Below are 69,675 nucleotides of genomic sequence, written 5' to 3'. Positions count from 1 at the left end.
ACTTTTACAAAGGGTTTGGACCAAACAAATCCCTCCAGAGGAAGCAACCAGGCTGGTTGGACCAGTAACTGGACACAGGCAAGGACTCATGTACAAAGGGTACTTATGCATAAAAACCTGGTCAAAAACATATTAATCTATGCAAACGTTCAGATACATCAGTATCTACATGACCATACAAAGCTCCCTGGCTGGCGTAAGTATTTTCTATTTTCTACAGCTACTGGTCTGTTGCTAACAGTAAGAGGTGAAATTGTTAAGATCATTACTTACCCAGGAGAAAAACGATAAACAATTAATACCGATACATGTCTGCAATTAGATAAGAGAACACAAAAACTGTGCAAACATATCTTCTATAACAATGGCTCGGATCAAGTTAGAGCTAGAGACACACCACTTGTATTCAATGCATGTAAATGAGTCTGCTCAGTCACAGAGCGAATGAAGCTGCTTCTCTCAAGTGCTGGAATGGGCCACATTGGAGTTCTGACTCTGTCAGTAAAAATTATTGTATGTCTCACTGTGGAAAAAAAGTAAAAAAGTTGCAGGTCTGCTCCTGTGTGTTTCTGTTACAGAAAGGAGAGCGCGCCCACTTGTATTCAATGCATGTAAATGAACAACAACACCTTAGCCAGAGTGGCTAATGATCAAAGAATAATTTTTTGCTCTGAAAAGAGCAGTAAGTAATTGAAATGTCTTTACTCACTTTGTATTATTAATTTTTACTTATTCATCCGCTGCTTCCAGGGTTTTCTGTTGCCATGTTTATTTAGTGTGTGTTTTTGGTTGGGTCACATGCCTTTTATTATTTGCATTTGTGTAAACATGTTTTTTTTATTAACAAATGTCCCAAAAGAAAACACCTCAGGTGTGTTGATGTCTCTCTGAGATGGCAAAGTGAAACAGAGGTTCACACAGGTTTTGTTGAAGGCGGTCGGTTCCCACCACCACAGCTCTCAGCTCCCCTCTGTGGTGGTCCTTTTACGTAACAAAGGGAGCAATTCACACCTGAGTTAGGATGTGAGGTATACCTTCGCAGAGTTTTGACTGCCCTTTAGGTTCATGAGGGGAGTAAAAAAATCCAGGCATGCTAGTGTTAATAATGTGGAACCTCGTCACTACAAAAACTGATGATCTGCAGAGACATGTTCATCGCTGCAGCATCAAGCAGAAAGTGATGCTCGGTCCTTTTATTTGTTTTGGTGCAAAGCAATGATGTGTGCTCACTGAGAGGTAACAACCTTTGTGTGACTGTTATGTGAAGTCGCTCAGCGACACGGGACGCGTGTGAGACGAGGCTGCCCCCTACAGGCTGAAGACCACCAGCAGCTGAATGGCCATAATCACACATTAAGCAGGGTTTGGTTTGGTGAGTGCTGCAGTAAAGACAAATGTTTTACTGAGTTACACAGACAAGAGGAACAGCAGGGTCAGGAGCAGACCACAGAGACAGGGCTCCACCTGCTGCATTTCCCTGATCACTCACACCGTGAGCCCCCCCACGGGTGTAGACCTGCTGCACAGCTAGTCCAGAACTGAAGAGGAGTCACCACGTTACAGCTCGTCAATCACGTCATGTGAAGCATCTTCTGCAATGTCACGTACAGTTGGCTGTGGACATTTGATTGGGTAAATGTGGCTTTGACCAGCGTCTCCGTGGTGATGAGGAGTGTGTTGAAACCAGCCAGTCATTGTGAGACAGGGATGAGTCAGTGAACGCTTCAGTTTCCTTGTGGCAGCTTTTCCAGGATCTGGTGTCACACGGTCAAAGGAAAATGCTCGTTCATGAGGGTTAGAGTCGTAAAGCTCCGATAGGAACTGAAGTCCACATTCCTATGTCACTTCCTTATTAGGGAATGGAGTAAAACTATTTTGTTTCAACATTTCTATCTTTGCGACGTTTAACTCCATCTTCAGTCTAGTTCTATATGCTTCACACCTTACAGACAACCCCAACCCACCAGGTGAGGGGGCGCCATGTGGAGATGCTGCTCTGCTCAGCTTGAACCCCACAGTCACATTATTACCCGTTATCACATGAAGGAAGTCGGTGGCTAGTGAGTGATGAGGAGACGACATCATGAAACTCATGGAGGCAATGAAGAGTGAGCAAAGCAAAGATTCTCTCTGAAATATAAAATGATTCAAATCATTTTACACATTTTCTTATATCATTCACATTTATTCATAAGGCGCCTATGGGAGAAGCTACATTATAAAGAGAAGGAAAATAGAACCATAACAAACGTTAAAACATATTGAAGTCTAGCACAACTCTATGACAAACTGATCTCAATAACTGTGTAGTAGAAGTATCAGCTTTCTTCATCTTAAACACTGACAGTATAACCTTGCATGGAACTGGACTGGTGGCAATGAATATGCAGAAAAAGAATAGAAATGAAGACAGATTAAAAAACAGACTCAAATTTATACTGAGGTATGACAAAGATGTAAAACGGCTACAAAGACAAAATATTACGTTTCTAAAATGAGGCATCAAATAGATTCTAAAGCAGATCAACTACTTGTAACTCTAGCATTTGTTTGGACATTAACAAATGACAAGAGTCACAAAATGATTAGAACTTAGACTCCCAGGCCTAAGTGCAGCATCCTGCATCTCCTGTGTACATACGTGCATCACAGCCTCCTGGAACAAACACGTCACTAATAAACTGTCCTCAATAAAATGGACATGAGCCAAATGAAGCTCATTAAAGCCCAGGTTGCCATGGCAGCCTGTGCAGGTGACAGCGGTTTGATTTGAAGGGAACAAAGGCTTCACACCAGCGCAGGCACCATTCATCAAGGCTGAATAGTCCCACAGCCAAAGGAGACCATGCCAACCGTCGCCTGCTCTGATGTAGATGCTAGAAATAGGCTGAGACTTCCACAGCATTAGTTTGATCCCCTGTGCCTTTGTATAACCATCCTCAGCATGTTCAGACCGCCACATTGGAAAAGCACAGAGAAACGCTCTGTGGCCACCACCTAGAAACACTTTATACGGGCTCGCTTTGATAATTCCTCCAATGTCCACAATAGCAGGTGGAACTGATTCACAATCAGCGGACAGGCTGGCATCCCGTCAGAGTAATGGACTTTTTGGCCACATAGTATCTACACACAAACCAATCAAGCAAACTAGTGTAAAAGAGAAATACTGGCAGCAGGCTCACAACCTGCAAAAAGTAAAACAATGGAGAACATTTACTGTGAACTACACCTTTATTAAATGTTGAGGGAAGTCATCATCAGTGGTTCAACACCAACATATTTATACAGATGACTAACCAGAATCTAGAAAATCCAACCTCTACATACAGAATGCAGTGGTGTTTAAAGCCTCTACTCAAACACATTGTGGACAAAGCTGAACTTCATTCTGCTCTGTCTGTGATGCAGCCACGAAAGCTGGCTCTTGAGCAGTGTTGCACACACACCTGGCTAAAACAAAATTAACTTTTTTAAAAGGCAAAAGCCACAGCAACACAAGCATTAACAGCAATATGTATATTATATTTAAATATAGGAATGAAGGCTCAACAGAACAGACAGAATGACATTTAATTTACTCTCTCACACACCAGATTAAATGCGTCTCCATTTCTGCTAATCTGAACCTGCCTTGGTTCAGGCTGTGTGGATACTAGGTGGTATCGAGTGTTTAAAGTTTAAAGTTGAGGTTGGACGAAGGGTTCAGGCAAACACCAGGTGCTTCTGCAGAGGACATCAATCCTAGCCCACCTCAGTATTTCAGGTTACGAGCCAGGACATCACTAACAGCCCCAACACATACAATGAGCAATAATGTGTTGGTGCTCCTCTGAGAAGTAGACGCTGGTGGAGCCCAGTGGAAATATCAGCAGAGTAACCCCACTGTTCAGCAGGCTGCACTCACATTACACAACCACTCTCCTCACCTCAGCTTCCAGTGGGTCTATAGGATCCAGACTCTTTGCTATGGTGTTAGCTTTGTCCTGAGAACGACTGCCCAGTAAAGGTGAGCAGCTAGAGGTGTCAGAGCTAAAAGATTCACTAGAAGCTGAGTAGCGAGAGGATGATGGGGACAATGTGAGCAGAGCCCACTAAACGAGCAGGGTTTAACCTCAGCAGCCGGCCTTGCTGATGTCTCCTCCGGAGCGCTTGGTCACGTCCAAAGTGGTAAACACCTAAAGAGACAAGCAGACGTCCAATGAAACAGCGCAGCCAAGAGCAGTGGTCATAACTGTTCAAAACAGTCAAGTATCTGAACTCAAATTCACTGCTTATAAAAACACTAGCAGTAACAAGGTTCTGTAACCAGCCAATTACTCCACAGAACAGATCATCTAGAAAAACTACCTGCTTCAGGTTAACACTGAACAAATACCTTAAACTGGCTCCAACAACCTAAAGCAGACTTCAACCAGAAGAACTGTTCAAATAAAACATCCTACAAACAAATACATTGCTACATTGTTCTGTCAGTACAACCCAATTTTTCCTGGATGGGAGTGAAACAAATCCTGGACTAACCTCAGCACATGTTGGGTGGATGCCTATAGTGCCGTCTAGCTGCTCCTTTGTGGCTCCACACTTCATGGCTGCGCCAAAGCCCTGTGTCACCTCTCCAGCGTTTGGCCCCAGGTAGTGGAAGCCGATAACTCTCTCCTACAACCGGACAGTGATAAGTCAATCATGGTGTTTGACACATTAAAAAGCAGACTGAAAAAGAAAAACTTACATTGTCAAGTTTATTGCAGATGATCTTGGCATAGCATTTGTTGTTGTCCCTGTTGGGCACAGTGAACTCCAAAGGCCAGAACAAACTGTGGTATAACTGAACAAAGAACACAGATGTTCTACTCAATTTCAATTCAATCTGATCAGTTTTCTGACAGACAGGTGACTAGATCCTGATTCTCAGGAATTATTCAGATGGCTGAGTGAGTGCTTTACCTCAAGGTTTTCCTCCCCATAGAGCTCAATGGCTCTCTCTTCTGAAAGGCCACAGGAACCATACTCCAGTGGGGTGAAAACAGTGGTGGGAACATTGATGTAGTCGCACTGCAATACAGACAATGAACTAGTTAGTTAGCTAGCTACTTAGGTAGTTAGCTAGTGTAAGCGAGCAGCCAACAGGTCAACAACAGTGGCCCTATTTGCTGCTGTACCTTCAGTGTTGATCCCCCATAAAGACGACGGGCCAGAAGCTTTCCAGCCTGGATGGCCACCGGTGTCAGCTCCCACTTGCCTTCCAAGATATCTCCAATGGCATAGATGTGGGGCACATTGGTCTGTTCTTCATCGTTCACTGGGATTTTTCCAGTCCTGCAGGGTAGTACAAGCTTTTAGGAAAGATCTTCTGTTATGTTGCCAGTACCACCAGGCTTTAATGCTGCAGCATCTGGACAGTTTAGATTCCCCCCCCCAAAGTGATTGTTTTAGTATTTCTGAACTGATATCAGTTGGAATTGGAACTAATACACTTCAAATAAAACAACTTTAATTATTATGTAGTAATTAAGTAGTAATTGTAATTAATGTAGTACGTAATTGTGGAGTAAAACAAGAAATATGTTTATTGATCAGTCAAACTCAGACTTACAATAACATCACAACTGCCTGCAAAAAAACAGAAGTCTGTCTATCAAAAGGCAGAGATCTGACAACTCTGCTCTAGGACTGGGTTTGGTACAGCTGCACATCAAGCAAACCGGCTGATGGTCATAAAGACCGAGCACTCACTTTATCTGAAAACTACTCCAGTCATAAGACTGAGGCACATGACTTAGTAGGGCTTTATGCCGTCTTGGTCCATTCACAAAAAGTAAACATTTTTAGAAAAGGCTACGACCATGACGTAAATCTAAACAAATCTGATCCAAGACGGGAAGTGATAGATGATTATGATAAGCCTGGGCTTTCTAGTGTTACCAGTCCCCCTGGCAGCTCCTTGTGTGCCCTCACGCCCCCCTGAAGAGCCATGAAACCCCAGAAAGTGCTGAATCACTGTGACTATGCTATGAGCCTTAAAGGCACAGACCACACAAGTATAAATTTACATTAATGTGACAATGAACTCACTTGGGGTTGACTTTGACTCCGACCTTGCCCAGGCCAATCTTATCTGTGCATGCATCCCGGCCTACTGCTATCAACACCTAGGGAACAAAGACAGTAATCATAGACTTGTGTGAAAAGCATACAACGAAAACTTTGTTATTTAGTGTAATTATTGAACTCAGAATCCATTCACAAGAGGGAACACAGCATCTTTGGTTGATCAATACATACGGTGTTGTACTCTTCCTCGATGAGGTCATTGGTTTCTGTGGATTTAGCAGTCACCTTTAGCCTGCCAGGAGATCCTGCTTCTAGCTCCTCTATCTGACACAAAGACATGGGAAGATATTATTTCTATATAATAAGCCTGGTTTCAGCCATAGATCAAGATCTGCTGACAGTCCACTGCCTCAGTTTTTTTATAGTGATAGTGTTTCCTCTAGCACAGAGCAAGTAACTCACCTTCACAGGAACAAATTTGCGAATGAACTTCACACCATGTCCCTCCATGTATTCACCAGCACGGTTGGCCATCTCCTGGTCAAAGCCTCTGAGCAGGATGGACCGAACCATCACTGTAACATCAAGGCCAAGGCCAGCCAGAAAGCCTCCGCACTCCAGAGCCACATATGAGGCTCCAATTACTAGGGTCCTTCCAGGGCAGTAGGGCAACGAGAAAAGGTCGTCACTGTTAGAGACAGCAGTTATGTAGTCATTATTATTCAAATTTGGAACCGCTGCTTGTCCACAAAGTCACCTAAAAAAGGCCACAATAGTGAATAGCGGATTAAATATTGTGCAAACAACTTTGTTGAGACTAAAAAGGCTGACAATGTTTCAGAATTCACACCAGGCCAAATGCCTGTGGCTCAGGTTCAGAGTTTAAAACCAAGGTATGAAGGAGTGTTTGAGTGACATGTTGTTAGAAGGGCTGCTGGTTTTACCTGGTGATGCAGAACTCCTTGTCTCCTGGGATCCCCAGGTAGCGCGGCCTCTCGCCTGTAGCCAAAACAAACCTGGCTGCTGTGTAAAACGTCTCCTTCCCACGCTTGTTTATTGCCTTATGATGAATTAAAAAACAAAATCGATTTAGGATGCTTTGAAATGTCTACCAAGACTTCACACTTCTACCTGTACATTACAGTGAAATTTAAAAACTAGATCAGCTAAAGGTCAACACAATATTCCTGAGTATTACAAGGATCCATTTACCTTGATTTTGTGTGGTTCGATGAACTCTGCATAGGCATTGACATACTCGACCTTCTTGTCTCTCAGTGCTACTCTGTAACCCCAGTTCAATGAGCCAATGTAGTTGTTCACCGCAGTCTTCATCGTCTCCCAATTGTGCTTCACTGATGAGAGACGAGGCGCCAATCAGTGGAAGTAAACACAAGAAGTGATTACTGTCCATGTTTTTCTCTGAAGTACTAGGTGACCTTCCTTCTTCGATGTTGAGGCTCACCTGTCTCGTCAAACTCCCAGCCGAACTTGCGTGCGTCCTGCATAGCGGTGGACAGCATGGCCGTCTGGTGCATCAGCTTCTTGGGAATGCAGCCCACATTCACACAAGTTCCACCGAGACCTGATCACCACAGCAGAGCAGACAATCCCGGTGTGAACCCAGAGCAAATAAATGTGGCTACCTGTGTCGAAGGAGGAACCATGATGTTAGCTTTCTTACCCCAGGTGGTTCCTTTTGGTGTAGGCACAACATAGTCCAAAACCATGACCTTCTTCCCCAGAGCAGCAGCTTCCTGTTGTGAAGAGCCAGAGTTACAACATCATCCAATGAGATATACTGGTACCTATCTGCAATCTATGGGCAAGTCCAGACTTCACAGGTCATATATTTACTCGAAAGTGGTTGTGACACGGCATTTCTCTGGGCTGATCACAAAATTGCACAATTGAACAGCAATAAAGTTTATACAGCTAACAATGTGGATGTCACCTTTGAGCAGGCCAGACCTCCCGACCCTCCTCCAATGACGATGAGGTCGTAGTCGTACGCTTCAGCTTCTCCATTCAGCAGCTGCTGCAGGCTGCCATCTTTATGGGCCTGGAAAAAAATGAGGATCAATAGGGCACCCGTAGCATATAACACAAGATAATAGGGCTGATGTCCTGTTGCAAATGTCCATACAATTTTTAATCTAACGTCTCACGTCTGTCTAGTGTGAAAGTCATTCTCTAGTAAATGGCACATGAAGTCATTGTGGCAGGTTTTACAGGGAGGTCACTAATACACTAAACATAAACAAAAAACATTAACCATTTTATTCATTTCAGTTTAGTAAAGAACAGGAAAAGCTCATATCACTATCAATAATAATAATAATAATAATAATAACAATAATAATAACAACAACAGGTATTCTATAATACAAGTAAGTCAAAACTGGTTGCAGCAGTGTCATAAACAAAACTGACCACAACAGTGCACCATTACAATGTTCAAAGCGAGGGCTAAAGAAGTTCCTTCAGAAACTTAGTAAAAATGATTATCCAGACCAGAGAGTGAACATGGCACAATGTAATTAAGGTGAGATTTAGGCAAATGTAAAGAACTCTCACAAATAAGTCTGTTGACAAGTGCTTAGAGACATAGACATAACACCAACCCCAACTCTACACCTTAGTGGGAATATTATGCAACAGGTGGCTGAAGAAACAAACAATATAAATATTAAATAACCTCAAAAGAGCAATAGAAACAACAGAAGTTACAGCTAGAAGTTTGTGAAACGCACCTGAGGTTGTGTCAATTCACGTTTCTTCCCGTCTGCGCGTTACTCTTATATCAACACTGATGTTAAATCTTAAGTCATGTTCTTTAAATCGTTATATTAATAACGGAAATAGTCTCACACATTAGCAGCTTTAGATATAGTCCAAATAAAACAACAAAAAACCTACAACTGAGAATGTAAAACTGCATGTAAATGCATTACGCTGCATCAGTCAGATTTTAACTGGTGGTCGCTGATAAATTTAAACTATTTGTTATTTAGCCAAAGGAATAGTTAGAATACTCCATTAGTAAAACAGTGTATTAGTACAGCCCCCAGAGAAAACCACCGTCTCTCCACACGCCTCACACACTATCGCCAGTCAATAAAAGACAGTTTTCTCAGTTTGTATTTCCTAATATGCTTGACTCATTGCAGAATCCCTGAACATGCCTTTGTAACATGCTACACAGTTCCTGTTGTGTCACGCCTGCTGTAGTCGAAAGGTGTATTGTGCATTGTTATTTCATAAGAAAAGATAACAGACTGAGGTTTATGAGTCATCGTTCATCACAGTCAAAATGAGACAAGCTTCAAATGTACACAGCTTCTTACCTGCATGGTTTTGTCACAGCCGCCAACGTGTGTCTTGTTGACAAAGACGTTAGGAACAGTTTTCTGCCCCGTCATCTCGAGCAGCATCTCCTGGTAGTTGCTTCCATCGTCTAGACAGAAGTTACCGTGGTTAGTGAATGCTACTCACTCTTTCACATGGCAATATTTGTACCTTGCCTGCATTATGTTTGGTTTGAATCTATGCAAACAATGAGCAGAAGATTTAGAGGAAGCACCACACAGTTTAACGTTTCTTCCACAGGTGTCAATACTTTCTGCATAATTAAAGGTTTCTTAACGTTTGACCAATGAACTCAGCAGTGAAGTGTTTAGTCAGAGTTCAAATCAATGTGCCCAAAAGTCAGAGCTCAACTAGAACTGAAACGCTGTCGCATTTTCAGCCACAGTCGGTGTGACTCAGCGACAGCTCAGCACATTAAAAGGCAATCTTCGCCCAGATTAAGGCTGCCAGTCAACAGTTAACCATTAACAGCACAGAACAGGGCCGGCCCAGAGGTTGAGTTCAGGCATGGCACGAGGCCAGATATGCGGAGAGTGACTCAGCAGGTTTGGTGCCGCTGCAAATGAAGATCGGAGCACGGCTTTGAGCGAGCAGCTCCGTGGTGTCCGAGTGGAGGGCAGTCACCTCCACGGGAAGCGGCCGCTGTTCCACCCAGCCATAAGCCCGGACTCACCACGGAGGTCCAGCTCCACCACGTTGCAGTCGACGTTCAGCTCTTTGAACAAATCCTTCACCTGGAAACACAAAGCAGAACGCCTCCTTAGTCACACGCTGCGCTGGGTCCGTGTGAACGAGGAGACCGACTTCACGGCGCTGCTCGTTGACCAGAGTAGATTGTGCATCCTCCGTGTCAAAGCCCGAAAGTTAGCCCTCAATGGAGAAGAGCGACTATGGCTGTTCACGGCTAAATAACGTTAGCTTAAGGTAGCTGGACGGGGCACAAATGTCACCAGCGAAGTTTGCGTTGCTCACGCTTCGTATCCAGCGAGTTAATATCTAAAATCTCCGTATTAACTAAAAGCTATGACGTCGGAAACCAACTTCACGTTCAAAGTACGTAGTTGCCGACGGCGCAAATATAGCACGGCTAACCAGCAATTAGACCAAGCCCACGGAGTTCGCGGGAGAAGTTTCCGAGTGGCGCACGACACATGCAGGTGGACAAACAGACGTCTTACCTTTAAACAAAACGGACAGTAGCTTTTGCTGAAAACCACCACTTGGTTCGCGTCGATAAGCTGCTGGATTCGAGATTTGAGTTCATTTTTTCCGGCGTCTTTCTCGACGGGAGGCATGATCGATGTGTTTGCGTCTGCTTTGGTAGACAGCTGACTTAGAGCCCCTCTCTCTCGGGAGCAGAAATAGTGTCTCGTTTGAACGCAATGACCCAGAAGAGGCAGCGGATCGTCCCGTGTAAACCCCCCACTACACCCAGGACGTACTGGAGCAACCGCGCCAAGCGCCTGTCACGGAGTCTTCTCGGGCTCGCTACTTTGGGTGCGCTTAATTTGAGGTTCCTTGTTCACCGCATTTTACATCACACACCATTGTCAACTGATTGACCCCGCCCACATGAACAACGCCGGCAATAAAAACACACCTACATGCCTAAAACGTAACAGCGCTTTTTTAATATCGCGACATGAAAGTGCAAAACTATTTTGCCTTGAAAATAGTCCTAGCAATATTTTACAATTAAGCTCCGTTTACAATAACAACGATAAACCTATTTGTAGATAGAAATCACAAGAAAAGCATTAATATGGTTTGATGGTACTAATATCGATAATGGAAACGTATAAGATTCATGCTCTGGATTATTACCGATGTTGGTCTGAGCATGTAGTAGCCTGCAGCGCCCCCTGGTGGTCAGATTGTTGAATTGGACAAACAGTGACAACCGTCCAAAGCTGTACGGCTCAGAGGAATCTGAGTATATGAGTATGTGCCATTACGCTCCCACGATCACTTTCAGCATGTCACCGCCTTTCAGTGCTGCGTGATGTCCACTTAAAAATAAGATTCAAGATTCAAAAAACTTCATTAATCCCAGAGGGAAATTATTTTGCACACATTGATCGCTGTCACAGTTAGAGGTACACACAAGATGGTGGGGAGATTAAAAATAGGAATGCTAACACATCTACACACACTCACATCTAAGTACTGGGTGAAGTTTTATTATACATGTTATTGCACGGATGAAGATCAACCCTTACAGACGAGGAGGAGGAGTTGCACAGGCTGATGGCACCGGTAGGAAGGTTCTCCGGTGGCGTTCTGTGCAGCACCTAATACTGATCAGCTGTGGCTGAAGGTGCTCCTCTGTCCAGCCACACACTGTGTGGGGGTGGAGGTGTTGTCTATAGAGAGGAGTTGGACCAGCATCCTCCTCTCAGCTACAGCATGTAGGGGGTCCAGCTCCACCCCCAGAACAGAACCAGCCCTCCTGATCACTTTGTCCAGTCTGTTACTGTCTGCTCCATTCATGCTGCTGCCCCACAGACCACAGCCTAAAACACTGGACCCACAGACTCATAGAACACCCTCAGCATGGAGCTGTAGACGTCAAAGGACCCATTGGCCCTGTCTTTGGACCCCTCAGTCACTGGCTGCTGGACCTGACCAATGGTTTGTTGTTGTCCATCATTGTCATCATTGAGGTTCATGAGGTTCACAGAGAGCCTCTCAGTCAGTGTCTTCAAAGCAGCTCTGCAGAGCAACGCGGTCCTCATCTGTCCACCTTTTAACAGTTTTAATGGTGCCGACGGCCTTTCAACCTGAGGTGTGTGTTGTGGCAGCAGATGAATCAAATTGTGATCCGACTTTCCTAGAGGGGGGAGGGCAGTGGAGGAGTAGGCATCCTTAACATTAGTGTACATCAGGTCCAGTGTCTTCACACCTCTGGTGGGACAGCTCACAAACTGGGTGAATGTAGGAAGTGCACATCAACCGGAGATCATACAGAAAGCGTCAGGATGTCTGGATTGCAGGTTGGAGGCGACTGTTTGTATGACGTCACACGCCGCGACAGGAGGGGGGAATGTAAACACAGTCGAGGATAACGTGTGGAAACTCTCTGGGTAAATGATATAGACGAAGGCCCACGGCCAGCAGCTGCAGGGCTGCGGATCTCTTTGGCCGTCACATGTCCAGGATGGCACCCCTTATTGTTAATAAAAAATAAATAAAATAAAAAACAATGAGCTATGAATAAAGTGCCCATACTTTACTCACACACCAATGTTTCACTTTTTTCTGTTGATTAGTAGTAATATCACTCAGGTTGACTGAGGGAAGTTTGAGGTCGGTGCTGTACCACAATAAAGTTGTGTTCACAAGCTAAAGCAGCTCCACTTGCTCGTGTCCAACTGGCTCAGACCCAACATTGAGTCTCCAGCTGAAAAACACTCTCTCACTACTAGGTGTAATATTCTAAACTCCTCATGTGGCTGGTTTTTGTGCAGTCAATGACACATGTTAGCCACCTAATGGCAGAAGGCATGCGTTGCCAACACAACAAGAAGCAGATTGAGCACTGACCTTTTTGTTCTTTTGTGGTCAACGTCAGTTACATTCATCCATTCATTTTCTAAGCTGCTTATTCCCTAATGCGGGGTCGGGGGGGTGCTGGAGCCTAACCCAGCTGGCTATGGGCGAGAGGCAGGGTCCACCCTGGACAGGTCGCCAGTCCATCGTAGGGCAACACATAGACAGACAACCATTCACACACACACACACACACACACACCTACGGGCAATGGAGAGAGGCCAATCAACCTAATGCACGTCTTTGGACTGTGGGAGGAAGAGAACCCATGCAAGCACGGGGAGAACGTGCAACTCCACACAGAAAGGCACCAGGGCTGCCTCCGGGAATCAAACCCAGAACCTTCCGACGGTGCTACCCACCGCACCACCGTGCCGCCCTATGTCAGTTACAGTTTTTCAATAATGTTTTAGTGAGAATATTACAATATTACTAAAATATTATTGAAACAACATGACTATATCCACATAAATATGGTTTTGCCTTGTGAAGGAGATGGAGACACACATTTTGGAGCATGTTTTGAACCAGTAGTTCACATGGTTTGGACGGTATTGAAATATTATAGTATTATTTATACTAAAATATTATTGGAAAATATGCAAGATCACTTGATCCTCATAAAAATGGTTGCGCCCTAATGAAGAGATGTAGACACACATTTTCGAGCAGGTTTTGGACCAGTAGGTCACATGGTTTGGACAGTATTAAATCATTACAGTAAATATTTATACTAAAATATTATAGAAAAATATGACTATTTCCTGATAAAAATGGTTGTGCCTTGTGAAAGAGGTGTAGATAAACATTTTGGAGCAGGTCTTGGACCAGTAGGTCTTATGGTTTGGACGATATTGAATTATTAAAGGTCCATGCACACACTTTTTTCATGCTCCACAAAGAATTGTTCCTTGATGTCTCAGTAAGGTGTCTGTAACTTTTCATGCCAAAAAGGGGTTGTAGATCGCCCACACGACCCGTCTGAAAGAGTGTGTTTTAAGCCCTCGTCCACAACGCTCTGTTTTCGGAGTGTGTCGCAAGCGAAGTTGATGGCCACACCCCTTTGAGGAAGCGCATAGATCCGCCGCGGGAATCAAACGTCACGGTCACTGCATCCATTGTAACAGCGAAACTGGCTACCTCGTCCTCGTAGTGGAGTTCAACCATATGTTTGATTCAAAATCTGACTCTGAAGTCGAAGTGGTTAGAGTGTGGTTGGAAGTGGTTTGACTGGCACAAGGTACGTCTAACTGGCAGATTCACATTTAATTTAATTTGATTTATATAATACACAACTTGATTAGCTGCTAATGCTAATACTAATGGTTGCTAATAAGCAGCCTGAATTAATACAACAGAAACACAACACAACTACAGCCTGTTTGGGAGCATAGCTTGATAAACTAATATAAACTCATTTTTACATGTTTTTTTTCTTTCTCGTTCTGCTGCTGTGTGAAAATAATGTTTCCATAATGGGATCTTCAGCTGCATCTTATATTTTGCCGTATTTGACTGTAATTAAGTGCCAATGTGGGAACAGTGAATGCCTAAAGACGCCTCAACCAGTTGCCTAACCTACTGTCATGTATGGTTGATGATCCAGGACTAGAGCCAGTATGATTGAATGAATAATATACAGTATATCAGACAATTATACATGCATGGAATAAATCAGTATCTCAGAAATTCATAAAAAACTTTAGAACATTTTACTATTTACAGATTAATCATAATGTACCTGGGAACTCTGATTTACAAACATAGTTTTGTTTCTAAATACATATTGACCTAATATATTTTTAATTGCTTTTAGTAAGGCGTATGATATATCAAGTGCTAATATATAACTAATAGATGTAAATATATAAATATATATTGTTTTTTTTCAGTACTATGTGTGTATCTCAAGTTGTTGCAGGTATCTAGCCTAGAAGTCTTGTCAGCTGGTGCTGGGGACTTCTAGGGCGAAGAGTCCAAGTCATCCCATCTTCCCTGGTCTGGATCAGGGCAGTGTTTCCTGAGGGACAAGGCACCGATGCTGGACTTAGACCACCTGTAAAATACCTAAATTATTGTTTTTGTGGCAATACCTCAATTAAAATTAAATAAATTAATTTAATATTATAAAACATTTGACTGTTTTCCCTCATAAAAAATAGTTCAGTGAAACAGCAATAGTCAAAGCCAACTTTATTTTCAACTAATGCACCAGCACTATAATGCTGGATAAGTTACCGCCACAGTTTAATTTGCCGACCACAAAATGAACGAGTAGGATTCATAGTTATGTTAAAAGCATAGTTTCTGGAGTGGAACAGGTACAGTCATGGGCAGTTGGCTGGGGTGATGTGAGGATATTTTTTGTCTTCACGTGTCGGAAGACATCGGAAGCAGTGCAGCTGCTGTACAGATGGAGAATGCAGCTGTTTTCCTTGACACCACTCTAGAAGGTATAGAGAATAGAATAGCAGATTAATGAAATGACCAGTATTTCCTATGTATCTGACAACCCTCACAAATGCAAACAATATATAGAGGTAGTTAGATCAGTTGTAATGGTGTTTGGAGCAAACACGTTTTCAACTTAGCTTTTATAGTGCTGGTTTGTTAAATCTTAGCATGACATTAATGATCTCCTTTCTGTCAGGTTGCTCAAATTCTGCTCAGAGGGCCGGTGGGACAGGGATGTTGACATGTACATGTTTACATACCTTTGCTCCTGAGGTGAGCAACAACTCTTCTACAAGGTAGCAGCGTGTCCACAGCCTGCAGTGGCGTCAGTTTGAGAAGCGACCTCCTTGCCTTTCGGTAGCTGACATGCGTCAACCTGTATAAAAAAAAAAAACACGCCACGTTTACAGCTACAGTAGCTGACTAGATAAGCAACACATACGAGAAGACAGCAACAACATACATGTTAGACTTAGAACTTGCCATAACCCAAATTCCCAGGTCTACTTGGGCTACGTCGTACACACGACAGGCTCGGTAGTAATTAGAAACACAGCTGACTCTCACAACTTACTATCGCTAGCCGCTAACACTAGCCGCTAGCCACTAACGCTGCGCTACCCTCGCGCTAGCAGCTACAATGTGAGCAGAGTGAATGACCTCAGTACCATATATCACACAATTCGACTAGACGAATGCTAGAGACGCTTGGACTCAAATTGCGTGGAAACACCTTGCAACTACAGATGTCCAACTCAAGACCTCCCACTTGACTCAGCGTCAATCTCTTGAAGCAGAAGTGACTGCCGAGCGGCTTATCTGCAGTTTGAACGGACGGTTGTTTTAATATGTCAGAGCTTTATAAACGTGGAAAGCGGTCTGGAGATGATCTATAAGATGATAGATGATCTATAAGATAGACAGGTGTTACATTACGGATATCTGTAATGTATTTATGACAAGTTCACAAATGTAGTTGTGAACTTGTGTTGTGAACTACATTTTGACAAAAACAATATTTTTATTAGTCAGACATCAGTGCTGTGCAAACGGCTCTTCTCCAAAGCTGAAGAGGTGTTGAGAAGCTGATTAAAGTCATGTTCTGTGAAAAAATAAAATAAAAGTCTTTGATTTAACTAAATGACAAATATGTCTCCTCAATGTAGTAATAAACAGAGTTGCAGTAGAACCAAATACAGCTCTAATAACATCGGACTATCAAACATATTTGCCACATCAAGGGTACTTATACATTATTATCCACAGAGAAACACAATTACACACCTTTGATTAAATAAGTTTTACTTGACAACAAAACATGGACTGTGATCCTGAACAACCACATATCAGCGAGGAAGCAGTTCCCACGCACAACCAGCAGATGTCATTGTTCTGACTGTGTCATGATGGTGTTGAGCAATGTGTCGATTACAGCCCAACTGTGTCATAGTTGTTCAGTGATTCATGAGGCTTCGATTTCGCCATCTCTACTTGCAACACTGTCTCTCTCTGTCTTTGTAGCTGTTAGATTCAACTGTTCTAGCAATTAGCATTCCTTACACAGGAGGGAAGCTACATTATGAACAGAGAAACTTCTGGAGTACATACATCAAATAAGTATCAAGCATGTGCTTACGTTTGGGGAAGCAGCAAGTGGGCGCTTCTTCAACCTGAGTGACTTCTTCTTCTTTTGTCTTTTAAATGGCGGGTGGCAACCAACTGAAAGGTGCATTAGCGCCACCTACTATGCTAGCGCGCACGGAGAGTGATTGAAACGAAATGTTTCAGGTACATTTAGGGGTCCAGGTTTGTCTGGGCGGGCCAAAGCTGGTTCTGTGAGTTGTCAAGCGAATGCAGACGTATCCAGTCCGCCAAATTTGAAACAATGGTTCTTCAACCGGATTAAATAAACTCTCAAAAATGTGAAATAAGTAGGGGACATACTTCAAACACACCAGGAGTGTCTTTATGTGACCCAGGTAGTCAAATAAACGTACCAGAATGTCCAAAAAGTGAATTTTGCATTTGCAGGCACCTTTAATTTTCTTGAAAATCCAAATAATTTATCGACGGTCCCTAAGTCAACGTCTTCATGTGCCAAGCGGTCTCGTTGTGTCCGCGTAGCGAATGCGGAACGCGGACCGCGGGGTCTCTCTGCTGCAGCGTCACTGATGTCTCGGCTGAGAATAAATCTTTCAAAATAAAAGCCCCAGCGCAATTTATTACCTTTCATAGCAAGATTTCTGGTTCTGACTAAATAATTTCATAGGTAGTAAGACTATTATACAGTTTAGCAATTTACAACACAAATGTTCCGTAAATCCTTTCAAAATAAAAGCATACTTAACTTTTTTTGATTTTTGATTGTCAATGATGTCTCTTGTTCAATTCTTGTTCAATGTTGTTGACACTTTGATGTTTGTCAACCTTTTGTTTTGGTCATCTTTTTAAGGTTTTTGTCAATTATTTAATCGTTGTCATAGTTGTCATCGTTTTAATCCTTGTCAACATTTTTTCGTTTTCATCGTTTTTTCGTAGTCAGCAGCTTAATCAGCGTGTGGCATCGCTACGGCAGCAGAACAGCTCTCCCACGGAATTTCTCGGAGAAATTATTTTCTTTGGTTAAGTTTTATTTTTAATGCTGAACAGCAAACTGGAGTAAGTGAAGTTTCAATGCAAATATTATGTCAACGTCAAAAGTTGGTAATCATTTAAAATAAGCAATTAAACTGAAGCCTGGCTGTTCAGACAGAGCACACGTGGGACTAATGTGGATCAGAACCATCTGCTGGTGTGTGCACTAGAAACAGCATTTCCTCTTCGTCAACTCTTTTGAAAGCACCTTAGTCACTACCGCTAATCGCGGCTCACCTGCTGACGTCACTGGACCAGGTATGCATCATCTACACGCATAATTTGCAGGTGAGTGTGGCTGAATGATTGCGGCAGGGAACTGCCCCAGTTTGCCAGCGGCGTCTATAAAGCAGGTCGGAACACGCAGAAACGCTTTTCATTAGCTCCGACAACGCGTTTGAACAAGTGATGAGGATGACGACGACGTGACTTGAGCAGCTCCAGCAGGTCGCCTGGGTTCAGGCGTTGGCGTCTTCTCGTTCGCTCGTTGCTCCTCCTCCACCGCCTTGAGCTGAAGTCGCAGATCCGCTAGAGGAAGCAGACGGAAGGCGGCCGCGCGTAGAGACGAGGGCGCAGAGAAGGCGGACAATGGCAGAAAACAAGACGGGCCCGAACCTCCAGGCTGGAGCTGGGATCTTTGCCAAACGGGTCCAGAAGTCTTTGAATCGAGCCCAGGAGAAGGTGAGCTGGAGAATGGGGTTAGAGTGGTTAAAGAGCAGCTCCGTAAGCTGAGCCTTGGACTGAGCCAGCTCCACCACCTCTAACACAGGGGCTGGAGAGGCCTTGGGTCATCACTGGCTTCAGGAAAAGTGCCGGACTGCAGATTAATGTTCCTGGTGATGATCCGTTATGAGGTTGGGACTGATACAGACTCCAGCATCACTTTCCCAAAGTTGAGGAAAGGTGTCTGTGCACAACCACAACCAGCCTGGTCTCGTGTTAGTCCAGATTTGACCTGCTTACGCGATGTACAGTATAACAGACTCTTTGGCTTCTGCTGCCAGAGCTCTGAGCTGTTTACTGCTGTTTGTGTGGACACAAAAGCTACCACTTCCTGAATGTGCACTTCCTCTCGCACGCTGAGCCTTTCTCACTCTGGTCTGATGTTACTGCTCCACCTAATCTGCAGCGTGTTGTCAGGGTGCTTTCACACGGCTGAAGCAGAGCCTGTTTGGAGGAATCATTGCAGAAATGGCAAACTTTTACAGTAATTGTCTGAATCACCTAATCTCAACTGAATGTCATTGTCGCGTCGTCTGGGCTGGATTTGTAATCTGACAGCAGCACTGGGGAATAAAAGCATCAGGCTTCACACTGTGTTGACAGCTGGAGCAGAAGCCTGGTCACCGGTCCATCCACCACCATGTCTGCTGGGTGGAGGTCAGGTGTGGTTCAACAACCATCAGCCACTTAGCGTCCTGTAATGTTGTTGCTGGTGGGGATCCGATGACTCTGATCGTTTCATGAAGTTTATACATCTGATTCACCCTCCTTTGACTTGGGAACATACAGTATATGCAAATGAGTGCAGATGTTACAACTAAGGTTTGGAGCAGCCAGCTCAAAAGAAAAGCCTAGCCAGAGATGGAGGTGGGTCTGCACAGAGCTGGTACCCAGGACTGGTACAGGAGCAATGCATTCTGCTTTCCCCAAATACTCACAAGAACAGGTCAAGTTTAAGTAGAACTGATATCAACACTGCTACAGTTAAACCTCTTCCTGAAGGGGAGTAACTGAGCAACAAATTCCCACACAGCAATAAATGAGCTAATGGGAGGTTCATTCATGTAGTTCTGGAAGCATCAGGATGCTACAGACCTTCATCTGTCTGATATTATTGTCTATGTTAAATCTCTCTCTTTTGTCTCCCAGGTACTTCAGAAACTGGGCAAAACCATGGAGACCAAGGATGAACAGTTTGAGCTTTGCTTTCAGAACCTCAACAAACAACAGGTACAGAAACATGATACTGGGTGGTTTATAGACGGGTCTGGGCCCAGTTTGGTCTGGACACAACCTCACTACATGGTCAGATCGTGAAGGTCCACTTCTGCAGCTCTAGTAGTGCCTAAGTGAAAGGCCCAGGAATGAGATGCTACTTTCACTTCCGTACTAGCAGCACACAGCAGATGTAGTGATTGTTGTTAACTGCTGAGTCTTTCTTGGATTGTACGCAGCCAGAAACGGGCTCATTTCAACGTGAAGAATCACTTGTGGAGTCACTGATGCTTTTATGTCATGCTCACAGGTTGACGGAAACAGGCTGTTTAAAGATGTCCGAGCCTACTACACAGCAGTGAAAGGTAGGTCCTGAAGCCCCAGAGCCTGTGGAAACCCAGTGCCTGGGCCGTTAGTGTGTAAAAGGGAAGTGAGTTTCTTCTATTCTTGGACCTGGCGTTGGCTTTTGTAATTCTGTCCTCGCTAACAAACAGCAGATGCAGCGTTCCTTCATTTGTGTCAGGAAACCACTGTTGTTGAAGGTGTAGCAACACGAGCACAGTCCCTCCAGAAGCCTGTGTTCTGCTAGATGATAGACCCCCGTGGAGTCAGGCTTACATGACTCCTGCTGTGTCCCACAGCTATGCACGAGGCCTCCAAGCGTCTGTCCCACACACTGCGGGACATCTACGAACCGGACTGGAATGGAGTGGAGGACCTCGCTGTCATCACAGACGTATGTATCCGACCAGAGGTCTGACCAGCTAAATACAGATCATTTACACATTCAGGGAACTCGAGAAAGTTTGACAAAGTTGATGAAACAAACCTCTTTCCAGTTTTTCATCTGATTGTAAAAATCTGTTTTTTGATGTTAGTGGTGTGACTAAAGGCTTAAACGCTGCAGTGGTAGATAGATAAAGTGCGTATATATTGTAGAGCTGCTGTGACTTTAGATGCGTAGACATAAAAACGTAGTTCGCCGTAGTATGGAAACTAGAAGGGCAGAGCTTTTAATGTTGGCTGTGCAGATATGGCTCAGGTCACCATGGCAACCCCACCATGGGTTTTAGACATCAACATCAACATACTGTACAGATCAAAACTTGTTTTTGTTTTGCCCCCATTGAGGCAATGTCTACAACAAGGTGAACATCACGAGCAGATCTGACGTTTACATGGTAAACAAAAGCATATTTACACATGGAACAGGTCCATTCAGCCCCCGTCAGGTTCTAATCACGCATTTATTTTAAAGTCAGTGATGCAAAATATAATTGAAGATGTGTCGCATTGCACTGATGTGAAGTTGTGGGTCTCTGTTAGAGTGAAGACTTGTTGTGGAACGACTTTGAGGAGAAACTGAGTGACCAGATTGTTCGCACAATGGAGAACTATAGCAGCCAGTTCCCTGAGGTCAAGGTAACCTGACGCTTGTACCTTGAACCAACGCTCCTTCAGGCCAGTGTGGCATTGTTACTTAGTAGCTGCTGCTTCATAGGAACGCGTTGCTAAACGTGGGCGTAAGCTGGTGGACTACGATTCGGCACGGCACCACCTGGAGGCCTTGCAGAGTGCCAAGAAAAAGGATGAGGCCAAAATAGCCAAGGTGGGATCAGCATTCCAGCAAAGCTCGAGTAAAATGTCTGACTATTTTACATCCACATTTAAATCCCCCCAACAGGCAGAAGAAGAGTTCAACAAGGCCCAGAATGTCTTTGAAGAGATCAATACTGAGCTGAGGGAGGAGCTGCCTGTTCTCTATCAGAGGTCTGTCAGACTGACTCAACAGGCCCTAGGTTGGACAGGCTACTGTACGTAGACTAGAGCTTCCAGTACAGGGATGACATATGTAACGGGACGAGATGTTTACCTGCCACCAGGTGCCATGAGAGATGTAATACTAAGACTACGTAGAACATACAGAGCATTGTAGAGATGAACAAGAACCAAGTTACTTTACACTCATTATAGGAAGAACATAGATAAACATGTCTGGAGGCATCAGACACACCTAGTTGATGTAAAGCTGTGTTTGTGTGTGTGCGTGCCTGTGTGTGTCTGTGTGTAGCCGTATAGGTTGCTATGTGACCGTCTTCCAAAACGTCTCCAACCTGAGGGACGTCTTCTACAAGGAAATGAGTGTGGTGAGTCACGCTCCATCCCAGTCACATTAGTTGTTTGTGTGAGTATTATCACTCCAGTCTTTGTTTTTTTTGTGCTGCTTCGCAGCTAAACCACGAGCTTTACAACGTGATGAAGAAACTGGAGACTCAACACTCCGGAAAAGCTTTCATCATCAAGGGTCTGAACAGGCAAGGCTTTGTGTTGTGTTGCATTCCCACATGTCGGTAAGTCAATAACAGCAAAGCTGCCAATCAAATGTCAACATGCTGTTGTCCAAACAGCACTTCTGGCAAGTCAAAGAAGAGGAAGTCTCTGGTCATCTCCAACCCCATTCCCTGCAACACAGCATTCCCAGCAGACCATGTCTCCATCCATTCCTCCACCACAAATGGAAAAGAGGCAGTGCCTTCATCTGCTGCTCAACAAGCCCCAAGTGTGTCTGAACAAATGAACGAGCCAGAAGATGTCAACTCGTCGGACTCCGAGTTCAGCTCCAGTGGCACAAACACTCCCCAGAGGCAGTCGGTGAGTGACCAGGAGAACAGCAACAGGAGCACAGCACCGAGTACGGCGGACGCAGACGCAGACGAGGAGGCAGACGCAGACGCGGACGCAGACCACTCTGATGACTCTGGGGTGGGGGTCCCGAAGTCAGAAGCTGCTCAGTCCAATCTGTCTGACTCCGCTGACAGTGACGCTCCCCAGAGTCCTGAGCAGGACACGAGCGACCCTCCGGCAGAGGAGGCCGAGCCCACACCGTCACCAGTACCTGCCCCTCGTTCTTCCTTCCGCTCCACTGAACAACGCAGCCTCCTACCTGCTAAGCAGGAGCAGGAGCAGGAGTCCGAGGAGGAACCAGATGCTGAGGAGTCCGGTCCGCCCGGTTTCTTATATAAGGTACGGCTTAATGCTTTACTGCCATAATGTGATAACCTGACAGGAACCAGCACACGTTGAGGTGCGCATGCTGTGCAGTGCTTGTTGTCACTGGTGGTCCTGTGTTAAACCAGGGGGTGGCGCTGGTGAGCCACGCAGCATCTGAGCAGGGCCGGCTTCACTTCCAGCAGGGAGACGTCATCCTCGTGCTCTCCGAACCTCAAGAGGTTGGTCTGTGTTCTTCTCCTGTCTAACACTAAACAGGAAGCAGGGATTTATCTTGATTAGCGAGTCCGTTCATTTGGAGACCATGCGCCCTGTAATGTTGAACAGCGTGGGTCTGTAGCAGCCGGTCGTGTGATCACAGTGTTGCTTGTGTCAGGACGGGCTGGTGAGGGCGATCCGGGAGGAGAGCTGGAACCAGCACAGAGACGTGGAGCACCACTGTGGGAGCTGCTTGGAAGAGCTCCTCCAGCCTGTTGAGGACTGAGTGAAGCAGCGGCTTCACGCTCCACCTCCTGAGCGCTGGCCATGACTTGTGCAAACAGATGCCCACGCATGGAGGGAGTCCGCCCTCAGGCCACGCGGTTCCTCACAAGATGATATCGCAACTGAGCTGCAGAACCGTTGGAAATGCTACAGTATTTAGACATGTGTATTTTCAGTCTTTCTATGAAACACTGTGAGGTTTTACATTGATGCTACAATTGTGTGTAAAATGCCCCAATAAAGTGATCAAGGATGTTGTGGTGATGTGGCATTTTAATGCTGTTGTAGATAAGCACCTTAATGCAACACTACAGATAAAGAGAAGAGCATCAGAGCGTCTTCCGCAGAGGAAATGAAGCTGTGATCTAGCACTTACTGTAAGCAAACAGTCATCAGCTGCTATACGTTGTTAACCTAGAGTCAATTTATGGTGTTGGCTGCTCGTTTAGCTGCATGTGAAAGAGTTGGATCAGAGAAAATCCTCCTGCTAAAGTTGTGCTTTATTCTTCTATACCATTATTAATGGTAATCCATGATGTGATCGTTTAATCATTACGCCGGTTGATCATCTGCTTTATTTATTATTCAGTAACCAGACTGGGCTTCACTAATCCAAGTCCCCAGGTATACTCCAGCAGGATATGATTGTGGTTTTGTGGCTCTGTAGTTGTGTCATGGGGTGAGTATGTGACATACGGCATCACGGCCCCTGTCTGCCACCAGTGGTCATTGCCTGCGTTTCCTGTCCAACAGTCGCTTTCCCTGTGGGCGTGTCCAGTACGTCTGTCTTCCAGTGCATTTCAACCAAACCCCTCAACTTAATATGTGATTCAGAAAAAAATGATTGACTGGATATAAACATCTGACGCCTGGTCCCCTATTCTTTATTCTTTGAACCACTGCTTATGACAAAACCTTCCACCTTGATGGTTTGATGCCGAACATTTCTCAATAACAGCCCAAGAGAAGCAGCAGTAAACTAAATGCAGAAAGCAGGCTGTTCCTCGGGTCCCCTGGGTTCCACATGAGAACACACAGCTGAACCATTCCTGCTAAATGAAGTCACAGACTTAATGTAACACTGGCCTGACTTAGGCCACAATGTTCCTGTGAAATAATATCATACACATAATATACGCATATAATGTGTTGTGATGTACAGCTGAGAAGACATATTAAGACAGGTTCCCACTGACACACAGGGGGCACTGTGGACTCAGTTCCAGCTTGAGTATAATGTGTTTCTTGTGTCCTTCACTAAGAAGCCTGTGTCTCCACTGGCCTCGTGCTGTTTTGCTTGTTGGCTAAGAAAACACACACACACACACACACACACACACACACACACACACACACACACACACACACACACACACACACACACTCTAAAAGATTAATTTTGGAGAATTTGGGAGTTTTACCAGTTTCGGATGCTCTTATTAATTACAACACTGACACCTAAGCAGAAAGCATGAACTGAACAATATACATGTTTTTGCGGATAAGTCATTTTGGAGGCCTCAGCTTGGAGTGCACTGCATCATAGAGTAGCCCAGGGCGATCCTGGACCTTCAGTTCCAATGAAAGGAACCCTGATTGGAGGGTGGTGGTCAGGGATGGAGTCAAAACTGGAGTCCTGCCTGGAGTCATGGATGGAGTAAAAAAATCCTTCTCATACAGCATCAGAGCCCGACACACAAGCTGTTCTGTTCAAACATTTCTACAGGCAAAAACCTGATGCTCCTCTAACTCCATACCTACAGACTAAGGTTAAGATGCCATTAACGTTCATGTAGAGGCAGGAGTCCCAGAAATCTGGATTATGTAGTACACATGGTCACATTTATCATACCTTTTGCCATGAAGTCGTGTCAGCGTTGGGTTTTGTGAATGTGTAGATAGTGACCTGAGCAGAAATCCCCAAATGTTCCACTTTCAGCAGCCACGTTGTTGTTTTGACTGAAATCTTGTGGCTTCCTGTGTGTGTGGGCTGTCTGAAGAGTGTGTGATGTGTGTTATCACCTGTGGCATGGTGCACAGGATGGTTGGGGGGGGGTTAAAGGTGGAAAATGAAGGTTTAGAGTCCAGCAGAACAGTTAGACAAACACTAAACACAGAGCAGCATCAGCTCCAGGTCTTAAACTAATAGTAAATGTTCAGTGTCATGTGTGTGTGTGTGTGTGTGTGTGTGTGTGTGTGTGTGTGTGTGTGTGTGAAACCTGTTGCACACTCACATAAGTTGCAAAGACCTGATCACAGTCCACTCACCGCATCAATCCCAGCATTAGGCTGTTCTCATAAATGTTTCCATACTCTCTCGTGTTGGAGCAGACTGTCTGGCAGCGTTTCAAACTCCACCCAGAGGACCCCCCCCTCCTCCTCCCTGCGAGTCCTGCCTTCCTCCACGCTTCATTACAGTGCGATCAGGGCGCTGAGCTGAAGGAGCGGCGCGGATGACGCGCTGACGGGAAGAGATGGGCGCCGCTCGTGGCCTGTCGCTGACGCGCCGCGGTCTTTGCCCGGTGCTGCTCGTGCCCGTGGTGGCGGCCGCGCTCCAGATGTGCGCAGCCTTCAACCTGGATGCGGAGACTCGCGTCGTGTTCAGCGGTCCGCGGGGAAGCTACTTTGGTTACTCTGTGGACTTTTTCGGCAACTCATCCAGGTAAAGTCTCACAATGAGGTTCCAGTTATTCGTCTACAGCTATACTATAGCCTAACTATAATACAGCCTTCACCGTGCATTCAGTGAAGTAGAGTCATTATGATCGTCATTAACATCACATATTCTAAAAGAAGTAATGTGGTACGCACACACTCACGCACGCACGCATACACACACACACACACACACACACACACACACACACACTGGATTCCAGCCCACTTGTGATTGGAAACAGACGTATACAAGTGTGTGTGTGTGTGTGTGTGTGTGTGTGTGTGTAGGGCTCTGAAAGAAGGGGGGTGAACCTCCACAGCAAGAAAAACACCAATCCTTGCCTGAAAGTATGTTGAAAATGTCACGGACCATCCAGAATGAGACAAACCTTCCATTTGGAGGCGAGGGCCACTTACATTCGACAAGCTCTGCTTCGGCTCAGAACTGTCCCTAAACTTCGCTGAGCGTTTACTCTTTTCCAGATATTGCATCTCGTTGATCTCACCTGTTGGGCTCACTGACAGAGACTAAGGACACGCTTTCTTTCCTGAAACCACAGCTCATTTCTAACAGCCAGACACTTTGACCTCAGTCCCAGCAACTGGCACCGTTTAGCAGAACAATATCAGCTAACTGGAAGCCTGTGACCGGTTGGTTTGTCTAGTCCAGATTTGCACAGCTGTGGAGCTAAGGATACCTGAACACGCAGATGACATGAAGGTGAAACAGCCTACTAGCATCCTTCGTTGTATCGTCCACTGAGTGGAAATGTGTCCGTTTGCTTGTCTTACCCTAGAGTTTGGAGGTTTGAGGCCACGTTGGGCTTTTACTATCACCAGTTGGACCTGCTGGCTTCAAAGCCCTGAACTGTGACTGTTGCTTGGTTTGATTTGTGGTGCTGATAATCTCCTGTAAGTTGATGGGACTCATCACAGAGGGTCACCCTGGACCACCCATATCTGTTTACGTTTAACTTACGTGTGTTTACATGCTAAGCCATAAGAGCAGATGTTTGGACGAGGCATGAGATCCATATGAGCATTATATCTGGTTTATTTTCAATGTGGGGAAACCTGAGATCAGCCAGGAGCCAGAGCTTGCCTGGTTGCTGACATAACTTTGATTTAGATCAGTTCTGATTGAGGGGCTGCACAGCCCCTTAGCTTAACATCCATTAAAATGAATGAATATTGGGCTTAAATAGTAGCATCTTTAGCGCAGGGACGTCCAGCTAACTACAATGATACTTCCCTCATGAACTCATCAAATGAAATGTGCCACATCAGCCATAGCAGGTGAAGCTACACTCTATGTTTGCACAGTCAACAGCTGAAGCTACTGAGCATGGATCACTGTATCAGTCACCTGATTGCAACTGATACTGTCACGTTAGCAAACAACAGATTAATCAAGAAGACTACGCGTCTGACTGGACCCCAGGTTTCAACCGCATTGTTTACATTAGGGTTCGTCTTAGTCACACAGGGAGACACTAAGGAAGCTTCTGTCTTTGTTAACCATTCATAGAGGATCAATGACAGCTGCTTTAGTCCTCTAGTGTAACCTCAGCTGAGTCCTGCTGTTACTGACTGTAAATCTTCCTTAAATAGTTCAGAGTGAATGTTTGCTGGTTCAGTGCGTAGCCTATCCATCCCTATGTTGTTACGTAAGACTGTTTTGCTTTTCTCTGTATAGTATCAGTACATTGATCGGTGCTCCCAAAGCCAACACCAGCCAGCCCAGCATCACTGAAGGAGGAGGTGTGTACTTGTGCTCCTGGAGCCAGACTAACTGCAGCATTATCAACTTTGACCAGCAAGGTAGAGTGTCCTTTTCTCTAAACTGAAAGCTGGCCTCCTTGTGTGAAAGATCAAGCTCACTATTTGAAATCCGTATATTACACTCCAGCAGTAGTTGGTAACTGGCACCATCATCGTGTTAACTGTCCGCTCCACAGATGTACGACATTTATCTATTTATACGATAGTCTGGGTCAAAATGCCATCATTTTAAAGCCCAGTACAGTAGGGTACTTCTTTATTTCTCCTGTGGCAACACTGCCGCTCACTGAGGGCTTCATTTCCACACTGGAATCAAGCCCAGCTCTGTAATTAGGACAGAGTCATTACGAGGACAAGGACCCCAGAGGACCTGGGCTGCCCCTGGTTCTGCCCGGAAAATCACCCCACCATCACGAATGCAGGAAGCGATAAGGGAGCGATAAGGATCACAGTGTCCACATCAAGACTTATTAACATACACAAATACACAGCAAACGTGATTATGTTGACCAGGCAGGCCACACGTAGAGTATCCACACACACACTGGGTTATAAACCCAGCGTTACAGGCCTTCGGGTTCATGATGTGTCTGAGGAGATGCACAGCCGCACTGAGGTGTTCAACAGGAGCATGAACAAGTGGGAGAAAGAGTATTGATGTCTGAACATTGCAACACATACAAAATATCACTGCTGTGTCTTTCCCATGACCCATACTCACTCTACCCACCTGCACAACTTGACTTAACAGCACCATCCTTCAGCCATTTGAGGTCTAACTGTAGAACAGGAATTAGGCCAAATATCCATGTGTGGAACTAACAGCACAAAAACACTGACATGAACATCTGCTTAACATGTTTCCAGTGTAGGAGGAACAAAGCTGCTGTTACATATGTCCTTATGTCTACATTGTAGGTGATCGTTTTTTTTCTATAAACGATGTGGACACTCAGGTTGAGTTCAAGTCAAATCAGTGGTTTGGAGCAACGGTGCGTTCCCATGGTAACAGCGTCCTGGTAAGACCCATCAGAGTCAGAGTTCACGAGTTTGGATAAGGTAGATATTCTGTCTGACTTTGCTGCTTTGCCTTGCAGGCTTGTGCCCCCAGGTACTACTGGAGGACGGAGCATGACACTCCCTTTGCTGATGTTACAGGAACGTGCTACCTCTCTGTGGACGCCTTCAGAACGTTTGTGGAGTTTGCTCCTTGCCGAACAGGTGTGGCTCCGCAAGAAAAGCCTCACCTTTTTAACTAAGTTCAGACCAACTCTTCAGAATCAGAATCAGAATCAGAATCAGAATCAGAATCAGAATCAGAACTTTAATGCCAGGTCCTGTAGAGAACACTTGGAACTTGGAATTTGACTTGGTGTTGGCAGGTGGTGCATCTTAACATAAAATACAAAACATTTAAATGAAGTTGTGTTGTCAGACGATCACCTTCTCAGCAGGGTGTATGATGCACTGCAGCTTGGCTTTGTCTCTGGCTGTGGCTGCAGCAAAACAGACTGTGATGGAGGACGTGAGGATGGATTCAATGATGGCAGTGTAAAAGTTCACCAACATCTTCACAGGGAGGTGGAACTTCTTCAGCTGCCTCAGGAAGTACATCCTCTGCTGAGCCTTTTTGGTGATAGAGCTGATGTTCTGCTCCCACTTGAGGTCCTGGCTGATGATGGTGCCCAGGAAGTGGAAGGACTCAACAGAGGTCACTGGGGTGTCACTGAGGATGACAGGGGGGAGTGGGGCTGGGTCCTTCCTGAAGTCCACTGTCATCTCCACTGTCTCCAGAGCATTGAGCTCCAGGTTGTTAGCGCTGCACAATGGCACCAGACTGGTTAGGCTGACTCAGCGGGTGTGGATGAGTGTGGTGTCGTCAGCAAACTTTGACAGACTTATCTCCAGATGTGCAGCTGATGGTGTATATGGTGTATGAAATATCCAAGTCAGTTAGTCCAAACATTATTAAAGCAGCTGAAACAGCCAAAGCTGTTTCACCATCTTAACCTGTAGTTCTCCATGCCAACTCAAACTGGGGTGTTGGTCAGTTCACTTGTTGCATGGGACGAGGCAGAGGGTGATGGTCCAAGAAGCTCAGTTCAGATCTAAAAGAGCTCTATCGTCCACATCCTCAGGTTGACTGCATGTACAATACAAATAGGAAAAAGGAAGGTTTCCTGCTCAGTGCATGAAGGAGTTTGACTAGGTGCCAAGGAGTGCAGGATGATAGACCCAAATGTGCAGTTCACAGGTAAATAGGAGTATTTAGTGAACAAATCAGCAGATAGCAGGGTGATTAGGCAAGCAGTGGTGAAAAAACAGAGATCCAGACGCCAGCAAAGGTAAAGACAAGGACTAGGCTAAAGGCAAGGTCAAACAGGCACAAAATCAAAATCACAGGCGTTCACAAGAATCCTGGAAGGCTGAACGACGGGGTGACGTAAGCAGATGATCTGGCAATGAGTATGGTGAGAACTGAAGCTTAAATACTAGGTAAATGACTAATTGATTGTTTTAGAAGGATGATGAACTACATTAGACATCTTCAACTACAGCATCAAAAACGTGGAATTCACAAAGAGCTTAAAGGCCGGGTTGGCGGCCTCCAACTAGAGGGTGATCTCCTCAGTCAACTTTCCTCAAAGCAGTGGTGATCCAGGACCATAGGTAGATGTTGTAGGGCTTTGTTACAGTGTTTGGATAGATCGATGGTTTAGTTCTTTCCAAATGACTTTGTGCAAGAGCACCTAAGGCCTCCCACACGGCCTTGTTCAGCTCGAACAAATTATATGATTGACTTTGTTTTCCACAAGTTGGGCTGAATGCGCATTCCAGTCAGCGGGTAAAGGGACTGAATGATGTTCAGCAGATGTTCAGCTCTTGGTTTCAGTCGCACAAACAAAGGTGAGGACTGCCTTATGTCCCACCTGCCCTGCCATTCTGATCACTGCTCCAGCTGTTGGACCAGGAGACCTCCACATGGTGCCTCCTCATTCCCTGCACCATTCAGGGCGTCTATGCTCAGCCGCCATAATTATGTAATGTGTAATTATGCCAATGAAGTCAGATGTGGGCCTACACATGTACAGTGTATATCTAGAACAGTCACTGAGAGTAGATAATGACAGCTACTTTAATTTTGACTGTTGACATGCTTTCTTTTTGTTGTTTTAAGCTGGTTTGGACTAAAATGATGCTGCTCACTAGAACATGATGCTTTGCTTTGCTCACTGCAGAACGACATGGACCTGCTGGACAGGGATATTGTCAGGGAGGCTTTAGTGCTGACTTCACCAAGGTAGGAGGATATTCCTACATAATCACACGGTAGCTGGTGCTCTGTTGATGTAAGCAGTGGAGTCACACTGTATATGTTAAAGCTGGTGACAGTAATGCTGTGTGTGTGTGTTGCAGGATGGGAGGGTTGTGCTTGGAGGACCAGGAAGCTTTTACTGGCAAGGTGAGTTGCTGGAATGTGGAACTACGGCATGTGTTTTCTTTAGAGGTTCCAGAAAATCCCCTCATCAGCCAGGGATCCTGATTTAATGGCCACTGTCCGTCCATTCTGTAGGTCAGCTGATCTCTGCCACCACAGAGGAGATTGTAAAAGCCTACTACCCTTCCTACTTCCTTCTGTCAGTCACCGGGCAGATCCAGACCCAACCGGTGCAGGGGAACTATGACGACAGTTACCTGGGTGAGGGACAACGCTGACTAAAGCTGCCTCTGCAGGTTACAGAGTGGACACACAACACTCCTCTGGTCTCATCATCAGGATCAACGTCCAATTGACGTGACTGTAGACCTTCTTATTCATTTTCCAAAAGAGACATAATTGACTGATTTGACTCTTTTTCTTGACTCTCCAAACAAAGTTGAACTTTCATGACTTCTGACTGACTGCAAACCTTAGTTGCATATGTAAATCCATTGTGATTGTTTCTTGTGTTCATGCACACTCTGACTCTGTCATCTGTATGATGCCTCCATGTGCCTTTATGCACAACAATCACACAGCAGAAACCATGGTAAAGGCATCATCTTCACCTTCCTGTCCTCTCCTTCAGGTTACTCCCTGGCCGGGGGTGAGTTCAGTGGGGATGAGCAGGAAGGTGAGTTCAGGCTCTCTAACCTTCTAACCCCTGAAGCTCTGTCTGATGCTGAGCTGCTCACTGCAGTTGTAACAGCAGTAGATTATTAAATTCTGATAAAAGATAAAATTGCTGGGATCAGTTTGGTCTGGACCTTTTGCCCCTTGCAGATTTCATCACAGGAGTTCCCAAAGGACTCATGCTGTATGGTTTCGTAAGGAGTTCTCACATTTCTATTTCACAACATTTGTAGTGTTTTTAAAGTAAAGCAGCGTCAGATGATGTAGTCCAAAACCTCTCATGTCCAAACACAGGTGTCTATATTAGATGGAAGGGACCTGAAGTCTCTACTCAACCTGACAGGGGAGCAGGTATGTACACATCTGTCTTCAAAACTGTGTTACTATGTAACTAGCCTGTAACATTGTGCCATAGAAGCTGTTGTCATTAGCTGATGAACTACTACAACAGATGACATCATGAAAGAGTGGTAGTGCATACGTAAGAACATGAGCAAAACATGGTAACAGGAACCTGGACAACTGTTATTTCCTTGTGTGGATTTCACACAGCACAACGTTTGTGTGTGACTGGCTGTTGTCAGTGTGGGAGGTCACGAAGAAACTGTCATAGCTAGATGCATCTGGGGCAAACGTTGCAGTGGGGGTTTACAGCTGCAACAACACACCAGAAGGACATGTGACGCTTTCTAACCAGTCAGAGAATTTCACATTCACAGTACTTGTTGTTTGTCATTTGCTAAGAAATAAAACCTGAAGGGCTGCACGGAGCAAGATGTGTTGGTTGGACTGATGTTGAGACTATTTTGGTACAAGCTAGTTTCATGGGGGATTGGAACAAGATTCATTCTAGTGTAGTTTTTTACACCCTCACCTGCCCAACAGATCATTACTTGAGCTCAAACATGTAAATGTTATTGTGCATGGTATGAAGATCAAGGTCCATGGGCTCTAAATGAGTTCAGCCCAGATGACCCTCAGTTTGTGCTCACATGAGCTTTAGTGCTGAGCTCCCCGGGGTACTGTGGGATTGAAGAGGAGGATTGATTGTACCGTGGGCTAACTGGTAATGTGTTCCAGATGGGCTCCTACTTCGGCTACGCGGTGGCAGTCACTGACATCAACAACGATGGGTGAGTGGATGTGGTGACAATGACACACAAGGAGAGAAATGTGTGAGAGGACATAGACAGAGAAGACATGACAGAGATGAACCAGTTTGAAATGAAAGTGGTTCATCTCAATGTTGGGTTTTCCAACCCTCAAACTAGTTATACTTACATAAGATAAGCGGAGAAGAACTTTATTCATCCCACAGTGGGGAAATGAGCCTGGGAACTCTAACTTGGTCACGTAAAGCCTGAAGTTCATTTTTTTAATAAAAAGACAACAGCTGCTGCTCTTGGTCCACCTCATGCAGTAGCTCCTACACAATGAGTGAAACCACAGGAAGAGCATGTTTATCCTGACTGTACCGTCTGTCATCCCTCACTGACCTCCTCAGTCTAGATGACCTGGTCGTTGGGGCACCGATGTTCATGCGCCAGGGCTCTAGTGGGCGTCTGGAGGAGCTGGGTAAGGTGTACGTGTACCTCCAGAGGGGCCCTTTGCTCCTTGAGCCAAGCCAGAGGCACCTCCTCGGCCCACAGGCCTTCAGCCGCTTTGGCACGTCGCTGGCTCCACTGGGGGACCTCAACCAGGACGGGTTCAGGGGTAAGAGGGTCGGCTTCCACCATGTGTTTGGTATACTTTGGGCTTTTAGACTCTGGGCACTCAACATTTTCATTCAGTTTCCTCAATGATGAACAACAGTGATTTGATGTGAACCAATCAGAACTATGTGAACTAAAGCTCCAGCTTGAACCAGCATTGCCTACGTCACTTCCTCTGGTTCTGCCATCAGACTCCTCCCTGCCACTGCTCACATGGCTTTTTTGCCTGAACCCTGAGTTATTACTCAATCAAACTGTTGATTTTATGCATTCAGTGACTCAAAACCACAATCCCCACTGTTGTAAAGACTGACACAGTGGTGCTTGTTTGCAGACGTGGCCATCGGCTGTCCCTATGGAGGAGCCGACCAGCAGGGCGTGGTGCTCATTTATAATGGTTGTGCTGGGGGACTGGTGGACTTCCCCACTCAGACACTCTCGGGCCAGTGGGCCTTCGGCTCTATTCCGGCCGGCTTCGGCTTTGCATTACGAGGCAACAAAGACGTGGATCAGAATGGCTACCCAGGTACTGCTAGAGAGAGTCCTTCACTGTCTGCTAAGGCTTTACTCTTCTATAAGATGTGTTTTACACCTCACCTTGCAGATCTAGTTGTTGGGGCGTTCGGGGCTGATAAGGCAGTGCTATACAGGTATGTGTGAGTCCACTGGTGCGGTGGTAAATACATAGATTGGTTTTCCTTGTCCTTCATGTGTGATTCTGTGAACAGGGCACGGCCAATCGTCAGCGCCACAGCCTCCCTCACAGTGCATCCCTCCATGTTCAACTACGAGGACAAAGGCTGTGAGCTCGATGCTGGGGCTGGAAACATTGCTGTGTCTTGGTAAAACTTTGCTCCATGTTCACTGAAAAGAAAAAGCCACATTAGAGTAAATATGGTGGTTGTCTCCTTAAGAGTTCAGAGCACTTAAAAGCAACTTAACACGGAAAGTCTTGCAGATGTTATGTAAAACACATCTTAGTCCAATTTCAGCTGTCAGATGACTTCATGTTTGCCAGTTTCCTGTCCAAACCTTTCACAACAACACTGTCTGTAGTTTTAGTTCCAGTAAAAAAATCATGCTTTTCCATGAGCTTACTTAGCTTAAGAAATGTGCAACACAGAGGCACTTTCCAAACCTTCTTCTGGTTCAGTATTCTCCCACTACAGAGTCTTGTCTTCATGTTTGGTGGTGACTTTTGCTGCATTGGACGGAAGTGAGAGAAAGGTGGAACAGGTGGGGGCAGGGTCAGGTAGACGTAGCCAGGCGTCAGCAACAGCACATCACACTGTCACCAAGCAGCAGATGTGTCCTTAGTTAAAAAGGGTCAACGTCGAAACGTCAGTTATTACCAGCACATCAAATCCCCACCCATAACTATGTGCTTTGGTTTATGTTTATGTCACATGCTTTTTTCAGTGTCAGCATCTCTTACTGTCTGATGGCGGATGGGAAGCACCTCTCTTCTCATCTAGGTGAGACACCTAGAGACACCTGGATAAAAGCTCCATCCTGTAAACACACAGTTAAGAGCAGTTTTGGGAACGTTTGTGTATTTGTTTTCTCTGTGTAGTTTCTGGGCTGTCATGAATATAATGTCTGCGAACGTTTAACTCTGAGATTTAACAATATGCTGTACATGTTTTGTCTATTCTTTTTCTCCTGTGTGCTTGAAGAATTCCAGGTGGAGGTTCAGTTGGACAGTGTGAAGCACAATCAGAAGGAATCTGTCAGGACTCTGTTCCTGGACAGCAAGCAGCCCAGGCTGATGCAGAGCCTGAGTCTGACCAAGGGGGAACACCAGTGTCACAACACCAAGGTCTACTTACGGGTCAGTCTCTCACCAGCTGTGCCTTAGGTTTCTAGAATATCTATACCTTAGATCTGCATAGTGTGACTGTCTGACAGGTCTGTCAGTAGCTGTTACCATCCATTATTATCACTTAGAAGTTAACCATTACTAACTTTATGACCTTTGTCTACAAATACCAGTCTGACTTTGTGATTCTTCTTGTTGATAATGTCTTATTTAAATGGTTGATAGTGGTGGTGGTGCCTTTCATGTGTAGCCATGATGTATTTTAGCAGAGGACTAATGACAATGTCTCTTGTACAGTATGTTATTATTATTATATAAGAACATGTGACTTACTCATACTTATTCCTTTTTTGGTTGCAGGGTGAAGAGGAGTTTCGGGATAAACTCTCTCCCATTTTCATTAGCCTTAACTTTAGTCTGGATCCTCAAGCCCCCGTAGACCAACATGGTCTCAGACCAATCCTTAATTTTCAAACGGAACAACGTATTGAGCAGAAGGTGAGTGCAATCACTACAATATGCCTCAATAAAAGCCTCAGTACTAAGAAAAGGTTTTTCTGTGGCTGTACTGTAACACAGTGATGAACAACGTAAAAGTATTAAAGGCTGCAGGTACAGTGTAACCTGCTAAATATATGAATGAACAAATGATTTTTGGCTTTATTAAAAAAAAAACAAATGCAGTAGTAATAGCAATAACAAAACCAATAATTAGAAATTATGTGCGTTTTATGAATGAACAGATGGTTTGAACGATGATCAACAGTAGAATAAGAACAGAATGTTCATTTAATGGAGGCCTGAAACCCTTTGCTCAGACGTTGAGGGGCAGCTCTGACAGTGTAAGAGGCCATTGCTGCATCGTGGTCTTTTCTCCAGTTTGTTGTCTCCCATGTGAGGAGTTGGAAAGTGTCTGACCTACAGTCTCAGAAGTCTGGGTGGGGCACAGCCCTCACATCTGCTGCTGGCTTGTTTACTCATGTAGCCAGTGGCCTCCTCCACTAGGCAGCAAGCAGAGCCTGGAAATGGTGTAAGGGTAAAGTGAGTGTGAAATGTGTTGTGGAGTCAGGTTTAGAAGCAGCTCTGTGTTGCTTTGGCTTGTCTAGTTGTTCTGATGTTTGAGCCTCTGTCCAGGTCTGTCCAGAACTGGCTGGAGGCCACTGTGTGGTCCCCCCTGGTGGACAACAGCATCCACCACATGAACTAGTCCCAGGCTCATGAGGCTCATAGATGAGGCCTGGCTTTCATTCACTGTTGTATAGATGATTACAATGGATGTCTTTAGTCTCTTGACAAAGCATGTGGTGATAGCCGGATTAGACATCAGTTAAAGATGAACCAACAGTAAGTGGTGTTTGTAACTATGGGTGAGCTGAGAGTGTGACAGACAGTGGGGCATTCGCCTGCACAGCATATACATTGACTGCTAGTGATCCTTGGTTTAGATGGGAGTACAACAGTCTGTCTATGCAGCAGTGGTCTATGAATATTGATGGTTCCAAGTTGGCTTAAAGGGCAACACGTGGTCTGAAGCTAAGTAAACACAGATCAAACACAAGAGGATGAGTTTAGTAAATGTGTTACAGACCAAGCTGTCCTGAGTGGATGTGAAGCTGCCAGGCTCTTTGCTCTGTAGCATTCCTCATGGAAGCTAATGTTTCCCATATGTTGGAGAGAATGAAGCAGAAAGCTCAGGGGACACGCTGGAAACAACAGTGCCATCACATCTGTCTCCTCCTGCAGCTTTTATCCAGTCATGTGTCAGGTTTAAACTCAACGTCTTCACTTAAACATCCTTGTCCTTTCCTTGCAAAGCCTTCTCCCTGGTTTCCCTGCTCCCTTCTTTCTTTTATTCTTTCCCACGTGTCCATAAGAATGAGTGTTCAGGAGGAACACTCCTTGTGATGGTAGATATGTCCTTTCATGAAATCGTCCTTCTCTGCTTTTTCCGGTTGCCTCATGTTTTCATCCTTTTCAGGCCCACATTCAACTCGACTGTGGGGAAGACAACGTCTGCATCCCTGACCTTAGTTTGTCTGTTTATGGGTAAGAGGAAATCACTTTCTCCCATTTGCTTAATTTAACAAGCAACAGCGCAGCCTCTTATATAAACTATAAACTAGAATCATGTACTGGAATGTTCGAGTTGCTGTGAAGTGCTGCGTTAATAGAAATAGTAGCTATGAAGAATATGAAGTACACAATATTATCTGACAATGAATCAACTGAAGAGTCACAGCTCAGGATGCAGGCGAAGCAGCATTGTTTCAGATGTTGTGTATTTGGAACAGACATAACTAGGTTTCAACAGTATCATCTACAAGAAGAGCTTCAGTAGCGTAACATGAAACCTCTGGGACAGACCTCAGACTCCTGGGCTGGTTCGTAGCTATGACACACACAGTACATGGAGAACTAGTGATTCCGTGGCTCAGTGACCTGGGTGACGAGAAGCTGCTTTTAGTTGACATCAGGACTGGACTCGTTATTGTCCTCTAATAACGTAGTTGTGCCTTAGTCAGCTCACAGAACAAACACACACTCAGCTGCCTGCAGCCAGCTTTGTTGTGTGTTTCGCATTATACCGCCATGTGATTTCTCTTAGCTGCAGAAACACAATCGGTTTCCCATGAAAACTCAAGAAAGAACCATCTGCAGCCGTATTTTCCCTGGGACTAAACTCAACCGATTCAGCACTTTGGCGTAACAGAATTTCCTTTTGCTGACTCTAAGACACAAACACAACCAGTGAGATGTTTGGCATTCACAGCCTGGAGCCATTTCACTGCTGCTGCTGTTTAACCAAAGTCAGTGGAGTGTTCACATGTCAGCTCTAAGCTGCAGAGCTCTGCCTTGGTGTTGGTGGTAGCTATCAGAGCTGCCTTAATTAAAATCATCTGGTGGTCTTACCTACAACGGTTCACAGGGGGAGGGGAGGAGGAAGGACTCAAAACAAGCAGACTTCTTCCTCCCTAAAGAACCATTCATTTGCTGTGGTGGGGGAGGATGGAGTTACAGGGTGGGACAGGATTTATCACTATGCCCATAGAACGTCAGCACACAGTCTGGGAACACGAAGAACAAGATGGGGCCGGTATCCTGAGGCAAATGACACCAATTGGGTTTGGGTCATTTCCCGGGTCACAGACAGATATGCAGAACCAGGCTTTGGGGGCCTGGGTGGAACAGGGAGCGATTGTCTGCTGCTCATGACGTGAGCCACACGACCGAATCCACACTGCTGTTACTGTAATGCATCATATATAAGTTGAGTTCTATTTGTACTGGATGGGACACTGACCAAAACAGCAGCCAGTCAGGACACAACGCAGCATCTCCTTCTCTCAGTGACAGGACAGAGGTTTACCTGGGGGATGACAACTCCCTGAGTCTCACCTTCGATGCCAGGAACGAGGGAGAGGGGGGAGCATACGAGGCCGAGCTCTACGTGGAACTTCCTTCAGAGGCCGACTACAGCGGGATAGAAAGGAGCGATGAGGTGAGAAAGCAACTCCTGACTAAATACAGCTCAAACATCTGCCCTGGACTGTATATACAGCAGTCCTCTGGCCAGGCAGCGATGCACTGACTGATTTGGTCACACAGCAAAACATGGCCAATGAATTGACTCTGAGCAGCTACATCACATCTATTCTGTATCCTTTGTAATCATTTGTAGTCGTTCTTTTGACCATTTTTATATGAAAATCTACAGCTTTGAACGCTTTGTGATGACAGTTAACTCTAGGGTGCATGGCCAGTTCCTACTGACCTGAACAAGTTTGAGTTACTGCATAGCTCTACCATTGTTCATATTTGATATAACATCTATGTCATAGTCACCAGAGGTTAAACTCCTCACCAACACCTGAGTAAAAGGTTCACTTTCCACTAACCTGTTTAGATGTCTCTCTGCACATCTCACAGGTAACACCGTGTTTACTTTGCAGGGTTTGAGTCAGCTGACGTGCAGCTACGAGGCAGAAAACCAGACCCGCTGTCTGGTGTGTGACCTTGGAAACCCCATGAAGCCCAGCACCAGTGTAAGAGCCAGCACTAAATACCAGCATACAGAAAGAAAGAGAGGCTGAGGACCCTGACCAGTATTTTGTGGCATCCTTCCTGTAGGTTAGAGCTGGGCTCCGGTTTACTGTGCCCAGACCGAAGGATACCAACCGCTCTGTGCAGTTTAGGATGAAGATACGAAGGTAGGTCCACGTTTTGGTGTCCAGCCTGTATGGTGACGCAGTGGCATCTCACTTTCTGATTTCTTTCTTGTAGTAAATCTGTGAATAATTACATAATTTCCTGGCGCTTTTGGTGTGGAGAGACTTAAAGGTATAGCAGTAGTGTGTGTGTAGATATTTATTGTGTCTATACAATTGTGTGGTGGTTTCATTGTGTCTGTTGTAGCAAAAATGCAAATAACTCTGAGAGTGAATGGGCGTCCTACACGCTAGAGGTGGCTGCTGTGGCCAGTGTCCTTCTGCAGGGGTGAGGCTCTGTTACATAATTCCCACCATCTAGTGCTGCTCTGGTTGTGTCCTGACTGTGTAAACCTATCCTATCTGTGTTGTCATGCAGTGTCTCTCACCCAGACAAGATCATTTTTCCTCCTCCCAACTGGACTGTTCACCAGAGTCTGACGGAGGAACAGGAAGTTGGGCCTGAGTTTCAGCAGGTCTATGAGGTACGAAAGGACCAGCTTCTACATCTATGCTGTTTTAGTTGGCTGTACAGTAAATACAGTAGCTTCAGCTAACGTGAGCTCAATGGTTCAACTGACATCAAACAGAGTTAAAATGTTTTGCTTTCAGCTGGTAAACAATGGTCCCAGTGCCATCAGCCAGTCCACGTTAGAAGTGAGGTGTCCTCTGAGGGCTCGTGGCCACGAGCTGCTCTACCCTTTGGGGATGGTTACTGAGGGGCCACTCGCCTGTTCCTCTCAACCAGCCTTTAACGCACTGAAACTCAAAGTGAGGCCACAGGTCAGACATTTGGTGGAGTTGTTGTCTTGGTGACATCATTAGTCTGTGTTTGGTAAATGCACCATTGATATCTCCATGTCTGTTGCTGCAGAATCCAGCAGCAGAGGCTCTGATGGAAGTGAAGTCCAACACACAGCACCACATCCAGAGGAGGGAAGACAGAGATCCTCTGGCTGAACAGAGAAACTTGGTGAGTGTTCACAGCATATCATCACGACTGGGAGCAGGTTGAGTTAAGCTACATCACCAGCTACAGTACACCATTCATCCATTTTCAACTGCTTTATCTGGGGCCGGGTGGCGGGGCAGCAGTCTAAGCAAAAAACTCCAGACTTCCCTCTCTCCGGGCACTTCCTCCAGCTTTTCCAGTAGGACCTCAAGGCGTTGCCAGGCCAGCCGAGAGATAGTCCTGATTTTCATCCCAGCCGCTTCGCTCTCAGCTGCAAACCACCCCAGCGCACGCTGGAGGTCCTGGCTCCAGAACTGGTGACAAAGGGCAGCCATGACGCAGTCCAACATGACTGACTTATTGCGAACCAAGCTCCTGCTCCGGTTGTACAGAGACCAGACAGCCTTTAACAAAGAGCCCTGGACTCCTTACTCCCAGAGCACCCCCCACAGAATGCTACGAGGGACGCAGTCGAATGCCTTCTTCAAGTCCACAAATCACTTGTAGACTGGTTGGGCAAACTCCCACAAACCCTCAAGCACCCGTTTAAGAATTCAGGCGTCTGACCTGCAGCTTTGTCCTGGAAGCAGTTTGAAAGGCCTTTTATTTGGTTTGTGTGTACAATATCTACTGTACTTGATGTGTACTTGATTTCTGAATTTAGAGCCAGTGTGGGTCTTAATGAAAAGAAGTAGTAACACTGGCTGTGTCTCTCCACAGACCTGCTCTACAATGCAGTGCTGGCAGCTGGTGTGTAATGTCGGCCTACTGAAGCGAGGAGGACGAGTCATCTTGACAGTTCGCTCCAGACTCTGGGCTGAAACCTTCATGGAGGTGAGGCTGCACCTGCAGACTGAGCATTTTCACACCCTCTGCTGGAGACAGAAGGCAATAGAGTAAATCGAATAATATGTACACTACACTACTGTATGTATAATGTGCACAATAATAACAATAAGTTATTGTAACAGCTGTAGAATTTGATCCGTCTGCTTTAAAAGGACAACAAAGTCTGTTGTCTGTCCACAGAAGCCCTACGTGAAAAAGCAGTATGTTCTGGAGTGCTCAGTTCACTACAAGCTGGACAGGATGCCTTATTCTATAGCACCACGGTTCAAACCTTCGGAATCCAAAAAGGCATCTTTCATTTATCTGTTTTTTGTAAAGTTGACATTTGTGTGTAGCCGCTGACTAAATGCTGTGGTTTCCTGTGGCCCAGGTGCTGACGGCTGTGGTGTGGAACACACCAGACAGTTTGCTCCCGGTGCCGGTGTGGATCATTATTCTGGCCATCTTGGCTGGGCTGTTGTTACTCTCCCTGCTCATATATCTGCTGTACAAGGTAACAGGAAGTTTCTGCTGCATGTTTTATCAATGTAGTTTCACCAACACGTTTACACTGCATCCATGAACTTACCCTCGCTCGTACTGGTGTCACACTGCATTGATCTCATAGAGGGTTTAAAAACGAGAATGCGCAGCATAATCAATACAATTCAGTTTCATTTGGTTATCTCAAGGCACTTTACAAGGTAAGGTTTAAGACCTTACACAACGAAACCCAACAAATCCCACATACTGTACAGCAAGCCTTTTATTATAGTTTGACAGCAACACAGTTCTCAGTTGTTGTGGTTTAATGCAAGTTCTTGGTCAGACAGGTAGAGGTCAGTGCACGGGTAAACTTAGCGGATAGCAACAGTGCAGACAGGAATCAGGCAAAAGCAGTAATTCTCCAGGCTTAGTTCAAACAGGCAGAGTCCAAAAAAGCACAGACAGGGAGCAGGCAAGACACGGTCACAAACGAGGAACAGAACTGAACACGGAAGGACTTATTGGAATTAATGCTGGCGAGTTGACACAAGGAACGTGGTCTAACAGTCTGGCAAATAGAACAGGTACTTATCTGTTCTGTAGCTTAAATAACTATATAATCTATTGTCTATTGTGACGTGAACCATCTCTAACTATAAGCTTTATCAAAAAGGAAGGTTTTAAGCCTAATCTTAAAGGTGGAGAGTGTGTCAGCTTCTAGAACCTGAAGAGGGAGCTGGTTCCAGAGGAGAGGAGCTTGGTAGCTAAAAGCTCTGCCCCCTGTTCTACATTTAAACACTCTAGGAACCATAAGTAGCCCAGCGCTCTGAGAACGAAGTGTTCTGCTGGGAGCATAAGAAACTATGAGGTCTTTAACATGAGAAGGAGCTTTATCATTGAGTACTTTGTATGTGAGTAGGAGAATTTTAAATTCTATCCTACATTTTACAGGCGGCCAGTGCAGAGAAGCTAATGTAGGAGAAATGTGATCTCTCTTTCTAAGTCCTGTCAGAACTCTGGCTGCAGCATTTTGAATAAGCTGTGGGCTTTTTGAGGAGCTGTTAGGACATCCTATGAGTAAGCAGTTACAGAAGTCCAGCCTAGAGGTAACAAATGCATGAATCAGTTTCTCTGAGAGGATCAGACAGGATGTTTCTAATTTTAACTACACTGTATATGTCAGGGACTCGGGCAGACGGCGAACCCACATGCACAGCACGGAGGCGATATTATAATCAACAAAAGGTTTATTCTTAAAGGCACGGTCAGACGGTCCAGGTCATACACGAAAAGGCTCGGCGAAAGTACAGACAGGGAACAGGCAAAAACTCACGGTAAGTAGATAATCCAGGGTCGGGCAGGATACACGATACAGACAGGAACACGACACGAGAAACACGAACACTCAGGGAACTCAACTCATGAAACACGAACACTCAGGGAACTCGAATACGACAATCTGGCAGGGAACTAAGGACACAGGTGGTGGTTAAATACACAGTGACTTGATGACTAACAGAGTGCAGGTGTGGGTAATGAGCAGGGACAGCTGTGACAAGACAAGAAACCGGAAGTAAAGCTAAAACAGGAACAGAAACCAGGAGACTACCAAAATAAAACAGGAAACAACTAGAAACACAAAGCCAGATCATGACAGTACCCCCCCCCCCCTATGGCGCCTTCCACGGCGCCTACGGAAGCCCCCCCCCCAAACCAGGGCGGGCGGAGGGTGGTCCCAGGCGGAGGGACCGAATCCCTACCCCACAAGGTACATGAGCAGGGTGGGTGGAGGGAGGACCGGGGGAGGGCCAAAACAATAGTCCACAACAAAGTCCACGAACAGGGAAGACACGAAGTTCAGGGATTCCCTCACGGAGGGTGATGGCGTGGCGAGACCCTGCCCAGCAGCCGCTGAGCCAGGGTGGCACTCTTAGTGCCCTTGGGCTGGACCGATGTCCCCGGGGACCACCCCGAATGGCAACGTCCTCCGGGCGGACGCTGATCCGAAGGGCTGAGGAGTCGAGGCGGGCGTCGCCGCAGGAGGCAGCGCCATCCGGGCAGCAGGAGGCGCCGAGGGCAAGGCCACCAGTCCGGCGGCCGAGACAAGGACGAGGCAGGGACCAGCGGCGTCCTCCTTGGACCACCGCGACGAGAGGCAGGGACCAGCGGCGTCCTCCTTGGACCACCGCGACGAGAGGCGGGAACCAGCGGCGTCCTCCTTGGACCACCGCGACGAGAAACAGGAACCGATGCAGGTGCGGCCGGAGCCGGGCCGCCAGGAACCGATGCAGGTGCGGCCGGAGCCGGGCCGCCAGGAACCGATGCAGGTGCGGCCGGAGCCGGGCCGCCAGGAACCGATGCAGGTGCGGCCGGAGCCGGGCCGCCAGGAACCGATGCAGGTGCGGCCGGAGCCGGGCCGCCAGGAACCGATGCAGGTGCGGCCGGAGCCGGGCCGCCAGGAACCGATGCTGGTGCGGCCGGAGCCGGGACGGGCGCGACCCCCTCCTGGAGGTCGGCAGGAACTACGGCGGGAGTGACCCCCTCCTGGAGGTCGGCAGGAACTACGGCGGGAGCGACCCCCTCCTGGAGGTCGGCAGGAACTACGACGGGAGCGACCCCCTCCTGGAGGTCGGCAGGAACTACGACGGGAGCGACCCCCTCCTGGAGGTCGGCAGGAACTACGGCGGGAGCGACCCCCTCCTGGAGGTCGGCAGGAACTACGGCGGGAGCGACCCCCTCCTGGAAGTCGGCAGGAACTACGGCGGGAGCGACCCCCTCCTGGAAGTCGGCAGGAACTACGGCGAGAGCGACCCCCTCCTGGAAGTCGGCAGGAACTACGACGGGCGCGACCCCCTCCCGGAGGTCGGCAGGAACTACGGCGGGAGCGACCCCCTCCTGGAAGTCGGCAGGAACTACGGCGGGAGCGACCCCCTCCTGGAAGTCGGCAGGAACTACGGCGAGAGCGACCCCCTCCTGGAAGTCGGCAGGAACTACGACGGGCGCGACCCCCTCCCGGAGGTCCGCAGGAACTACGACGGGCGCGACCCCCTCCCGGAGGTCCGCCGGAGCTGCGACGGGAGCGACCCCCTCCTGGAAGTCGGCAGGAACTACGGCGGGAGCGACCCCCTCCTGGAAGTCGGCAGGAACTACGGCGAGAGCGACCCCCTCCTGGAAGTCGGCAGGAACTACGGCGAGAGCGACCCCCTCCTGGAAGTCGGCAGGAACTACGACGGGCGCGACCCCCTCCTGGAAGTCGGCAGGAACTACGACGGGCGCGACCCCCTCCCGGAGGTCCGCCGGAGCTGCGACGGGAGCGACCCCCTCCTGGGGGTCGACAGGAACTGCGGCTGGCGCGACCTCCTCCTGGAGGCGCGCAGGAACTGCGGCTGGCGCGACCTCCTCCTGGAGGCGCGCAGGAACTGCGGCTGGCGCGACCTCCTCCTGGAGGCGCGCAGGAACTGCGGCTGGCGCGACCTCCTCCTGGAGGCGCGCAGGAACTGCGGCTGACGCGACCTCCTCCTGGAGGCGCGCAGGAACTGCGGCTGACGCGACCTCCTCCTGGAGGCGCGCAGGAACTGCGGCTGACGCGACCTCCTCCTGGAGGTGCGCAGGAACTACGGCTAGCGCGACCTCCTCCTGGAGGTGCGCAGGAACTGCCACTGGCGCGACCTCCTCCTGGAGGTGCGCAGGAACTGCAGGTGCTACCTCCTCCTGGAGGCCGGCGGGCGCTGCAGCCCCAAGGGTGACGGGGACTGGAACGACCGCTACAGGGCCGACGGGAACGGGGAATGGAACGACCGCTACAGGGCCGACAGGAACGGGGTCAGAGACAGGGGTGACCTCTACTTGGCCTACGGGAACGCCCTCTACTTGGCCTACGGGAACGCCCTCTACTTGGCCTACGGGAACGCCCTCTACTTGGCCTACGGGAACGCCCTCTACTTGGCCTACGGGAACGCCCTCTACTTGGCCTACGGGAACGCCCTCTACTTGGTCGACAGGGACAGGAGCTGGAACGACCTCAACTTGATCGACAGGGACAGGAACTGGAACGACCTCAACATGGCCGACAGGAACAGGAACTGGAACGACCTCAACTTGGTCGACAAGAACTGGAACGACCTCAACATGGCCGACAGGAACTGGAACGACCTCAACATGGCCGACAGGAACTGGAACGACCTCAACATGGCCGACAGGAACAGGAACTGGAACGACCTCAACTTGGTCGACAGGGACAGGAACTGGAACGACCTCAACATGGCCGACAGGAACAGGAACTGGAACGACCTCAACTTGGTCGACAGGGACAGGAACTGGAACGACCTCAACTTGGTCGACAGGGACAGGAACTGGAACGACCTCAACATGGCCGACAGGAACAGGAACTGGAACGACCTCAACTTGGTCGACAAGAACTGGAACGACCTCAACATGGCCGACAGGAACTGGAACGACCTCAACATGGCCGACAGGAACTGGAACGACCTCAACATGGCCGACAGGAACTGGAACGACCTCAACATGGCCGACAGGAACTGGAACGACCTCAACATGGCCGACAGGAACTGGAACGGCCTCTGCTTGGCCGACAGGAACTGGAACGACCTCAACATGGCCGACAGGAACTGGAACGGCGTCAACTCCGGAGCTGGCATGACAGCTTACAGCTGCCGAGCTCGACGGGGAAGACGTCGGGCCTGATTGGGTGGGGTTAACAATCGTCAGACGGGCGGTGCCCTCTGACGGGGACAAGGACGGAACTGGGGTCTGGGCAACACACGACTGATCTGGGGTCTGGGCGACACACGGCTGATCTGGGGTCTGGGCGACACACGGCTGATCTGGGGTCTGGGCGACACACGGCTGATCTGGGGTCTGGGCGACACACGGCTGATCTGGGGTCTGGGCGACACACGGCTGATCTGGGGTCTGGGCGACACACGGCTGATCTGGGGTCTGGGCGACACACGGCTGATCTGGGGTCTGGACTAGGTTCGACTGGGCTGGGGCCTGGAGGCGACAGGGCTGCACCAGGGCATGAGCATGGCGAGGCTGACCTGACTGAGAGGTGGGACACGAAGCGGCCGCTGGCTGCAGGCCCGGGAGTTGCAGGGCCTCACGCAGGACAGGCTCCCTCCGGACGAGAGCGGCTGCTTCCTCGAACAGTTGTTCTCTCGCGCCCTGGTCTGTAGCCGAATTGGCGGTGTTCATGAGGTGGGCGAAGAGAAAGGCAACTGGAGGAGAGCAGAGGAGGTGGACCCGTCGGGCGACGCTGTCTGGGATGCCTGTTATCAGAGGGACACAGTCAGTCAGAGAATTAAGGGGCTCCTCTGTCGGGGAAGAAGGCTGCTCGGTCCCCATGACCGAGACCGCGGGACCCGGGATCCTGGACCCGCGCCGCCGCCGTCGCCGTCCGGAGCAGCTGCGACTGTCCGTCGTTTGAGGCGCTGGGCGCGGTGTGGACCGGACCTCTGTACCGGGATCCGCATGGTGAAACGGGGCCGCGGCGTCTGGAGCTTGGGCTGGAGACTGGGGAAAACACGATTGAGCAGGAGACTGGGCAAAACACGATTGAGCTGGAGATTGAGCAGCGCGCGGCTGAACTGGAGACTGAGCAGCGCGCGGCTGAACGGGAGACTGAGCAGCGCGCGGCTGAACTGGAGACTGAGCAGCGCGCGTCTGAACTGGGGACTGAGCAGCGCGCGGCGGAACTGGAGACTGAGCAGCGCGCGGCTGAACTGGAGACTGAGAACCGCGTGAGAGCAGGAAATCCTCCCAGGGAAATAACCATGGAGCTGGGCAGGTTGGTGCAGGCACGACGATCCGACGAGGCGGAGAGGAGGAAACCGAAACCATGCTTCCGCGGGAGAGTTATATTTACCGTAAAAAACAAAGAAAAACAGTCACTGACCTGACCGGAGGCTAAGTGCTGGCTGGGTCCAAGTTTGGCCAGATTGTTCTGTCAGGGACTCGGGCAGACGGCGAACCCACATGCACAGCACGGAGGCGATATTATAATCAACAAAAGGTTTATTCTTAAAGGCACGGTCAGACGGTCCAGGTCATACACGAAAAGGCTCGGCGAAAGTACAGACAGGGAACAGGCAAAAACTCACGGTAAGTAGATAATCCAGGGTCGGGCAGGATACACGATACAGACAGGAACACGACACGAGAAACACGAACACTCAGGGAACTCAACTCATGAAACACGAACACTCAGGGAACTCGAATACGACAATCTGGCAGGGAACTAAGGACACAGGTGGTGGTTAAATACACAGTGACTTGATGACTAACAGAGTGCAGGTGTGGGTAATGAGCAGGGACAGCTGTGACAAGACAAGAAACCGGAAGTAAAGCTAAAACAGGAACAGAAACCAGGAGACTACCAAAATAAAACAGGAAACAACTAGAAACACAAAGCCAGATCATGACAGTATATTTCTAAAAGTGAAAGTAGGCGGTTCTGGAGATTTGTTTAATGTGTGATGTAAAAGAGAGATCCTGGTCAAAGATGACACCAAGGTTCCTCACAGTAGAATCTGAAGCTAATGTTATGCCATCCAGGGTGGCTATCTGACTCAATAGTGTCTCTCTGTGATTTTTAGGCTTAATGAATTTATCTGAATTTAGTTGAAGGAAGTTTTGAGACATCCAGGATTTGATGTGAACTGTGACAACTGTGAATTTTGACTAGTTGATCTGTTTTATCTGGCTCCAAGGACAGATATAGCTGAGTATCATCTGCATATGCATCTGCAATGAAAAATTATAAAATGCTTCCTAATAATCTCACCTAGAAAGAGACATGTATAGGCTGAACAGAATTGGACCAAACACAGAACCCTGTGGTACTCCATAGCTAATCCTTGTGCATGTGGAGAATTTCTCATTAACATGAACAAACTGGAATCTGTTCAACAAATAGGACTTAAACCATTCTGTGCTGTTCCTTTAATTCCGATGCATTTATTTTGTTGGAACGCCACAGCAGCATTATCTACAAGACAGTCAACCTGTTCATAAGGATTAAGGTGACTGTTCTCCTCTGTGGAGCTATGATGATGGAATCATCTGCTTGAATCTGGCAACAGCGTTGTCTATTAAGGAGTTAAAAGAAGTGCTGAGACAGTTACTGTCAACATCTACATGAATGTTAAAATCTCCCACTACAATGACTTTATCTGTGCTAAGTACTAGATCGGATAAGAATTCAGAGAATTCAGTTAAGAACTGGAGCAGGAGAGGACAGTAAACAATACAAAACACAACTGACTTCTGAGTTTTAGAGTCTGGGTGAGAAAGGCTCAGAGTGAGGCTCTCAAATTAGTTATAACTATGTTTAGGTTTAGGAGTAATTAATAAATCTGATTTTTAAATTGCTGCTACTCCTCCACCTCTACCTGTACTTTATGGAACATGATAGTTGATTTACTTTTTTAAAGTAACATATTCATCCTGCTGCAGCCAGGTTTCAGTGAGACAGAAGAGATCTATGTGATGGTCACTTATCAAGTCATTTATTAACAAGGATTTAGATGAGAGAGATCTGATATTTAATAAACCACACTTTATTAACTTACTGTTACTTTGTTCTATAGGAGGGGCTGTTTTGATGTTTATTAAAATCTGGTAAGTCACTGATTTGTGTGTGACTTGTATAGAGTAGTTTAGGTGGTCGGGGAGCAGACACAGTCTCTATGCGATAACTAAGACTAAGAGTGGGTGGCGGCTGTAGAGAACGTGCAGAGAGGCGTGTAAGACTGCGACTCTGCGTCCTGGGCTCCACTCTGAGTTGTCACGGAGTTGGGAGACTAAGCAACATGGCCATGTTACTAGAGAGCAGAGAGGCTCCGTTCAACGTGGGATGGACGCCGTCTCTTCTAATCAGCACAGGTTTTCCCCAAAAAGTGCTCCAATTAGCCACAAAGCCCACACCATTTGCAGGACACCACCTAGACAACCAGCGGTGGAGCGATGACACATACACATACACATGTCATCAATGATCAAAGCAAACTACGGAGTCTGACATTGAACACATCGACTCAATGTTATAGTTTTAGTGACTTTCGACTTCTGACTAATCTGTCATAATAATACGATAATACATACATCACACACTCTCTCACCATTTTAGCTCCTTATTCCTCTTTACTTTACGCTGTGCACAGGTTGCGTCAGAGAGCACAGGAAGGTTTTCAGAAGTTTCACTCTGCTTCGCTCCTTGCTTCTGTTTCCTGTTCATTCAGCTTCCGTCTTCTCCTTGGCATCTCTCGCTCATCCTGAATATCCTGATGTGACCAAGTTGTAGCCATTCCCCACTTTGATCACTCACGTGCGTTTACACCAAAGTTCAATTGTGACTTAAGAACAACATTTTAATTGGTACCTGATTATGAGCGCTCTCACTGGTAAAGTTGCATTTAGTCAGGTGTGTTTTCTCAACCAAGGTTTGAAAAGGTTAAATCTTTCAGGATTTCGTCTGCAGTCCAGCTGCTGAAATATTTAGAAACTGGAGAAGTCATTAGAAGCTGAATGGTTTGTTTATTGCAAACAGTCTAAAAATCCTACATTTGGCCACTGAAGCCAAATTGCATTGAAGGTCCAGTAATTCTGTTTTTCTGGATTTCATGATGAGGAGACCTGTGGAAAAGATCAGAGAATGTCGACAGCTCCCATAGTTTGAGCAGCAACATGACATAATCTGGAGTAGAGAGATATTTCTTATAGAAGCAGAATATGTTATGGACTCAGTAACACGCGAACAGACAGAGCAATGCTGCCGAAAGAACCCAAGAACACTGCTTAGCAGGCTAGACTATAAATAGAGAAAATAAGGATCACTGCATACAGAAAGAACTGGGGAAAAGTCTAATCTAAACACTACGAACCAAACAAAACCTGACTGAACTACTCTGACAGACTGACAGAGGGCTCAGAGTGTCCCCTGGTGGTAGGTGAAGGAACTGCTGCCTATCAATATAAATGACCTCAATAAGAGGGAAAATTATTCATTCAGGTATTAGTCTATGTATAGACAGGCTCTCAGACAGTCACATTAATGAACAGTGGACGTGAAGACACCTTCCTGAGTATATACAGAAACTATGGAAATGTTCTTTTTATGTATTGTTACATGCATGTATTGTTATTTTGCCAGATTCTGAATGTCATTTGCATGTTTTCCTACAGATAGGCTTCTTTAAAAGGTCTGGTCCATATGGTACTGCCATGGAAAAAGCCAAACTCAAACCACAGGCCTCTTCCGAGGCTTAGGTCCAGGAAGGACTCTTCCAAACAACCTTTCCCAGCAGGGGCACATACGGGTGCTGTATCACTGGAATCCAAAGTAGCTGAGAGCTGCAGGGGTCATGCAGCTAAATATGCACTGCTGCTCTGGACGTGGTTACCATGAAGATGAACAGAATCCTGTCACATGTGGTTTACAGAAAACCAGCTTCTCAGCTTGTCTTTAAGCTACTGTGGCCACTGTCTGTTGAATGTTGTACTGTACTGTCTCAGGATGACCCTGATCCCACTGCAGCGTGAACTGGAGTCATTGTTTCTCCCATGTTGGGAGGTTTTGTGAGCGGCTTGTCATGTATATTATGTTCTCACTGTCCAGAGCCTGTTTTTGTTGTAATAAAGCCTCTTTTTGTATACTCGCCCGAAGTGATGAATGTAGTACATGAAACAACCTATACTCTGGCTTAATGTGTATGTGTTCACACATACAGCGTGAAACAAGGCTCTATAAATGTTCAACCTCAGCTTTTCAATTCAAGTAAGTCAAGTAGGTTTTAATGTCATTCCAACCATATACAGTTCAGTACTGAAACAAAACAACACTCCTCCATGACCATGGTGCTGTATACTATAATAAATTTACAACACAGATTAGAAACATAAATTGACAGAACTAGCTAGCTCACCTGAGATACCTAATTGGCTAGCTTAGACATGACAGATTCACATTTTCAAGTTAAGTGAAAACTTTCTCTACCTGTACAGGACCTTATTACACAAATGACAACAAGAGCCAACATATAGTTGCTGTACAAATGTCCAGACAAGAGCTGTGAGATAACACAAAACAACAACATAACAGATTTTAATACCCTGTAATAATGACGTACTGTAGTAAGTTGAGGTAGTGGGGAGAGAAAAAGAAAACATTTCTGAAAGTAGCAGCAATGACGGAGAAAAACTTTTTGCAATAACAAGTAGTAAAATATTGTGCACAGCAGCAGTATGCATGAACAATTTGTAAAATAGTTGTTGATTAGAGTGTTTGTTTGTGTGTTTATCAGTTCAGTCCCTTTTTGTTAAGGAGACATATGGCTTGTAGAAAAAAGCTGTTACACAGTCTGGATGTGAGTGTGCGAATGCTTCAGCACCTTCTTCCAGATGACAGTAGGATGAAGAGTGTGTGATGGGTGTGTCCAGATGCCACAATGCTGGTGGCTTTGCCGATGCAGCATGTGAGGATGTCTTTGAAAGAGGCGAGAGAGACCGCGATGATCTTCTCAGCTGTCCTCACCTTCCACTGTAGGGCTTGTGATCCGTGATGGTCCAATTCTCAAACCAGACAGTGATGTAGCTGGTAGTAACTCCAGGGGAGCCAAACACCAGCTACTGGTGGACAGAGCACTCACCCAAGCCTGTAAGACCAGGCATAGCAACCTATGCACTGCACTGATTGACTACAAGAAAGCCTATGACCCAATGAACTCCATCAGCCATATAAGAATTTTAGTTTTATCTGAATTTAGTTAAAGGACGTTTTGGGGCATCCAGGATTTGATGTCTTTTAAGACATCAAATCCTGGTAAGACAGAGGATTTGGTAAATTTAAAGTTGATGGATCTAGACAGTGCTTTCTGTCATTTGGAAGAAGTCGCTGCTGAATGTTTTTTCTAATGATGATAATTTTATTAGTAAAGTAGTTCATAAAGTCATTGCTGCTGAGATTTAAGGGGATAGTAGACTCAATACAGCTATGACTCTTAGTCAGCCTGGCTACAGTGCTGAAAAGAAACCTGGGGTTGTTTTTGTTTTCCTCAATTAGGGAGGAATAATATGTTTTTCTAGCAGCACAAAGTGCTTTTTTATATTTCATTAGACTGTCCTTCCATGCAATGCAGTTTACATTTATTTTGTTGGAACGCCACTGTCTTTCTAGTTGTCTAGTCCTGTGCTTTAGGCTGTGGATCTCTGAGTTATACCACGGAGCTAACCTCCTCTGATTCACTGTCTTCTTCTTCAGAGTAGCCACTGTGTCTAACATTATACGTAGAGAAGCTGCAGCATCCTCTACAAGACAGTCAACCTGTTCATAAGGATTAAGGTGACTGTTCTCTGTGTATCTACAAGAAATTGAGGCAAAAAATGATGGAATTATCTGCTTGAATCTGTCAGATAAACATCTGCTATACAGTAGTAACACTTCTTTCCAGCTATTGTAAGGTCAATTATGCTAAATTCAAAGGTTAATAAGAAATGGTCAGATAACAGAGGGTTTTGGGGAAGAACTATTAAATTATCAATTTCAACCCCATATGTCAGGACAAGATCGAGGGTATGGTTAAAACGATGAGTGGGTTCATTTACCTGCTGTGTAAAACCAATAGTGTCTATTAAGGAGTTAAAAGCAGTGCTGAGACAGTTGCTGTCAACATCTATATGAATGTTAAAGTCTCCCACTACAATGACTTTATCTGTCCTAAGAACTAAGTCAGATAAGAATTCAGAGAACTCAGAATATGGAGCAGGAGGACGGTAAACAATACAAAACACAACTGGCTTCTGAATTTTAAAGTCTGGGTGAGAAATGCTCAGAGTGAGGCTCTCAAATGAGTTATAACTATGTTTAGGTTTAGGAGTAATTAATAAATCTGATTTATAAACTGCTGCTACTCCTCCACCTCTACCTGTACTTTTTGGAACATGATAGTTGATGTGACTCATTGGAGTCGACTCATTTAAAGTAACATATTCATCCTGCTGCAGCCAGGTTTCAGTGAGACAGAACAGATCTATGTGATGGTCACTTATCAAGTCATTTATTAACAAGGATTTAGATGAGAGAGATCTGATATTTAATAAACCAGATTTGATTAACTTACTGTTACTTTGTTCTGTAAGAGGAACTGTTTTCATGTTTATTAAATTCTGTTAAGTCACTCCTCTTTTTCTTTTTCGTTATTTATATTTCTTTTTTATTGAATTTATTAAATACAGTCCAGAAGTAAACACACACACACACGCACGCACGCACACACACACACACACACACACACACACACACACACACACACACACACACACACACACACACAGGATGAGTCAGATGCGCCGGCTCATTTGACCGCGGTGACATTTGTGCTGAGTCGCTCTATTGGATTCTGCTGAGTCATGGATGCTGCCTCCATGTCGCAGCTCCGCTCTCTCTCCCCTCCCTCCCTGTCTACTTGATGTCTGCTATAAAAGCTGCAGTGTTTCCATATGCACCGCTCTCCTGCAGAGGATTAAACCTCATCTGAGAACTCGGACGCCCTTTGTCTGTAAGTAGTGAACTAGACTTCTTTAAGGAAGACTGCTTATACTGCTTTTCATGCTAAAAAATATTGGACTTCAATGTCTCAGAGGTTTTTCATGCCAACAAGCCCTGCAGTTCGCCCACACTGCCATCTCAAAGTGTGTATTTCTCACTGTCGGAAAACAGTGTTTTCAAAACACTATTTTAGGAGTCTCACGGGTGAAGCCACACCTATTTGCGGAAGAGCGTATGACGTCACAGCTTCACGCTTGTTGTGGTTTGGCTAAAGCTGACGGCTAACGGCGGGCTAGCAGCCCGTAAACGGCCAAAACATCAGCGGCCGGGCAGCGTTGAAGTGACCTCGTGGTTCTAGCGGAAGAGTCTGACACTGCAGAGCCCACACAGCCCCTTGTAACGCTTTCTGCATCTTTCTGACTTTGAACCCAGGTCCTAGTGAGCTGCAGTGAAGGCCTGCATCTGCTCTGACGTAGACGTCTTTGGGATGACCCGTCACAAAGACCTGTTTTACGTAATAACGCTGAGTTGGCAGTTTGTGGCCTAATGTTTCAAACAGCAGGTTTACTGTGTGTTACTGTGTGTTATACAGAGAGCAGAGGGTGTTATAGGGAATGTAAGACCACCGAACTCCCACCCCTCCCTCCCATTCGGTTCATCACATTATTGCAGAGTTCAGTCAGTTGTTCCTTGTTTGAGCATCACACATACAGTACCTGGACTCTTTTCCCTAAATTCCCCATCTATTGTCATTCTACTCCTGCATCTCATCAGCTGGTCTGCATTATTAAACATCACTGCACCCCACAGCCTGCTTTCCAGTTCATTGTAGCCACTGTATTGACTGCTGTAAATCCCTCAATAAGCTGCAACTGGTCCAGTTGCTTGCACCATCACCATCAGCTGCTCTCTGGAACTCATGTACTATTCTAAGTCTAAGTGTGTTTGTGGCCTGTTTGTCCTGTTCAGAGCCTGTTTCTCCTGTGCAGACTCCAAACATGGCTCGGAACTTGCTGAAGAATCCCTATGGGGAAGGTAGGCTTTCTACTGATACACACATGTCTCTGCACACAACCTGACTATTACATTATACTGTGGTAATACAAGCCGACACCCTTCCTTACTAATGTGACGTTTGGTGTTTTATAGCTGTATAATCCAACATGTGGAGAAACATCTGAGTGAATTAGGTTTTAGATCCTGTTGTTTGTCATATTTAACCTTAATGTTACACACTAGAAGACGTTTTCCTTCCAGAACAGCTGGAATTCTGGGAACTGATAGTGAATGGAGGTAACGAGTGGAAGGTGGAGGACATGCCTGGAGACTGTGGCCATGACTTCTGCTTGGAAGGTGTCACCAAGTACTTTGCAACGTCCTTTGAGTAAGTGACTCTTACTTTACACCTCCTTTGTCTTGCTTATTAATGCAGAGCTGTGTGACACGTGTCTCTGTTCTGGCTCTGGGCTTATGTTCGGTTTAGACTGATGTTCAGTTTAGACTGAACATAAGTAATAATAATCATTACTCAAGACTCTGTCTGGATGTGTCACATGCAGTTTGAATGCCCCAAATAACTCGGTTGACTGACATCTGACTTTATAGATCTTTCTAGAATAGTGTGTGATCTTAAATCGTGTCTTGTAGCAGTTTGGCCACTGACGTGTGAATGAGATCAGTGTCAAAACACTTTGAGGACCAGTCAGACAAGCGCTGTATACGTGCAGAGGATTAGCACTTATCGTTTAAATGTTTGCCCTCAGGCCTTGTATTAAGAGACAGGTAATCGACCTGTTGGCTGAGGGTTACTCAGATGATGAGCTGGATGCTCAGCCTGCTGTCACAGCAGAGGACTGGTAAGACACAAGGATGCTGACGTGCAGATCACACACTTTCGACTGGCTCCTCTGGTTAACGTGTGTTTTTCTGACCAGGTACTGTGGGAGGACGGACTGTGGCTGCACATATCAGATGACTGTGTGTCTGTTGGACAACGATTGTGAGCTCATACAGGAGTTCAAATCTGAGCCTGTGACTCTGGACCCTGAGAGCGAGGACTGCTCATGGAGGAAGGTAACGGGGATGTGTGGCTATGCTTAGAGCTCATAGCGGCTCAGCTCAGCTTAGTGGTTCTCTCTGTCTGTTTCCACTCCAGGTCACGCACACATTTTCCAATTATGGCCCTGGGATGCGTTTCATCACGTTTGAACATGGAGGTAATGACACCAAGTTCTGGGAAGGTTGGTTTGGAGTGCGGGTCACAGGGAGCTCTGTTACTGTTGAAGTCTGAACAGAAAGGAAGAACCAGTGAAAATTGCTACAGGCTGTAGAGAAGCAGAGTGATACAGGTCTCCAGAGGCCTTATGACTTATACTGTACCTCACTCTATCAAGTCTATTGCTGTTCAAACCAATCCTAAGAATCCAGAATGCTGCCTAACAAACCGTTAGAACGCTGATATTAGTTGCTATATAACCTCTGCACGGCTGTTGGGGATTTAATTAGGAGGCTTATCGTTCATACAGTATGCGTAAATAAACTGGAATGTTGTATTTACCACAGAATTGACTGGAAGTGTGTTGTCCTTTACCAGAAACCGATGCAGGTGAGGCAGGAGAAACAGATTGTTACCATCAACTACTGTACATGCAGGTTTACTCTATTATAAAAATAATGTGTTGCACTAAACCATTTCACTTGTAAGTTGGTAACATCCAGTATCTGCCACTGTTCAAGGCCAGCGACTGTACACTGGACTGAATCTAGTCAAGAAGAAATACTGAAGAGGCTATAAATCATCTAAAAAGGGGATGTGGAACCTGAACTTTAAGCCCCGCTATCCTGGTGTTACACAGACATGTGAATCTGAAGCAAGCAGGTCAGGTCGGTTACATTTAGGCAGGTTAGCTTTTCTCAAAGGCTGCTTAATTAATCTCAGGGTTAACATGACGAGTGCATATAGAAAAAAAAACAAGTGTCTCAGTTGGACTCTAGCAGAACCCTTGCTGCGTGTGAAGCTTTCTGTAGTACCTCGCCTATGTTTTCTGACTTTCCTCTAAGTAACTTGCTGCTAACAAGGGAAAAATGTCAAAATAATTATTTATAAAATATATACTATAAGTCAGAAACATAGGTTGTTTATAGATTTGTTTATAGATAGATTTACCAGCATCACACAGCAGGTTAATGTAAACTTAAATACATTGTTCAACTACTTTATCTGACTCTTGCTGAAGCTTTGGTAAAAACAGACACATTTTAAAAATTTTATTTTATTTCCAACAACTGATTCCATAACTCTAAGAATGAATATATTCGTGCTGATTCCATAACTCTATGAATGAATATCATTGTGTTATAAACTATATTGTTTATCCAAAGAATATAAACAAACTAGCATAGCCACAAACCGGAAATGTAACAGTAACTTGTGCAGGTCATTGAGAGGGCACCGTTAACACAGACAGTGTATGAAGGGCCCGTCCAAGCTCCAGTACAGTGACCTAGACTCAAGCAAATAAACGCTGAGTAGGAAAGTGAACCAGGATTATTTCTACAGACAAATGCAGATGTTATAAATGTTAAATGTGCAAATGTTATTGTGTTAAACAATACAATAGGTACAAAAACAAATACATATATTAAATAAGATTATTATTATTATTATTAAATAGGATTATTTGTTCTTTTGAGCAGAGACATTAGTAAACAACTGTTTGATTTTGTTGATTGAAATCCAACTGAAACCCAAGGGCTCTGATAAATGTAGCATAAGCTTGTTGGTGCATACAGTTTAGCCCCACACATTTCTTTAGCTATTCTCACAGAGTGATCTCAGATTTCAGACATTTCACCTCATTACCCTCAGGTATATAATAATACTTTTACAGCACCATAAATGAAGTGTGTGTCAGTCACAGTTGGTGTCGTATGTGGAGACTTTGGATGAGCTTTAGGTCCTGGTCCTGAGGGAAGACGAAGCCAGAGGTGGTTGGACTTTCATCACTCTCCTTGTGACTGCATCTGTTTACAGAAGGCCTCAAACTGCTGCTGCTCCAACTCTGTCATCACCTTATTCAGAGCATAAATCTACAAATGCAGAGGAGACAGTTGATTGTACGACTGAACCCAACACTGGCTTCGCGGTCTGCATTGGGTTGACGTGTGCTGGTGTAGCCACCTCTGCTCGCTGCCGCTGTTTGAGCTCCTGCTGTGCGGACTTCTGCTTCGCTCGGTCACCTCTGGTTGGGGTGGAGTTCAGCTTTGTTTTGTCTTTACGACAGGCAGGCTCCATGTTGACGGCAGTGCACCCTAAAATCACAACAACCTACAGGTGAATCAACACCTGACAATCGGCGCGGAACAGCTGCAGGACTCACTGCATACGTTGACTAGAAGTAGCTTTAACATCGACATGCAATAGGACCACTGCATCGTTACGATACTCGCTGACCTCATTCAAACCTTGATCCCTGTCTTCAGAGCACTAAGAAGAAAACACTTACCGTAACCAAGACTAAAGAATGAAAACACCAATACTGGTAACCCAATAAACCCAGGACACAGAACTAGCTACTAGCTGTTTGAAACAAATGGGCGCCACTGCAAAACATGTCCCACGTGAACAGCGAAAGGCTCGTACCAAGGTTCCGGTCTCTATTTTATTTAGTTATTAGGTTCCAAAAAATAAATAGATGTTGTCTAGCATTTAGGACACATTCAGGTTCTTTACTTGTAAATAGTAAGTCATAATCATACTAACACTAATGACACTTTTTACTAATTTTGTTTCACAAATTTTTACTAAGTTGTTTTACTAATACAATAAGGTGAATTCAACTTGCAGCCATGGGGCTAAGCAGCTCGATCTGCTTGATCTATGTGTTGCCAGATGCTAATCTCTAATATATATGTTTGTTTTTGTCTGTTTAAATTCACTTCCTATGAATGTGGCGAAGCTGTATTTCGAGAATTCTTATGCTGTTTTCAGAGCATAGATGGACTTGTAGGAACAATGAAAATGTTTTTTATTGTCAGTGATACTGTTTATATATGTCGGTAATTTAGCACCATATACAGCTGTCTGTGTTATGATTCTTATGTCTTGTTAAGTAGATGAAACTCCCTGTCAGCATGTGTCAGCATTATATGCGACCACAAGGTGTCACACTTGTCCCACAGAGCAGTTGTGGCCCTGTTTGTCTGATGTTGCATTAACATTTATCTGTTGCGATGGTTTGGAAATATAATAACAGCAGAGCATTAAGTGAGTTGGTGCCATTAAAACATTCAGCAACACATTTGTTCCCTGACAGCTCAGTGTCTCCTACATCTTTGCTCTAGATGAAGAACAGGTAAATGGTAACTCGGAACAAGATTTATAATTAAACACTGTGCAATAACCCTTCCAATGACCTCATTCTACCGCTGTACTGTACTGCGTTGTACTGTGCTAATACAAACTGTCTTTTATTCTGTCGCTGTATTCTTTGCTCTATACTTGCTGTTGTGTGAAGCAATTTCCCCACTGTGGGACTATTAAGATGAGATATTATCTTATCTTACCTCTAACTGACAAGCTTCGCTCAGACCACACACACATATTACACCCACTCCCCTCAGGGAACCTCTTAAATGTGTAAATCAGCTGGTGAGTGTGAGCCTGACACCAGCTAAAAGCTGGTCCAGAACAAATGCATCACCCCAGGAACAAAAACACTCACTAGAAATGGACACATTGACTAAACATTGGTGGAAAATCATGGTTTGAAACCAGGCTCCCTCTCCTCCGTGCTGTGGTGAATCTGGGGAGTTCTGAATGTGTGTATGGCCTCTGGCAGTATTCTGCTGCAGAGGCTCATTGTATGGCATACCAAAGGTTTACCTGGATTTATGCCGTAGCTACAGGAGAGCAGTCTTCCTCAGAACAATATCCTGCCTGGAACAATATCTGCTGAAAGATGTAGACGAGGCAGACCTGCTGGTCGAAGAGCAACATCAAGGAAGGAACAGACAGACTGTCATCCCTCAACTTCAGGCATGGAGTGCGGGTCACAGGAAGCCATGTGAGCTAGCCTGCTCACATTGCTTCCTGCAGTACAGGACAATTCAGCCTCTCCAACATAAAAGTCCTAATGGTAAGAGCTGCTACCAACAAAATACGAGGTCCTGCCTCATCAGGGCTGCAGTATGTGGCTATGGTTGACTTCAGTGACCCTCATCATCAGGATGAAATAATTAGGTTGTTCTGACACATTTGCATTGATCCCTTCCTTCCCTGAGTGATATCAGTGAGTCAAACAACAGCTCACAACCAATAGAACTCTGCCAAGGTGTGAAAACTGTGGCTTCCATTGCTCCTAATGAAGGAATAAAGTCATCGATAACTAGTTCTGTTTCAGTCCCACGGGCTCACTCTGACACAGACACAGATATTATTATTATAGTATAGTAGTAGTACAGTGTAAGTATTATATAGTGGTATACTTTGGCACAATCATGGATCAAATGAGCATCAAGGAGAATGAATGTATCAGAAACTAAGAAAGTAAAAGTGTAGAAACGCGGGAGCCGAGAGGCGGCAGCAGTACAGATGTGCGTCACAGCCTTGTACCTCTAAATGAAGAAACGCAGCTCTGACGGCCCTGAACACACAAAGCCACCACAACCTCCTAAGCCAAGACACACACACACACACACACACACACACACACACACACACACACACACACACACACACACACACACACACACACACACACACACACACACACACACACACACAAAGTCTTTCAAAACTAAAAATACACAGTTACAGTGACTGTGCCTAAAATAACTAGACATACACACATGTAACCAACAACATACACACACACACGCAAGCACTCTCTGTCGCTCTCTTCCCACCTGAACCCCAATAGACATTTAGCCGCCAAAGCTAACAGCAACAACCACCTAAAAAAATAGGAGATGTGGACGGATGTGACCTGACGAGCAGGGGTCAGGACACACAAACACACTCAACTGCTTGTTTTGGAGGGTTCAAGCTGGCAAAGGTTTCACATGTTATTCCATCCTAACATGGCTCTGCTTTACTACTAAAGATAAGAGTGACGTCCGGGTCAGGTCTGGCGTTCCTAAGGCTGCTCTCCAAGGCCCTGCTTATGCAAAGTCCACCTTTCGGCATCCTGGTCCATCACATGACTCTGTGTTAATGCTTAATAGAAAGGCACCTACTGTACGCCTTTTTTACGTTTTGCTAATTTGTCCAATCCTGTCCCAGAACGTTGCCCTTGGTGTCAGGATTTCCCACAACCTCTGTAGGCTGAACCTGTTACTGTAAGGTTATTTTTTTATAATGAACAAAAAAAAAAACATGTAACATGAACCAAGCTGTCTGTGCTACAGACACCACATGGTGTCACTGCTCTGTTAATCATGTCACTGATTTATTTCCCATAATTGGTAGCACTAGCCATGTTACAACAAACTAAACCTGGCATGTTTGGTCTAGTAACCACTTTAAACCAGCCGAGTGTCCAGTGTCCAGCTTCACTACAGGACGGACCAAGTCTGACTTCGGCTCGTCATCGTTACCAGACCACAATGGAGGGACGTCATAGAGGCAACATTTGCATATTTGTACACCACAAGACATGTCCAAGGGGTTGATGCCACAAACTCAGACAGAGCAGGCAGTCACCTGACACATCCAGGTCAAAAACACTGGGGCCTAAAAACGAGTAATCAGGGAGCTTAAAGATTGACCAAGGTTCACTCTGTTTGGTTCCAGTAGCTTCAGTCCAAGTTGCTTTTCTCATGCCAGGTTCCTGTAGCCAGGTCTCAAGGCCACACAGTTCTCAGAGTCAGGTCTTAGGTTAAGGTTGGGAACAAAAATAAATCATAAAAATCATTAAAAAACCCTTAACAACAAGGCTTATTTAAGGTATTGACACAGAAACTAGGTCATTTTCTAATCATGGTAATGTGGTAATTGTCCAAACAATATCAGGTTAATAAAAGGTTACAGTAGATGGGTTTAATCTGGAATATAAAAGAGCTTGGCTGGTGATATTCATTAAACCACATTAATATTACAGGCTGTGGCGGGTGTACTTTTAATGCTAATAGCCCTACTCCACCCATATTAGCTGCTGTTACATCCATGATGGTACCCCACTCCTACTGTAGTAAGCTTGGTTCCAACATCAGCTGTACCTGAGCCGCTGCATCTGTGTTCAACAAAGTACCTCATGTTTCCCCACAGTTACAAATGTAGCTCTAATTGCTATCACTCACCTCGCGTACCCTCCCCCATCAGCCTCACCCCTGCAGGCTGGTGGTTAGTGGAGGTTGCTGTGCTGCAGGAGGAGGACGGGGGAACAGAGTCGCCTTTAATCCATGAGAGAGAGAGACAGCGTGCTCAGTGTGTTTGGCCTGGACTCGCTCACTTTCTCACTCTCTGTCCCAGGAGCTGCTTCTCATTAAAACTGTTTGTTTTGGCTGACACACAGTGGCACTTAGCAGCAACACACACACACACACACACACACACACACACACACACACACACACACACACACACACACACACACACACACACACACACACACATACACACATACACACACTGATACATGTATGTATGTACATACAACTACTACACTCACATCCCTGAGGCATTGTTCAAACTCGAACCTTTAAAGCACTACTGTTTTTGCTTCACAGACACGTTTGAGACATGTTGTAAATTAGCTGTCCATTAGCATCAAGTTTGATGCTAATTCGAAGCTAATGGGATGCGAGGGGGAAGTTCTGGAGGCCGGCGATACTGGGGGGAAACCTCTCAAGCACCTGGAGGACCAAGAGGAGCTTCTGAAGCAGGCAGTGAGGCTGAAGCCCTCATGGACGAAGCAATGAACCTTATAAAGGTTTGAGAAAGAGAAAAAGAACCATGGTGGCAGGTTAGTGGATGGAAACTAGAGGATCTGTGTGCAGGATGTCCAGCATCTGAGGGTTCACTAAGCGATCGTTAGGATCTGGTTAAACAGAGGAGCTTGGTAGATAAAGGCTCTGCCTTTAATGTGCTAAAGTCATGTGATGGTGTGGCAGGTAACAGATGAAAAAGACATGATTTAGAGACAATTTCATCCAAAACATCAACCACTGTTGGTGCAGGATGTAGATTCTGCTATAGAACCTGTTGCATTCACAACATCAGCACAACTCAATTAGTGGAAGTGTCTCCTGGAAAGGAGACAGACAAAGACAAGGCAGATGATGGCAACACACCTTAACATAAGACTTTAAAAACAACAGCAGTTTGTTACTGGTGGTCCCACCAGAAACCTTTTCTGTACTTTATTAACTTTGACTTGCTCATTCAGCTGCTACAGTAACTATGATAAAAACAATCTGGAGAGTAATTAATCTTCAAACTAACATTGTTTTGATGTTGTGTTTTATTGAAGCATTTGTGTTAATGCATGTAAACATTTTCATGTGCAGACGTGGAACCCGTGATTCACTGGTCACATCCAAATGCACTGTGCGGCATTTGCACTGAGCTGGTTCACCTGAACAAACAACGTTTGTGTGATGTAAAGACGTTGTGAGACTTTGCATGTGATGCCTTTTCATTTATTCTCCCCAGCAGAGCAAGCGCAACATACATCAGAGCCTCCTCTACCTTTTGAGGAAAGCTTACAGTCTCTCAGGGTCTGCAACCATTATCCACCAGTCATTTATGCTGGTGCTGAACTGACTGCATCAGTTTTTTGCCACGAGAAAATGACTTTTAGCCTGTTGAAAGTCTCACCTTTACCTGAAGCAAACACAGACAGAAGATCAGAAGTCAGAACATGCTGAGCATCATCTGAATCTGCATCTTCAGTATCGTCTACAGCACTGACAGAACGGAGCTGACATTTGCGGAGAATAATTAGATTTTATCGCACTAATAGGTTTTAATGACATCTTTCTACTGTCTGGAGCAGTATCTGAGAGGATGACACCCGTGAGCTTGGCTTTATATTACTACATCCAGAACACATTAACTTTCTTCACACACATTGAGGCACCACGAGTTCCTGACATTGTGCATACAGTACATATTGACAATGATGGCGAGTTTATTCTGATGACAGCAATGGTTTACCTGCAAAGGCCTGTGTGAGCAGTGTTTCCTGGTGGTTCAGATAGAATGTGTGATGGTGATTACTGTCATACACAGTCATTACATTCTCCTACACACACCCGCCACTATACACGAGAGTAAACGCAGCGTTCTTTCTTCTCTCCAAGTGTAATTTGGACCCAAAACTTCTCAGTTTTCTGTCTGGGCCGGCTGTGGTGCAGTGAGAGTCCAGCTCTTTGAGGGTAGGGTTTTCCTACAGTCTAAAAACACCTATTGTACATGGGTTAAACAGACTCACAGTGGAGTCATTTTTTTCCATATACGTAGTCCAGGCGCAGACCTGTGGTCAAATGCTTACACAACAATGCAGGATTGTATCCAACAGTCACTCTTCTCTCTGCAAAACATTTTAACCATGTTCTTTTCTGCCTTCAGCTAAATGTGACTGTTTAACCTGTTTAAGCTCAGAATAAACTAATAAAAATATACTTACCCCCAGACCCAGACCTAGGCCCAGACATGGACCCAAGCACAGACACAGACCCAGACCCAGGCCCAGACTCAGGCCCAGACTCAGGCACAGACCCAGACCCAGACCAAGACCCAGACCAAGACCCAGACTCAGGCCCAGGCCCAGGCCCAGACTCAGGCACAGACCCAGACCCAGACCAAGACCCAGACCCAGACCCAGACACAGGCACAGGCACAGACCCAGACCAAGACCCAGACCCAGACATGGACCCAGGCACAGACACAGACCCAGGCCCAGACTCAGGCACAGACACCGACCCAGGCCCAGACCCAGACTCAGACCCAGACCCAGGCACAGGCACAGACCCAGACTCAGAATCAGGCACAGACCCAGACCCAGACCCAGACATAGACACAGACACAGACACAGACCCAGGCACACACCCAGACTCTGGCACAGGCACAGGCACAGAGTCAGACACAGACACCGACCCAGGCTCAGACATAGACCCAGGCACAGACCCAGACTCAGGCACAGGTACAGAGTCAGACCCAGACCCAGACTCAGACCCAGGCACAGGCACAGACCCAGACTCAGGCACAGGCACAGACCCAGAGTGGAGGGCGACAGCGTGGTTCAGTTCCTGCCAATATCATAGCACCTGCACACACAACCTGAAACCCAAACACAGCTGAAATGGGGAGGCTGATCATATGCACTGTGTCCAGAGGGGGTGCTCTCCCTTTGGCAAAAACTAGTACATACAAGTAAACTATTTGTATACTTGTTTTAAAGTAAACCGTAAAAAGTGGACTGGTCAAACCAACAGACGTGTGCTGATAGATTTAGTTGTGATGGTTAGGGTTAGGGTAAGGGGCCAGGGAAGGCATTACTGAAACAAACTAAGTGACTTTGTAGGGATGGAGTTCGACAATTTAACAGTAGTGTTAAATAGGAGAATGCTGTCTAAGCTACGAGGGATATCTGAAAATGGTTTTCATCTTATGCACGACATTCTAGTGAAGCACAGGAGCACGTTTAGTGCCAGATTCAGACTTCCAAAGTGCAGTACAGAGAGCCACAGGAAGTCTTTTCTTCCGGTGGCCATCAATCTTTAAAACTTTTCCCTCTGAGTGTCTGTAATCAGACACCACTATTAGACTGTCAGCAAACAATATGAACAGATTAATCAACTTAATTCATTATGTCACCACCCATAAACTAGAGTCAGCCATTGTCTCTTTAGATGCAGAAAAAGCTTTTGATAGAGTAAACTGGAAGTTCCTTTTAGCCACTGTGCACAAATATGACATTGGGAAATCATTCATAGACTGGATCCAAATATTATACAGCTCAGCAAACGCCACAGTCAGAACAAAACAGATCTCACCAAGGTATAATCTGCATAGAGGGACAGGACAGCCGCAGCAATAAGACAGCATGAAGAAATTACTGGAATATCGACCAAATCAGTAAATAGTAAAATAAGTTTATATGCTGACGATGTGTTACTGTTTCTCCTGGAGCCACAGACGTCTCTTCCTACTGTACAACTATCAGGATCATAGATGAATTCTCAGGACTTTCAGAATACTCTATTAACTGGACCAAATCTATAGTGCTACCACCTAACCTTAAGGTGACTAACATCTGTTCTACCACACTCCATTCAGGGAACATTAAATACTTGGGCATTGAATTGTCGTCTAGGCTATCAGAGCTTATTGACCTAAACTACAATCCAATATTAAAACAAATAGAAGCCAACCTCAAAAGATGGCAGTCCTTACCAATTTTACTTACAGTACGGGAAGAATTGCCACCATAAAAATGATGATCCTGCCAAAAATTATTACATATTCTCAATGATTCTAACTCAGCCAGCCCAGGCGTGGTTTAAGACATTAGACTCCTACATCTCACAGTTTTTGTCGAAAACTAAGCCACCACTAATTAGTTTAAAAACTCTTGAAAAATCCAGACGCTGCGGCGGCCTAGTACTACCTACTTTCCACCACTATTTTCTTGCCAATAGACTGAACCATGTCCACAAATGGATAAAATCCATGCCAGAAGACTCCTCCTGGATAGACATTGAACAAACATTTTGTGGAAATATTAAAGTTGCAGATCTGCCCTTTATCAGCACCAAAATCAAACATCATAGTTGTTACCAGAGCATTAGCATAAAAGCATCTCTGACAGCCTGGTGGGATTTTCTTAAAATTAATTCGGTCTTCGCTTACTCTTTGCCAAAACACACCTCTCTGGAACAATCCACACATCATACAAAACAAAAATGCAATACACTTTCCAACTTGGCATATCAAAGGGATAACACATATGAAACATGTTTTCACAAGAGACAAGTTTACCTCTTTTGAAGAATTAGTGCCCCACTATGAAATCACTAGTGCAAATTTCTTAGAATATCAACAACAAAAGTCAATACTTTTAATCCAAATCCAATCCAAAAACTAAGAATACTCTTATCCAGATCAGACCACCACGAGTAATAGAGCGATTTATTGATATATCAGGGAAAAGGACAGTATCCAAAATCTATATCTTAATTTCCAATGTAGATCAGACAGTGCGCCTTCCGATCTATAAATGGGAAGCTGATCTCAACATCACCACTAATTACACGTTCTGGAATAATATATGTTCTAATTTATTCAGAGTGACAAAAAAATACAAATTTACAAATAATACAATATAAAATTCTTCATAGAACTCACTATACAGGACAAAGGATGTTCCAAATGGGTCTCACAAACTCAAATATTTGCCCTCACAGTACAGATAACACAGCAGATAGATTCCTACATGCATTCTGGTCATGTTCACCTGTGCAGCAATTTTGGCAAAGAGTATATGAACACCTGTCAACCCAGTTAAGCTGTCCAATCCCAGCACTTTGTCTTCTAGGAGATCTAAGTGGGCTTGACCTAGAGACAAACTCATCACACACACTTCTTTCTGCCCTCTGTGTCACAAAGAAAATCATCCTCATGAACTGGAAAACTAAAAAAAAATTAAGCATTATTCAGTACCTGAACAGCTTGTTAGATTACACCACCTTGGACACATTGTCTGCTTCGTCAAATCAATAACCAAAACTATACTCTGATTGATTCCATTTCCAGGTAAGGATGCGTGGTGCTGCTTCATGTCTGGCACAGTGATGGAGGGGTGACTAGTGGTTGGGAGTGCCTGCCTGCCTAAGGAACCGGGACAATGGGGCTGGTGGATTCTGGACTGGCCGCATGGGTGTGTACGGGGGCGGACCTGGGGGTGGAGACCTGGATGACCTGGGTCCGGGGGGGGTCCCTCTGGGGGTGTCTGCCTGTGTCCGGAGGGGTGTCTCTCCCCTGGGGCGCTGCCTGCCCTAGCGGTCCGACGTCCTCTGGTAACTGCTCGGGCCTGTTGCAGGGGGGATTGGCGGACTACTCGGGCTGCAGCCTTCATTGGACCCTGGGCAGAGGTTGGCCCTCAATGCACAACCGAAGAGTATGTGTGTAGGTTTGAGTGTAGCACTACACGGGGCGAGCATGGGCATACTTGAGCGAGAGAATGGGTAAGTGTGAAAGAAGGGTGAGGATGGCTCTGGCTGCGCTGCGTGTGGTGCCTGGGCAGTAGTACTGCGGATCCCGGGTCTTGGCTATCTCTTCTCTGGCTATCTCTTCAGCTGGGGGTTGTGGGGGGCGGTGGGATGGGTAGCAGAGCTAGTCAGGAACCTGGCTCTGTGGACCCTGGTGCTTTGCTTCCCAACTACATTTCTCCACATTCATCCACTTAGCTCCTGCTGGTGGAGGGACCGGGGTGGTTCCATCCCTCCCAAGTGGGATGCTCTGCAGTTTTAATTGCATTAGTCATACACACTCGTCCAGGAATCTGGGGACTCCCTCTGCTTCTCCCGGGTTGGGGGAGTTGGGTGGGGCTCGGAAGGAGCTGCGGTCCCTGCCTGGGGCCACATGGGCGGCAGGCTGAATGGTGTGGGTGCGAGAATGTATCTTTGAGAGTGCATGGGTTCACGTATGATTGACTAGTTTTTTGAGAGAGAGTTTATGGTGTGTGTGTGTGTGTTGATGTACATTTGTGTGTGTGTGTGTGTGTGTGTGTGTGTGTGTGTGTGTGTGTGTGTGTGTGTGTGTGTGTGTGTGTGTGTGTGCTGCAGGCCCGATGTGGTGCGTGGGCACCCTGGCTGCTAGGATTCTTTCCTCTGCTTGTTGGATGGGCGTAGTGGCCGAGCCCCTCACATCACCCTGGCTTCCACAAGTGGCATTGTTTATGCACCAACGTCTGCCTCACCCTTTGGGTGAACAATGTTAACCTACAGCTTTACTAACCTTGTAAGTATTGGTTAAGTATTACTGATACTTATCACTACCAATATCAATAATGTTTGAATATGGAAATTGTGGTGTTGTTTGTCATGACTATTATTAAGTAAACT

The 69,675-nt window shown here is 45.9% G+C and overlaps 5 protein-coding genes and 1 long non-coding RNA gene across 16 annotated transcripts; 3 read left to right on the top strand and 3 right to left on the bottom strand.

The window, feature by feature from the left end:
• Positions 1–3,215: 3,215 nt before the first annotated feature.
• txnrd3 (thioredoxin reductase 3) lies at positions 3,216–10,906 on the bottom strand. The gene is made up of 16 exons (XM_029151442.3): positions 10,602–10,906; positions 10,097–10,157; positions 9,402–9,511; positions 8,009–8,116; positions 7,739–7,811; positions 7,520–7,639; positions 7,267–7,409; positions 6,999–7,114; positions 6,517–6,742; positions 6,286–6,378; positions 6,076–6,152; positions 5,163–5,319; positions 4,948–5,055; positions 4,733–4,828; positions 4,525–4,659; positions 3,216–4,178 (listed from the first exon to the last, which is right to left on the bottom strand). The coding sequence occupies exons 1-16, from the start codon at positions 10,716–10,718 to the stop codon at positions 4,116–4,118; spliced, it is 1,803 nt and encodes a 600-aa protein (XP_029007275.1). The 5' UTR covers positions 10,719–10,906; the 3' UTR covers positions 3,216–4,115.
• Positions 10,907–15,149: 4,243 nt separating this feature from the next.
• On the bottom strand, positions 15,150–18,135 carry LOC114856016 (uncharacterized). Its single transcript, XR_003786010.2, has 3 exons — positions 17,064–18,135; positions 15,688–15,803; positions 15,150–15,419 (listed from the first exon to the last, which is right to left on the bottom strand). It is a non-coding gene; the product is annotated as an uncharacterized LOC114856016 (long non-coding RNA).
• A 117-nt stretch (positions 18,136–18,252) lies between these two features.
• On the top strand, positions 18,253–23,748 carry bin2b (bridging integrator 2b). 2 transcript variants are annotated; one of them, XM_029151943.3, is made up of 12 exons: positions 18,253–18,319; positions 19,934–20,014; positions 20,310–20,364; positions 20,641–20,735; positions 21,326–21,421; positions 21,501–21,608; positions 21,684–21,769; positions 22,071–22,146; positions 22,232–22,314; positions 22,408–23,023; positions 23,137–23,229; positions 23,385–23,748. In XM_029151943.3, exons 2-12 carry the CDS (start codon positions 19,958–19,960, stop codon positions 23,490–23,492), a joined length of 1,473 nt encoding a protein of 490 aa, XP_029007776.1. In that variant the 5' UTR covers positions 18,253–18,319; positions 19,934–19,957; the 3' UTR covers positions 23,493–23,748. The 2 variants fall into 2 exon arrangements, with proteins under 2 accessions (XP_029007776.1, XP_040926894.1); XM_041070960.2 differs by lacking the exon at positions 18,253–18,319 and adding an exon at positions 18,469–18,742.
• Positions 23,749–25,892: 2,144 nt separating this feature from the next.
• Positions 25,893–51,721, top strand: LOC114855944 (integrin alpha-5-like). 4 transcript variants are annotated; one of them, XM_029151482.3, is made up of 30 exons: positions 25,895–26,153; positions 27,846–27,970; positions 28,850–28,950; positions 29,029–29,152; positions 31,171–31,232; positions 31,349–31,394; positions 31,506–31,631; positions 32,002–32,046; positions 32,196–32,239; positions 32,340–32,396; positions 33,126–33,178; positions 33,550–33,758; positions 34,092–34,283; positions 34,362–34,407; positions 34,486–34,599; positions 35,177–35,232; positions 35,434–35,588; positions 35,937–36,074; positions 37,555–37,622; positions 38,925–39,075; positions 39,527–39,619; positions 39,705–39,784; positions 39,990–40,070; positions 40,161–40,266; positions 40,394–40,552; positions 40,656–40,754; positions 41,454–41,567; positions 41,763–41,870; positions 41,953–42,075; positions 51,249–51,721. In XM_029151482.3, the coding sequence occupies exons 1-30, from the start codon at positions 25,966–25,968 to the stop codon at positions 51,330–51,332; spliced, it is 3,147 nt and encodes a 1,048-aa protein (XP_029007315.1). In that variant the 5' UTR covers positions 25,895–25,965; the 3' UTR covers positions 51,333–51,721. The 4 variants fall into 4 exon arrangements, with proteins under 4 accessions (XP_040926878.1, XP_029007316.1, XP_029007315.1 ...); XM_029151481.3 differs by having other exon boundaries at positions 40,394–40,564; XM_041070944.2 differs by lacking the exons at positions 41,454–41,567; positions 41,763–41,870; positions 41,953–42,075; positions 51,249–51,721 and adding an exon at positions 40,925–41,341 and having other exon boundaries at positions 25,893–26,153.
• Positions 51,722–54,435: 2,714 nt separating this feature from the next.
• On the top strand, positions 54,436–57,173 carry fbxo2 (F-box protein 2). 7 transcript variants are annotated; one of them, XM_029151842.3, is made up of 8 exons: positions 54,447–54,619; positions 55,042–55,123; positions 55,202–55,225; positions 55,599–55,644; positions 55,867–55,993; positions 56,373–56,465; positions 56,544–56,682; positions 56,765–57,173. In XM_029151842.3, the coding sequence occupies exons 2-8, from the start codon at positions 55,097–55,099 to the stop codon at positions 56,897–56,899; spliced, it is 591 nt and encodes a 196-aa protein (XP_029007675.1). In that variant the 5' UTR covers positions 54,447–54,619; positions 55,042–55,096; the 3' UTR covers positions 56,900–57,173. The 7 variants fall into 7 exon arrangements, with proteins under 7 accessions (XP_055365017.1, XP_029007675.1, XP_029007676.1 ...); XM_055509042.1 differs by lacking the exon at positions 56,373–56,465 and having other exon boundaries at positions 54,436–54,619; XM_029151843.3 differs by lacking the exon at positions 55,202–55,225 and having other exon boundaries at positions 54,449–54,619.
• Positions 57,174–57,861: 688 nt separating this feature from the next.
• svbp (small vasohibin binding protein) lies at positions 57,862–59,266 on the bottom strand. The gene is made up of 3 exons (XM_029151848.3): positions 59,115–59,266; positions 58,790–58,920; positions 57,862–58,698 (listed from the first exon to the last, which is right to left on the bottom strand). Exons 2-3 carry the CDS (start codon positions 58,901–58,903, stop codon positions 58,612–58,614), a joined length of 201 nt encoding a protein of 66 aa, XP_029007681.1. The 5' UTR covers positions 58,904–58,920; positions 59,115–59,266; the 3' UTR covers positions 57,862–58,611.
• Positions 59,267–69,675: the final 10,409 nt, after the last annotated feature.

This window comes from Betta splendens, chromosome 5 (genome assembly GCF_900634795.4).
Source record: "Betta splendens chromosome 5, fBetSpl5.4, whole genome shotgun sequence".
Lineage (NCBI taxonomy): Eukaryota > Metazoa > Chordata > Actinopteri > Anabantiformes > Osphronemidae > Betta > Betta splendens.
The sequence above is the reverse complement of the archived record's forward strand: the minus strand, read 5'-3'. Positions and strand labels throughout refer to the sequence as shown.

Bases quoted from the DNA above. Each gene is read 5' to 3' on its own strand.
- txnrd3 (XM_029151442.3), bottom strand. From the start codon at position 10,718: ATGCCTCCCGTCGAGAAAGACGCCGGAAAAAATGAACTCAAATCTCGA. The intron at 9,512-10,096 runs GTGAGTCCGGGC...ACTTCTGTCTAG, and splicing joins GGTGGAGCTGGACCTCCGTG to ACGATGGAAGCAACTACCAG. The intron at 6,743-6,998 runs GTAAAACCAGCA...TGTCTCTAACAG, and splicing joins AAGGAGTTCTGCATCACCAG to TGACGACCTTTTCTCGTTGC.
- bin2b (XM_041070960.2), top strand. From the start codon at position 18,650: ATGGCAGAAAACAAGACGGGCCCGAACCTCCAGGCTGGAGCTGGGATC. The intron at 18,743-19,933 runs GTGAGCTGGAGA...TTTGTCTCCCAG, and splicing joins TGAATCGAGCCCAGGAGAAG to GTACTTCAGAAACTGGGCAA. The intron at 20,736-21,325 runs GTATGTATCCGA...GGTCTCTGTTAG, and splicing joins ACCTCGCTGTCATCACAGAC to AGTGAAGACTTGTTGTGGAA.
- LOC114855944 (XM_029151481.3), top strand. From the start codon at position 25,966: ATGGGCGCCGCTCGTGGCCTGTCGCTGACGCGCCGCGGTCTTTGCCCG. The intron at 33,759-34,091 runs GTAAGAGGGTCG...GCTTGTTTGCAG, and splicing joins CAACCAGGACGGGTTCAGGG to ACGTGGCCATCGGCTGTCCC. The intron at 35,589-35,936 runs GTCAGTCTCTCA...TTTTGGTTGCAG, and splicing joins ACACCAAGGTCTACTTACGG to GGTGAAGAGGAGTTTCGGGA.
- fbxo2 (XM_029151842.3), top strand. From the start codon at position 55,097: ATGACCCGTCACAAAGACCTGTTTTAC. The intron at 55,645-55,866 runs GTAGGCTTTCTA...TTTTCCTTCCAG, and splicing joins GAAGAATCCCTATGGGGAAG to AACAGCTGGAATTCTGGGAA. The intron at 55,994-56,372 runs GTAAGTGACTCT...GTTTGCCCTCAG, and splicing joins TACTTTGCAACGTCCTTTGA to GCCTTGTATTAAGAGACAGG.
- svbp (XM_029151848.3), bottom strand. From the start codon at position 58,903: ATGGAGCCTGCCTGTCGTAAAGACAAAACAAAGCTGAACTCCACCCCA. The intron at 58,699-58,789 runs GTGGCTACACCA...CTGCATTTGTAG, and splicing joins AACAGCGGCAGCGAGCAGAG to ATTTATGCTCTGAATAAGGT.